Below are 71,920 nucleotides of genomic sequence, written 5' to 3' on the forward strand. Positions count from 1 at the left end.
TTACTTCCAGAGGCTCTGCATTCTGTGAGCACAGGGCACAGCCACACTCTCCTGCAGAATGACCCTTGGTGGCATGGTAAGAGCAGGAAATTGAAAGGCATGAAATAAAGGTCTTACTCAGAATGGCATCTGGAGTCTTATGCAAATTGGCATCTCAGCTAGCGGGGGAGTCCCAGAGGCCTGAAGGAGAGTTCTGCCAGTCCGCAGCAGCGCTAGAGGGTTGACATATGTATTTCACATTGCTGTTTATTTGAATTCAGCCAGACTCTTCTGCAGCATTTAATTGTCATGGACCTCATGTAGCGGGAGGCAGCTGAGAGCCTGAAATGAACTCCCAATTTGTCTTTGGAAATTTTTCTCCATTATGAGACTAGAAAGATTAAAGGGATAATAATACCTTACACCCATATCATGCTTTCCCACTAGCAAAAAGCTTTTGGATGCACATTATCTTCTTTGAGCCTCATGATAGTCTTGTGAGGTGGCTACAAGAGGAATTATTATCTTAGAGAAGAAAAAATTACTACTTAGGGAAGTTATACCTCCGCCTTATATTCCAAAAATGGGTTGCATTTCTCGATTTTTACAAAAATTGGCCAAAATCCAAGAAGGCTAAAGCATGAAGGCAGGTGAGAAAGAGAATTTCCCTTCTCTTATGCACGTCTGCTTTGTAGTCTCTTCCTCGCATCTCTGAAGCTACCCTGCAAGAGCTAGGAAGCAAACACACACAAAAATATGGCAACTGTCAACTTCCGTGATTGTATCACTTATTCATCGTGCCCCACTGGATGCGGTGGGAAGGGTTTTAAAAAAGTGAATAAAAATCATAGTTCTTGTGGAGCAAGCCATCCAATAAGGGACATAAGATAGGCAGAGGACTACCACATTACAGAAAAGAGGAGGATCCCCGTTTGCCAGGAGTTTAGGGCAGGCACAGACGCTGGGATGCTCTGACGAAAGAGGCAGCACGAGAGCTAATCCCTCACGCGGATCCTTGACAGATGAGACAGCAGTGACAACCCCGGGAGCTAGCAACTCATGACCCTGAGCTTACTGAGTGCTGAGCCCTGGGCTAAAATGAGGGCGACCACATTCACCATACTGCTAATGCGATCGGGTCAGTAGTTAGCCATTGCACACGTGACCGCCAGCCAGCCAACCAAACAGCCTACACCTGCTTGCTCTACCGCTGGGCTCTTTTCTAAACCATATTTTGTTTTCACCGTTTTTTTCAACACTTCTTGTAGCATTCGATAGGGCTATCACCAGAATTTTAAAGAAATGTTTGGCTGCGGTGTTCCTTGAAAAATAGACTCTTTCGGCTGGGATCTCCTGGCGTCTTTGGGGGGATTCAGGAGATACTTTGAGCAGCAGATGGTCTAGTATCTGCACCGAGTCAGATGTCCTTTTTGCACACAGGTGATAGATACGCCTGTGCCCAAGAGAAACAGCAAGGCTTTGAATGGGATGCTTTTTTCGTAGTTGCTTGTTTGTCTTGCTTTTTTTGTTCTACCTTTATTGTTTTCCTGGAGGGAACATTCCTAGTAGGATTAATAAATGAAAAATGTAAATAATACGACTACTGAAATATAGATTTTCCAGGGACGCAATTTATTACTGGCTTTGTAGAAGCTAAGTCACATGATACCATCCGCTAAATGGTTACTTCACAGGCTGCCAGGATTTCACAAATAAGAACCAGAGCTGTCAGTGGCTGGTCAGGTCTGCCATGCGTGGCTCCCAGGGGCAGCTGATCATAGGCGGGGCAAGAGAGGAAGGTGCTGATTCGGGAAACAGAAATAACCTCCAACCATAAAGTGGTGTCACGTGGACACGAGTCTTGGAACAGCAGGCTGAGGACGTTTATGCCAAACTTGAAACAGTCATTTGAAAGCTGGGGGAGGTGGGTGGAGAGGGCTTGGATTTGAAAAGAATGGGGTTGAGAAATGAAGAAGAGACAAAGTGGATGATGACCGGATGTCAAAGTGGCAGATCCTTATGCAACAACCAAGGCTAGTGTTTGCAGCCATGACCATTTGGGGGAATTACCTGCAAGACCGGGCAAACCCATGTGCATTCTGGAAGCTAGACTTCCCAGTGAGGAGAATCTGCCTTTGCAGCATCTTGGTGGTCCTAACTGGTTAGGTTATCTGGTCTCTAGAGCTGCTGGATCTTGTATTAATGATTCCATTTCAGAATCAAAAGCTTTATAAAATACTTCTTTGCTAGATTCATTCAGTGTCAACTTTGACATCACTTGAAGGAGAAGGAAATGGAATCTGTGGTGACCTTGTCTTCCTCACCAACCATCCTCTCAAAAGGGGAACCTGGACACCCAAACAGGAAACCTGAAGAGCAAAGGAATGGCATCAGGAGCTACACCCCTGCCCCAGGGAAAGTAGTAGAGTGTGACTCTACCTTCATTGCTAGAGAAGGAAAAATCCTCAAAGAGGCTGATAGGGACTGCCAACCTGCATGCAACTTTTCCCCGGTGCCTCCTTCCCTCTCTCTCACCTTTCCATCCAAGGCTCTTCCTCCTCATTATCAGTGATTTACATTTCAAACAGGACTGTCTAGGACAGAGGCATATTTCTGGGAGCTACTCTTGACCTGAACCAAAGAAGGAAGAGTGAAGGTGCCAAGCTGTGAGCAGAAGAGAGGAAACCAGCTCGCCTTGCCAGGGTGGTGGGCAGGAGAAGGAAGGGGTTGAGAGCCGGGTGGAGATGGGAAGGTGTGAGATTCTAAGGCAGGCTGGCATTCAGGGACCAGGTTTTCCCTGTGGCTCTGAGAGGTAGATTTCGTAAGGAGGTCCTGAGGAGAGCAATGAGACCGAGAGTATGGATCTCCCACTGCAGCCAGAGAGCCAAAGAATGGCTGGAAAATTTCCCTGCAAAAGGACTTCAATTTCCTCAGAACCCACTGTATTTCATGGGGAGAATGAGCTTGTGTACCCCATTCATTCATTCATTCATTCAGCAAACAGTTATTGAGTTTGCAATGTAGTAGGTGCTGCAGATCCCCGTGGATTCCGTAGTGGGGAAGATTATATATAAATACACCTTGTGTCCTCCCACAGAAACCAGGGCTGAGTTAATCCCTGAAAGTGTGCTGTTGGGGAAGGTATGCATGGCTCCTGGGGACAGATCCCAACCACTCTAAACTAAGTGCTTGGTCATGCTTGATCACTCCACGTTTCTTTACCTCCATCCTGGCTCTCATCACCACGTGACTTGTTTGTTTGTTTGCTGATTCTTTGTCTCCCTTCACTAGAACATAAGCTCCATGAGAGCAGAGGCCTCATCATGCCCACCCCTCCGGCCTCCGCTTTCTAGAAGGGCTGCTGGGCACAGAATGGGTGGCATTCGATGGCCATTAGCCGAGCAAGTACGTGAACCAACAAATGTGTATCAGTGATGCCCAGCACACACAGACAGGGCCCACAAGATGCCATCACATCCAGATTTGGCCACCAACCAATATGTGAAGCAAATGCCCAGCTCGTGAGTGGCCATGGAGAGGCCAGACAGCACAACACCTTTCCAGTTGCAACTGTGCTTTGACACGCATTTAGTATTGAGCAAATCAGATCCAATAGTCCCTCGGCTGCATGTCACCTCAACGGGTTGTCAGTTAGCTAGGTTTTCCCCCTTTTATCCTGTTTAGGCAATTTGGAGTCCTAAGAGTAGGGCTGATCTCAGGAAAGGCACGATGGGGTCTCAGACGCTGGGATTAGTTAGCCAGTTGGGTGTATGGGTGGCTAATGGAAGACCAGTGAGGCAAAAGAGCCCAACAGGCATTTAAAATAAGAAAACAGGCTGCCCACCCAAATAGATGCGTTCTCCATCTCCTGCCTAGGTTCAACAGTCTCTGCATCTCACTTCTCATAGTTCTGCTCAGACATAGCTCCTTCCTACCAGATCATATCTGCTTTTAATTGTTCCCCTAATGACATTATGTCATTCCTAAATTTAGGTCTTTTAAAGTTCTATTTGTACCTTAACTAACCTGGAACGCCACCCTGCCTGTATCCACATTATTCATATAGACAGGATATCTTCAATTTATGTGACTCTAGCTGGACACCCCTCCAGTGGCTTGTGGAGCCGTAGCAGAGTCCGCAGATGCGAGAGGGACAGGAGATGTCCTTAGGAAACTGAAGGAGATGCAGGCTTCTGGGCCCACAAGGCCTTCATCCCAACTTACTCAAATGCCATCCTATTGTTGCTTCATTGATTTTAGCTGCTGGTGGGACTGTTTGCCTGTTCGTTAGAAAGGACTTTATTTCCCTTCCTCCCGTTTATTCATTTTTAAAGATTTTATTTATTTATTTGAGAGAAAGAAAGAACACAAGCGGGGTGGAGGGCAGAGGGAGAAGCAGACTCCCCACTGAGCAGGGAGCCCGATGCATGCAGGACTCAAATCACTGGACTCGGGGATCATGACCTGAGCCGAAGGCAGACACTTGCTTAACCCACTGAGTCACCCAGGCGCCCCCTTCCATTTATTTTTTAATCTGCTCCACCCTTGGCGAAAGAAGTGAATCAGTCTGTGTCCACTGCTCCACACCTGGGGGCTCAGTATTTTCCTTCCTGAGTGGAGGCAGAGGCCTGAGGGGCCATCGGTTTGTCTAAGATAGAATCGCTTGCAAATCTGCTTTGTTATCAATGTTTGAGCAGTGAATGAGCGGAGACCATGTTGTGTACAGAAAGCATACGGGATTTAGAGAGATCTCTGTCTCATTTTCCTCAGGCCTGCCATTTTCCCTCCCGAGAGAGACACAAAATACAGGATCAGTGTGAGGATTAAATGAGGTGAACCGTAAAGAGCTTGGCACACAGGAGGTGATCAACAAATACTAGGTCTCTTCCTTACACCGGATATGCAATCTCTGCATTAGGGCCGAGGGTGGGGGGGGGGGGGGGGAGGCAGAAAAATGACTCCCCATGACTCTGGGCTATGGATCAGCCTCTCCCAACTTGATTGTCACCAATCTGGATCTTTGTCCATGCTTCAGGACCATCTTCCCTACATCAATCCAGAATGTATCCCCCAAATCCGGCGAGTGTGAGACAAAATGCAATCCCTTTCCAGGCTCGTCGTTGTGTCACTATGTATCTGAATCAGAGTTGTAACAAAGGATGAAAAACATCAAAACAACAACAACAATCCCCTCTAAACCGTTAGCAAAACGGTAGGAACTCTTTAGGAAGCCAAACTGACCGGAAATGGAAAGTGGAGCAATGGCGCCACCAAGTGGTGAAACTTCAAATGACAGTTTTGCCTGCCGGTTGTTCGTGAACTTCGCTGTCCTCGGAGTTACCTGGCAAACCTGATCCCAAGGCCTGGCTCATTAGAGCGTAGGGTTGATGGAGTTGGCTCACAGGCACTAGCCACAGTTCAAACAACTGCGAGGAAGGATAGCAAGCGAGTGGGAATGGAGCCGCGGAAATGAATCCTTTCAAGGGGGAAAAACAATAAATAATTGTATTATTTACAGCTTGTCAGAGACACAGGGAAGTATTCTGCAACATGCTGTTCTTCTGCCAGACCTGCCTCAGGATCACCTGGAGAGCCTGGTAAAGGTGCGGATTCCCAGAGCCACCTAGACCTCCTGAGCCAGAACCTCTGGGGATGGCGACTGAGAGTCTGCATTTTTAACAGGTATCCTGGGCAGCCTGGGGAATGTTAAAATTGGGGACCAGAAAATGAACAGAAGACAATGAATGAAGAGCTGTGAGGGTTTCCTGAATTCATTCTATAAAAAAGAGAAGGTCAAGACAGTGAGCAGAGGAAACGATCACATTTAAAAGAGAAACTTGAAGGCAACCACTGAACACTAGAGTTTTGTTTGCCGGACCCAGGATTTTTAAGATCCTTACTTTTTTTGTTAAATCAGGTACGAGTTAAGCTACTTAAGCTGAAGTACTTCCCCCACGTTTTAGTCCTGAGTATCCAGTTACATTTGGGGACCCTTTAAGCCCTTACCTTGAACCTGAGATCTGCTTTCCCCACCCTTTGTAAGTTTTAAATTAGACTCCTAGGGAGGGAGGGAAAGGAAGGAGTGGAGCAGATATGTGTGCCCTCTCCTTTCAACATTCTCTTCTTCTGTCTCCCCTCCAACCCACCCCTGTAACCTACTCCATGGCAACTCTGGTGTGAATCCCGCTTGGTCCTTTTCCACAATGGCTGATGGGGAGGGAGCCACTATACCACGGAGGTTCAGTAGTTACGTGCAAACAATCTGCTAATCTGAGGATGTCATGGACCTTTTGGTGGTGGATACATGTAAAACCAAAACAAATCCTTCATGTGTAGCACTTGCCTGTTTCTGTGGTGTAAATACTCCCACTGTAGCCTATTTCAAGCCACGATGTTGACATCACTGAACACAGAAGAGATGCACAATCTCGTAGTATTTTACCGGATAGGTATAATTGTAAGTCACCCCAAGAGCACAGATCATAGTAAAATGTAATAAAATAATTAGGAGGTGATGAGTTTTGTGGATTTATTACCTTTGTAACTAATATAACTTAATTATGTTATCATTTTTTTAAAAATAAATTGTGTTCTTGCAAAATTCCTGAAACTGTGACAGTCGGATCTCATGAACTGTTAGGAGCCAGTTCCAACGTATCATCAGTCTGCCCCAAGAATTGTTCTGTCACTACCATAAAGCCAGAGGTGGAGGGCCAGGACCAAGCCTGGGGGGAGCTGCTAACAGGAGCTGATGAGAGTTAGCTCTCAGGCAGCTTCTGGGCCACGCTAGGGGTTTTCTCTCTGGATCTTTCTCTCGAGGTTAGCCCCCCACTGGGCATGGAGCGGCTGCCTCAAAGTCCTCCCTGGTCCACTGCCTAGAGCTGGGGAGGGGAGTGTGGCCTTCCGTGGACTTCCAGGTCACCCCTCCCTGTCCAGCACCCAGTGGAGTCCCCAGCTCAGATGAGGGAGGTTCAGTGAACATTTACTGTTGATGAATTAGCTGTTACAGAAGGCACCGGCCCAGGGTCAGAAGAGTTGCGTTCTGGTCTTGGGTTTGGGGTCTGCCATTGCCGGGTTGTTCAACTCTTTGGTTTCTGGGTCTCAGTTTCCTCCGTCGGTTGGAGGAAGGAGTTAAGCTACATGACTCTGAGGACTCTACCAGTATCCCCAGGACTCTCTTCTCCAGGATGATTGGCTCTGAGACCCTGTCATCTCCCCCAGCCTGAGGCCCTGACCTGCTCATCTCACCCTCAGGGCTTGACTTCATGGTGGGGTCGGGGTTCTCCAACCCTTTATGGGTTGATCCTGGTGCCACTGATGTTAAAGGCTCTGATACATGGAAAACTTTGCTTAAGAACACACCAGTTCCGTTAGTGGCAGGATTCCAGCTCCAGAGACAGGATTTCCCCAGAAATTCCGGAGAGGGGTGTGGCTGTGTCACTAGGTTGGAACAGGCCTTTACCATCTGAGCTGCCACGGGTGCCTTGCTAACTCGTCAGGGAAACTTCCAGCGCCAGCTCTCTTCCCCTCTGTCCCGGGGAAGATGTCCATGGGGTAAGAAGTCAGAGGGAATTGTGAATAGAGTAAAAGCCACTGAACTGTATACTTTAAAATGGAGAATTTTATGTTGGGTAAATTATCTGAATTTTAAAAAGATTCAGATACTTGGCGAGGCAGAAGCAGAAGAGGAGGAGGAGGAGAAATAAGTTACAGAGGGCTCTTGGAGGTAAAGAGAGGGGGAAGAATATTCCAAGATTCCCCGGACCAACTCCTGGCAGAGGGTCCTTTTGGAAGAGGATTGCAAACTGAGTGCATTCATCCTCTAACTTGATTTAATATGTTGGACAATTTGTGTTCCGATGGAACCCAAATGCCGAGTCCTAGAAGAAGAACAAGTCAGCGTGTGAGAACCCCACCCTGTCCGGGGTGAGACGGTGGTGGGAGAGCAGAGCAGGGTGTTGCCCGGGCCCACCGTGGCTCCAGTCCTCCCGGGATGTCCCTTCCTATGGATCTCAGCTCCTGGTTCTTTACAGCTTCCAGACAAGTGTCAGCTGGGGGCTCTGGGTCCCCCTATCTGCCACAGCCTCTTGTGGAAAAAAACCCCTTCCCTTTGTGTTCAGCTGAGACTGAGCTGGAATTTTCCAAGAAGAACATTTTCTCAAAAACTTAGGGAACCAAAAAAGCACCAAGGTATTAGGAAAAAAAACCGCACAACCTCCCATGCCGCCAGAGGGTAGATTTCCACTGTGGTCTGCCCGAATGCAGGCCAAAGCTGGGGGAAGAGAGTTGATGGGATCTCTTCTCTTATCTCAACCCTGAACAGGGGCCCTGCTCGTGAGGACCCCTCTTTGGGGCCTTGAGTGTCTTTCCTTCCTGGTCTCCTCTGCCCCCTGGACCTCCCATGAAGCCACGTCTGAGGCTGGGCCTTGCAGAAGGAGTCTTCAGCAGCCACATCTCCAAGGGTTTAGGCAGGACCTTTTTCAGGCCTCCTTTCCAAATTAATCCCAGAATTACAGAGTGACAGATCTGGTAGAAACCGTGCTGACCACCTGGTCCAACTCATCCTGCTGGTAGAAGTGTTTTGCCCAGGATGATCCAGGGTATCAGGCTGGAAGGTACTCATATGGGGCCACAGAGCTGGCCACCTGGCATGGGGCACCTCAGAAGCCAGCCCAGGTCCCCTGAAAGGTGGCATGGGGGTAGTGGCAAGAGAAGAAAGTAGCGCCATACCAAAAATTCTGTTCTCTAGTGGCTAGGCGGTACTTTGCTGTAGGCAGGGCTGGAATGGATGGAGCACGACCAAGGAGCCTGAGGGCAGGCCACTCCCACAATCAGAAATACAGAGGGACGGCAACTCCAGGCTCCGATCTTCCCCAGCTTGAGAATCCAGGCCAGAGGACATTTACCTTACAGCTCCGCGTCCCAGGGCTGGGCCTGCTCAGTCTGCAGGCCCCCAGGGTCCTCCTGCAGATTGCCTCACCCCACCTACCGCTGAGTCTTGCTAAAAGTGCTCACGAGGGTTTGTGAGTCATCCTGGTGGCCCCTGCTATCTGCTATCTGCCCTTCTCATGCCCCTGGCAGCTCTAGGCCCACGGAGGTACTGAATTCACTCTGGCCTGTGCCTGCTGACCTTGGACAACCCCGTGCAGACTCGCCGGACAACGAAAGTCCTGTAAGGTGAGAGACTGCTTGTGCCCTCTTTGTCACCCTCCCTCAGGGGCACCCCACAATGAGATACCACAAGCCCAGGCCCCAGATACTGCAGTTCTGATGGTACAGATTTTTCGGGTCTCACCACACACACACACACACACACACACACACACACACACACACACACAGCCATTTCTCTCAAGGTAGGTGTCCCAGGGTGACTTCAGCTCTCCCCTGTATCCTGGGTTGTGCCAGGGTCTGGCTGCCTCTCTCTGAATGTGCCCTGTGGTCCCTTCCAGGAGCTTTTCAATTTGGCCTTGTCTGGGGTTACCCAATACTTAGGACATATTATTTCATTCTAGAAACACAAGGGAGGTTAGAATTTGGATCACTTTTTTGCTCAGGGAATTTTTTTTCAGCCCATCTGGATTCAAATAGGTATACGGGACGGGAGCTCAGCAGGAGTCCACATCCAGCAGCAGGCCAATCCTCGCCTGGAAGGCTGATAGCAGAGGCAGCCCCGGGCTTGGCTCCCCATGGGGTTTCAAAGGCGGGGGAGATGCTGCGGGAGGGAGATCTCGTCTCTCTCCCCCAGCATCAGACCCCGTTCCCATCATCCCCTTGTACTTTAAGAAAATCGTTCACTAGCCATTTTGCTCTAAATGCTTTGATTATCAAAACTTTCTGAGATTGGTCTGAGGCTCCTGGTGCAGGAACCTTGGTGGTAAGGAAGGATTTGTAGCAGCATCTGTGCCCCGAAGGACCGTGAGGTCACAGGAGTGTCCGTCTATGGAATCCTTTCTAACAACGGACTTGAGACAGGCTTGGTGGAGCCTGCAGAGCAGAGGCAAGAGCGGAAGGAAAAGAAGGAAACCCATGGGAGATGGTCCCTGGCAAGCCACTCCAGAAACCGGGCCCTCCGGGGGAGACCAACCCGCTAGCGCTCATGGCTCTCCGTGGCCAGGAGTGGCTGGCGTTTAGTGAGCCCATCCTGCTTTCCGTACTGACTTCCTAGGACATAGATCAGGATGGTGGGGCAGAAATGTGCTTCCTCTAAGAAAAGGGGAGTATGTCAGAGGGGGAGATGAACCATGAGAGACGATGGACTCTGAAAAACAAACTGAGGGTTCTAGAGGGGAGGGGGGTGGGGGGATGAGTTAGCCTGGTGATGGGTATTAAAGAGGGCACGTTCTGCATGGAGCACTGGGTGTTATGCACAAACAATGAATCATGGAACACTGCACCAAAAACTAATGATGTAATGTATGGTGATTAACATAACAATAAAAAAATTAAAAAAAAAAAGAATCAACAGAAATGTGCTTCCTCTGGATCAGAGGTCGCCATGGGGTGAGGTCTGGCTCACAGATAGAACCGTCTAGCTCTCCTCAGAGCTACTCTGAAGCTTGCCTCAGAACTTGGTTTGCAAGATACCTGCGTGCGCAGCCTCACCAAATCTAGATCTTACTCCATCCCCGGGGCGATCCGTGGCTTCAGCCCTCCACCAGGATCCGGGTACCTTTCTACCTACGGTTGCTCTGCGAGTCATAAGTAAGACCCGAGCATCCTGGACCGGGAGGAAGGGGCTCCTGTGGGCTGGCCAGAGGAGGTAGCCACAACTTGGTCATATGAAGAGGAGGGAGGCTATTCCATGAGGAGGGACCATGAGTCAGTCGCCAAGATGGGGCTTGTGGGGCAGGGTGAGGCCCATGTCTGTCTAGTCAACCGCCTGTCTGCAGGAAATCTTGGTGCTGGAGTGACCATGTGGCTGACAACGTGTCCTTATCATGGAAGGGCATGAGAAGGGCAGAGGAGGGCCTGGAGCCTGTGCTACAGACTGACAGTGCAGCAACTCAGAAGAGAGGGGGCCATACTCCAGGAGAGAGCCATCTCGCCCGAGGACGCAGAGCGCTTTGAGGCCCTGATGGCACGATGGGCAGCGCGGTTCGGACCTGGTTTCTCATCTGATCTTCGTAACAATTCTGAGACCCGAGTGTTATTATTAATTGGCTTCCATTTTGTAGATGGCGAAACTGGGGGAACAGGGAGGCTACGCAACATGCCCAAGGCTCTGGCAGCAAAAGGGGGACCGGATTCAACCCCGGAGTCTGGATCTGGAGTCCATGCCACACCTAACCATGGTCAGGACCTGAGGAAAATGCACAGGCGGGGACAAAATATGGCTTCGCTCTTGGGACGCTGGAGAGGACGCTTTCTACATGGATGTTTGATTCGCTTCAGCCATTGAGCCTGGGGATGCAAAGGTGATGCAAAGGTGAACAGACTTTCCTTGGGGGAACTCCTAAACTAGAGGGAGTGGCGGCATCTAGGACTAGCCAGAATGGCCTGCACAGAGCAGGAGCCCTGGGCTCTCGCAGCACAAACACGGGCGGGGCAGCCGGAGGGACTGGGGCGAGGGGACTAAGAGAGCCCGGCATAGCGGAGAAATGGCAAGTTCGGGTTTGGCTGGAGGAAGGAGTCAGGTGCTTCTGGAAGTTTGGCGTCGGCTGTGAAAGGTTTGGGTCTGAGGAAATGGCAGCCACCGTGGGCCTTACAGTGGAAGCCGTAAGATCAGAGTTTCATTTTACAAGAGCGCTCAGTCATCCAGCTAAACGTGGCACGGGTCTCAGCCAGGTGCTGGGAAGGGGGAATCCAGGGAAGGGTATGAATGCTAGAACTGCTTTGAGGACAAAGGTCAGCCGATTGTCAAGGGGCGGCAGTGAGAAAGACGGGGAGGCCAGAGGATTCGCAGGCTTCTCCACCGGGCAAATTGTGATGCGGTTAAGCAAAGCGGTAGGAGGGGCGGGGACTCCACAGGGGCCGTGGCTCCACCCCCTCTCTGGTTTGGTGCCCCGGTGGCCGGGCTGGAGGTGTGTTTTCTAAATGTGGTTCCCACACCGCCACTTGCGTCAGAATCAGAATCATCTGGCTTGTTTGGGAAAAGATGCAGATGCCCGAGCCATACGCAGAATCTCTGGGAATGAAAGGGTAGCGCCCTGGCTTTGGAAAAACACCTGGCCCTAAATATTCACAATTCCTTCCCCCCTCGCCCCCACTTTTTCTCAGTCCCCTTAAACTGTGATGCTGGGAACATAATAAGAAGAGCAAGTTTTAGAGGGAAGGGAATGAGTTTGGCTTTAGGGGTGTTTGCCTATTATAAGCCCGAGCTCAGGAAAGCCACTGGGCTCGAGATGGATATTGATATTCAAGAACATAACGGGAGGAATAATTTGAAATTGTGTGAGATTTTTCTCTTTTGTCTTCACGAATCTATGACCTTTCCACACAGTCTGCCTCAGGCAACCAGATGTCTGGGAAGAGATTAGAATTTTTTATAGAAGGATTGCCTAGGAAAAAACTAAGTTGATCGTTCAACTTCTGACATTCAAAATAGGATCATGGCAGGACAATAATCTTTAAGCCAGGATGCTATCTTGAGGGAGGATTCACCAAATTCCTTTACTTCCCTCTTTCCCTGTTGGGTTCCTTAAGAGCTCAGCCCCTGCCCGGAATTTTAGGTTCAGGTAGAGATCTGGAAGAGGGTAATGTGACATAAGGAGATCAAAATAAAAAGCCGGGGCGCCAGGGTGGCTCAGTCGTTGAGCGTCTGCCTTCAGCTCAGGTCATGATCCCAGGGTCCTGGGACGGAGCCCCGTGTCGGGCTCCCTGCTCGGCGGGAAGCCTGCTTCTCCCTCTCCCGCTCCCCCTGCTTGTGTTCCCTCTCTCGCTGTCTTGCTGTCTCTCTCTCTTTCTGTCAAAATAAATAAATAAAATATTTAAAAATATAAATAAATAAAAAATAAAAAGCCGGCTGGATGGGGAGATTTAGGGGAGAAGAAGGAGAAGATGGTGGCTGTAGGAGGGGTGGGAGGCTAAGCGTTCTGCAGGCAGCCACAGCAGCTGGTTCAAGATCAGCTTATGTGCCCCCATAAGGGCACACAAGAGGCCGGCCAAGGTCATCATCCTGGAGAGCCAGGGACCCCACTGGAGGACTGGACGAGGGCCCCCACAGCCAGGGGCCTCTTCTAGCAGAGATGGGCCATGGCAGCTGAAAGACCGAGCATCCTAATCCAAGGAAGGCTGAACAGACACCTAAGGGACTTGACGGTTACCCAGCCTGATTAAGCTTCACTCGTCATCTGAAAATTGCAGTTTGAATCCTGTACATCCAAGATGTGACGTGGGTTAAATACTCAGCTCAGTGGAGGAATCCTCAGGTGGGAGTAGGAGCTCTGAGAAGCACCGGAGGTAGCTGAGGAATGTGGGCGGAATGAGAGCAGAAGCCTGGGGGAGGGGACAGGGTGGGCAGACAGGGTGCAGAGAGGCTGGAGCCGGTGGTGTCTGAGAGCCTGGAAACATTGTTTCAGGAAGCCTGTGGTGAGCAGTGCCAGACCATTGCTAGAAGAAGGGAGGATGAAGGTGCAGGAAGGCTCATTTCATTTGACAGTTAGGAGACATTTAAGCTGCCGTGTAAATCCTGGTGTTGCGTGAGTGGGCGGGTGATGGAAAGAGCTAGAGTCCACGCGTCCTTCGAAGGGCTTGTCCGTGGGGTAGATGCAAGCAGTACACCGGATGACAATCGGAGGGACAGTGAAAACGGTACTATAGGGGGACCTGGGCAGAGAGAAGGGATGCAGCCGATGAGAGAAGATCAAGGTGCTAGGAAAACGAGAGGCTGTCAGTGTGTGGTGGTTGAGCTCCTGCTCAGCCTTGGGGAAAACAGGAGAACAGGTGGAGGGACTGACTCTGTGAAGGAAAAAGGGGCCTCTCTCTCCAAGACCTGTCCCCATCTCCTTCTTCCTTTAGTGATCACGGAGTGAGGTCATCTGTAGATGAGGCTGCCCAAGTGGGGAGGCGTCAGGGAATGGGGGACGGAGGATCACAGTGCTGTGTGTGGGTGATGCGCGAGTGCCCTGGGTTCTTGGTGTCTGCTCCAGGCCCACCTGTCATCAGTGGCAGGGACATCACCCGCGCCGGGGCTTGAGCACTGACGGCTGGAAGTGGGGACAGTGGAGGAGGCCAGGGGAGCGGGGGTTCCCCTGGGAACAATTCCCAAGGTTTTGTCATCTTAATTCCTTGTGAATATACCTTTATGAATAATTTTCCCCGATTGCCCAAAGAACATTATCAAACCAATAACAGGAATATTTTTTTTAAACCGAACTTTTTTCCCCCCCAAGTTTCTTCTCAGTCCCGATCCTAATGCTCTGTGATTTTTATGTGGTTTTTAACCACAGCGCACAGATCTCAGCAGATTGTATTTTCTGAAAAAATGGCCAGAGCAACACTGCCAGTCCTTCTTTCTGGTACCGAAACTTGTCACTCTCTCATGAAAGGTAGAGTCTCTTTTCCTTCCCCTTTCGAACCGGCTGGGACTTTGTGACTGTCTCAATGAGTGGAGATGAGATGGCACATAATTTTTAAGACTAGGTCATATAAGGTGACTTGACTTCGGCCTGGTTCTCTCTCTGGGGACGCTCAGCTTTTAAACCCAGCCACCGCATTTCAAGGAAGCCCAAACCACACCCCGGTGTCCTGGCCAAAAAGTCCACCTGAGGTCTCGGCTGAGAGCCAGCATGTATAACCAGACCTGTGAGCAAATGTGCCTCAGAGGATCTGGGCTCAGCTGAGGCCCCAGGCATTGTGGCTTCAGAGAAGTCATACACTTGTGTCCTGTCTTAATTCCTGATCCATAAAAAATGGTTGTTTCATGCCATTAAGTTTTAAGGCAATTTTTATGCAGCCATGGTGACTGAAACACATACAGTGTTTTGTTTTGTAACTTTTGCGTTTGTTAGTAAGAGCATTTACTCATGTTGCTTCATAGCCATAATTATTTTATTGGCTGCAAAATATTTTGAATTAATGTAGCATCGCTTATTTAAATATTGTGCTATTCTTGGCTATTTAGACTGCTTTTCATTTGTCACTATTTAAGTAACGATATAAAAAGTTGTGTATAGCTTTTTCTTTTCTCTTTGAACTGCTTCATTGGGACAAATTCCCAGAAGTGGAATTACTTTTGGGTATGAACATGTTTATGACTCCACAAATGTACTACCCTGTTCCTTCTCAAGCAAAATTGCATCAGTAGATTCTGCCACCCATTGTGTTTGGCAATTTTGGTACATAAAACCACCTCAAATGTGTTTTGAACTGAAGTGGGGTATAAATAAACAACTGCTTTAAAGAAAAACCTTTACTATAATGTCATCATTAGACATCGTCACTGTTTTTCATTTTGGCTAATTTAATCAGTGCAATTGTATTTTATCCTTGTTATCATTTATATCTCTTGGGTGAGTACTGAAGCTGAGATTCTGCTATATTTTAAAGGTGGTTTTTCCAGATTTTAAAAATTGTAAAAAATTGTTTTATACGTAGAAGTGTCCGTGTATATTCTTTATCCAATATGTATTTATAAGAGGTCTCGCTATTACTGTTTTTTTAAACTATAAGTCACAATTCATTAGTAGATTATGAAATCAATTAAGTGACTCATAACAAGCATTAAAAATTAGAATAGAATAAAAACATAGGGTCGCCTGAGTGTCTCAGTTGGTTAAGCACCTGCCTTCGGCTCAGGTCATGATCCCAGGGTCCTGGGATCGAGCCCCGCATCGGGCTCCCTGCTCAGCGGGAAGCCTGCTTCTCCTTCTCCCACTCCCCCTGCTTGTGTTCCCTCTCTCGCTGTCTCTCTCTCTCTCTCTATTAAATAAATAAATAAAATATTTTTTTAAAAAAAGAATAAAAAGATAAAAAACTTATTCTCTGATAATATTATCAGAATTAAATAAAAATATAATTTCACGCACGGTGTGTTTTTTTGTGTGCGAAACTTTTGTTTCAGTCTAAGTACGTTTTGGGTCAGGAGGCAAAATTGTAAAAAGCTGGCCTTATAAGAACGTATTTATTAGGCCCTTTCCATATTGATGTAAACATTTCCCAAGCTGCATCTCACCTTTTTATATTGAATTATCTTTCTTTTGTACCATTTTAATTTTTCATCTGGCCTGGCCTGGCAGTCCTTTGTAATTTCTTATTTCAGTTGAAAACAGAAATTCGTCTTGTTTCTACAAAGGTGATAAATGATCCATCCCATTTTTTTTGTCAACTCAATTCTTACTGAAGCGTTCTCTGGACACCCCTGAACTTATAAAATTCATGTCAGCTCAGCAAAATGCAAATGAGGGGCTCGGGCACAAACGTTGTTATGGAATGCGCGAATCGAAAATACACGTAATCAGGAGAACGCGGCCCCTGTTCTCACCCGCAGTTGTCAAAGCTTATGTTACCTCAGCAAACTGAGGCTCAAACGCTGCATAAGCAAATGTTCTAATGGTCATCCAAAGGTGGCTACAGAAGGATCAGCAAACTTGAAGAGAAAGCAGCGCTGAAAATTCCTGAACACGTGGAAATACTCAGAATAATGAGCGCTGAGTTTGGGGATATAAATTGGTTGGAGGCTAAGAAAATAATAATCATGACTCTATTTTCCGGGCTTATTTACTCCTCACCATCACCTGTAAGGTTTATCATTATTTGCATTCTGCTGGTGAGCAAATGTCAGCCCCAGAAGGCTATGTGATATGCCCAAGGTTACTCGGTGGGTAGGTGCCCGGGACTTGACCTTCAGGCCCCTGCTCTTAATCTCAGCCCCATGCTGGCGTCTCATAGGGGAGCCAGGGGCTTGCAGTCAAAGGAAAAAGGGTGAATGCCCGGGGACAGTTACTTACAATTTAGGAGTCTCAAAGGAATCCTTCTATTACTGTATGGGAACTGGCCAGATTTCCCTTTCCAGTCTGGGGAATTTTTTCAAATCACTGGATCGTGTCACGGAGAATAAAAGCAGCTGCTAGTCTGTACAGTTCTGGAGAGACACAGACGCATGTTTTGTGTTTCATCTCTTATGTTGCTGGACTCCATTCCGAACATGACCACTCCTAACGTTACAAGGGCTGCAAGAGGCAGTGGACACTGTGGTTTGGGCCACAGATGTGGCAGCCGATGTGTGTGGGTGTGTGACTCCGCTCAGCCTCCTCGCTTGTAAGATGGGAATGATAATAGTACCTTCCTGTTATTGCAGACGGCACCTGATCCAACGGAAGTGGTACCTTAGTTATATTATTATTATTATATAACAGAGTTATTTCTTTGAAGTCAGTGCACAGGTATCCCCCACTTCTCAAAAGTCCTCATTACACCACTTTCCTTTTACAAAAGACCTACATTAGTCTTTGTTTTCAACTGAAAGAAATCCAAAGAGGATTTTAGCTTTTACAAGGAAAGGCCAAGAGTGCCAACAGTGTTCAGCGAGCCCTTATAGAGGCAGCACGTACCCTGCACAGTGAGGGCACCGCCCCTCCCCAAGCTCCTACCCAGGAAGGACACACAGCCTCTCAGCATCAAGCCGCCCAAGCTGCAAACTGTGTAAGCACCTGCTTTATCTCGGTTTATTTTGTCCACCCGCTAGCAAGGTGTGTCCTCAGGTACCAGAAAAGCTTGGCAGAGGTTATTTTTCGGCTCTGGAAATACTCAAAATTTTTTCCACATAAATTAATGGTAATCTTTTCTTTGATTTACACCCTCTTGGCTTAGGAAGGTTTTTCATAGGAAGGACCACTCTACTTTTGGATAGCAGGGAAAGCCTGTACTTTATATTAGTTATACTTCGGTTTCTCTGGACTTTAGGAGATAATCTAGTTTTGTCCGCAGCATATTTACAGAGTTTTATGTTGATGTTTGTAAGTTAAATTTAATCACCTGGCATTTTCCTATCTAAGTCTTCAGGTTCTAGGGTACATGCTCTTTGGGTGGGGTGACCATATATGTCCTGGCTTAACACTTATTGTCCCAGGGGAATTGCTAGTAGTGTCCCCTTTCAATTCAAAAGCCTCCTGGTTTGGAAGATAAACCATATGGTCATCATTTTTGGAGAACTGCAAACACTCCTATCCCTGGCCACTGCTACATTATATGATCTGGATCAGGAGGACCAAAGCCTGGCATAGAATCAAGGGTAGTGGCTCTTATTTTTCATGCCAGGACCCCTTCATCCAGCTGCAGAAGCCTCTGAACCCCTTTCTAAGCATAATTGTTTTGTTTTAATTTAAATTTAATTAATTAACATATAGTGTATTATTAGTTTCAGAGGTAGAATTCAGTGATTTATCAGTTGCATATGACACCCAGTGCTCATTACATCACGTGTCCTTCCCAATGCCTATCACCCCGTTACCCCATTCCGCCACATGCCTCCCCTCCAGCAACCTTCAATTTGTTCCCTATGATTAAGAGTCTCTTATGGTTTGCCTCCCTCTCTGATTTCGTCTTGTTTTATTTTTCCCTCCCTTCCCCTATGATCTGTTTTGTTTCTTAAGTGTCACATGTGAGTGAGATCATATGATAATTGTCTTTCTCTGATTGACTTATTTCTAAGCATAGTTTTTTAATACAGAAAAAATGTACAGGATTACAGAGGAATTCCATAATTTTCAGAGAATGCTATCAAAACATGGGGAAAAATGAATTTGTGATGTCATAATATACATACTTTTTATTGGTGATTAAATAACAGATCTGTGACTAGTTTGATAAAGCAGTGATGAGCATAAATGATATTTTGAGATCTCTGTAACAATGGCAACATGATACAGAAACGCCTATGATTTCTATTAGTGACAAAGTCACAGTATTTCTGCCTGTTTTCTGTATTCTGTTACAGAATACAATTCTTTCCCTGTCCAAGTTCACAGACCTCGTGGTTCTGCTCAGGCCTCTTGTGGATCCCACTTTCAAAACCCCTGCACTAGGGAGAATGTTTGCCGCACCAAGAGGGAGGCAAATTGCACAAAGATCCAAAGAAAAGAAAAAGACTGTAATGATTGTAGGTTTGGGCACAAGAGGTGGAGAAGAAAAGGAATGTGAGAGGTTGCCAAGATGTGGCTGGATGGAGTAAAAAGGCACGGCAGGTCTGTCACTGTCTCTATTGACAAGAGAGTATGGATGAGTATAGCGCATCCAGGATACAGCCTGCCAGGAACACGAATTTGCACAGTGGCTCGGAATGTGGACTCTGAAATCTGACGCCCCTGGGGTCTCAACCCTAGCCCTGCCATTTGCTAGCATGTACTTTGCACGATCTTATAACTGACTCAGTTTCTCCTGTTTAGTGGGAGTAATAATTACCTAAAGCACAAAATTGCTTTGAGTATTAAACGAGATGACGTGTATAAAAAGCTCGGTGTGGTGTCTGGTATATTTTTACAAGCCCTCCACCAAGAGTTCTAGCAAGAGTATTGTGGTTATTGTTGTCACTATGAAGACCCACTTCCCAGCAGTCAACTAGGGCTCCATGCAAGTCAGGAAAACACTGGGGTTGACTCCCATGTGGCCAGCAGGTGACAGCAAACACCATACTATAGGCTGAGGAGGACCGGGCAGTCGTGTGTGGATGGAAACTTCCTTCTGCTTCCACAGAATGAACTCCACAGGGGCTCCTGGGTGGCTCAGTCGGTTGAGCGTCTGCCTTCGGCTCAGGTCATGATCCCAGGGTCATGGGATCGAGCCCCACATAGGGGCTCCTGGCTCAGCAAGGAGCCTGCTCTCCCTCTGCCTCTCCCCCTGCTCATGCTTTCTCTCTATCTCTGTGTCTCAAATGAATAAATAAAATCTTTAAAAAAAAAAAAAAAAGAATGAACTCCACAAGCTAGGTTCCTTCGGCCCCCAGTGCCAAAAAGGCTGTCCAGTCCCTATTCTAGACACCGAGACGATGTCAGGAATGTTCTGGGGAGGCCAGGACCAGGGCCAGAGACCAATTCTTTGTATATACGCAATCCTAGCCAAGCAGTGATTAGAGAGAGCCATACATTCAGGTCCTGGGAATAATTCTGCATACAGTTTGGGGCCTCTCAGTCTAGTCTCACTCCCTCCTTAAACTGGTCTTGTTATCTACCTATTCACCTGCTCTCTGGGTAGTCCCAGGAGCCAACAGTGTTCATTCACACTGGCTGCGCCCAACTGAGGAATATCCAACGTAGGACATCCTGTTCTGTCCTCTCTTCTTCCACGACGAGCTAATAATTGCCTTATGCTGTCCTGTACTGAATAATCTGGAAGGCTTTTGAACTAGTTACCTGTGCACATATAGAGAGAAATCGTCCCTATGTTATAAAGGCAGGGAGTTAGCAAGTTGTTGGTGTCACAGTCATATCACCCTATCCCTTTGCGACCCTCCTCTGGGACATCCCAGTAACACAGTAGGATGGCAGGAACACGGCACGAGACAGGCAAGTTCGACAAGCGTTCGTTAAACTGTTGCTAAGGGGAAGTGCTTCCTCCAAGTGACCGATTAACCTAGGAATTATTCATGGATCTGTACCTCGAGGATGGAGTGATCTTCTTTCCTGTGCCCCTTAGCCACGGAACTGAACTTGGAACTCAAGTCTCCAAGAATACTTACTGAAAGGTACTAAAACTTGGGAAGTGAGCAGAGACGGAGATTCCCCCAAGAGATCCAACTTGATTCTCCATTGAATGACTTTAATTTTTCTGCAACTTTTCTTTTTAAGGACCGGAACCTTTTCCACAAATGAAATCTTACACAGTTCCAAAACACAAAGCAGATAAAAAAGAATTTGCTCTGGTTGAGGCAGGAAGGGGAAGGAGAGAGGCGACCTATGCCACCCTTCTTGACCCTCGGCCCTGACCCACAAATCCAGCCTTCCTCGAAAATGCAGTTTGAAACCCTTGGATGACAAACCAGTCTAGTCTTGAGTTCAGATGAGGCCACAAATTGAGGGTTTGAGGTTTCCAAAATGATGTGTCCAGCCCAAGAGGACACCAGTGTAGGTGACCTGTAGGAAAAGAACACTGGATAAACATTCAAAGACATAAGTTCCGATCCAGACTGTTCCACTAATCTGCTGGCCTTGGGCTTGGGCCCTCCTACACAATGAAACTGAAACCGTATGACCTCGGAGAGCTCTTCCCGAGCCAATGTTCCTGTCCACATTGGCTGATATATGGTGCCTGGGAGGGAAGCCTACACAACTCTCTCAGTGTCCAGGTCCAGGCTGGGAGCCTCGCTGCAGGCTCAGGTGGAAATGTACAGCAGGAAAGTGTTTTTAGGGGCGCCTGGGTGGCTCAGTCGTTGGGCGTCTGCCTTCGGCTCGGGTCGTGATCCCAGGGTCCTGGGATCGAGTCCCAAGTTGAGCTCCCAGCTCAGCGGGGAGCCTGCTTCTCCCTCTCCCTCTGCCTGCCACTTCCCCTGCTTGTGCTCTCTCCCTCTCTCAAATAAATAAATAAAATCTTTTTAAAAAGACAGTTCTGTTTTTAAACGAATAAACAAGCAAACAACCCTATCTTTTATTTTGCTCAGTAACATGCAGTTGGGCACTCAGAGTTTTCTGTGTCCAGAGTTAAGATAGTCATAAAGAGATGCCTGGCTGGCTCAGTTGGTAGAGCGCATGACTCTTGATCTTGGGGTTGTGAGTTCGAGCCCCATGCTGGGTGTAGAGATGACTTAGATAAATAAAACTTAAAAAGAAAATAGTCATAAAAATTAGTTTCAGTGTGACTGAGTAGGAATCCTGGCCCCAGAATGAGAAGACGGAACCATGCACTAACCGTGAGATATTTGGCATAGCAATGAACTTTTCTTGATTTAAGTTCATCATCTATAAAATGAGAATCATGACACATGGGTCTCATGGGGGTGTTGCAAGGATCCAATGAGATTATCATTCGTATTTTTCAGCATTTATGTTTTCTTATGAAATATATATACAAAAATGTGTAGAATCTCTGCACCCCATTTAAATTAAGGACTAAAATAAAACAAACGTGCATATTCCCAGAGCCCAGGGTAAGAAAAATAAGTAGTAACTTAGAAATTTTTTCATGTCCCTTCCTGATGTCGAACTTCACCCTTTTTTTTTTTTTGGGTGTGTGTGTGTGTGTGTGTGTGTGTGTGTGTGTGTGTGTGTGGTAACTTCTTTCTGCGTCTTCCAGGGTCTCTCTTTGTTTCTCCAGCTTACTGAGATTTCATGGACAGGTCACATTGTATAAAATTAAGCTGACAGTGTGATGATTTGATGCAGGTATATATTGGGAAATGTTTACCACAATAAGGTTCGTTAACACATAATTACTATTTTGCAGTTGTTACAGTGAGAACAATAAAGCCCTATTTTCATAGCAACATTCAAGAACACAATACAATATTGTTAACTAAAGTCACCATGCTGAACATGAGATGCCCGGAACTTATTCATCTTATAACTGGAAGTTTGTGTCCTTTGACCAACATCTCCCTATTTCTCCCATCTCAGCTCCTGACAACCACCACTCTGATCTCTGTTTCTATGAGTTCGATGTGCTTAGTGGCCACATATAGGTAGGATTATATAGTATTTGTTTTCTCTGACTTATCTCACTTAGCCTCATGTCTCAAGGTCCGTCCAAATTGTTGCAAATGGCAGGATTTTCTTCTTTCTCATGGCTGAATAATTCCATTATGTATATACCACATCTTCTTTATCCATTTATGCATTAGGACACCTATGTTGTTCCGTGTCTCAGCTATTGTGAATAACACTGCTACGAACCTGGGGATGGAGGTATCTCTTCGAGATGGTGATTTCGTCTCCTTTAGATATATACCCAAAAGTAGGATTGCTAGACCATATAGTAGTTCTACTTTTAGTTTTCTGAGGAACGTTTATACTGTTTTCCACAATGGCTGCACAAATTTGCATTCTCATCAACAGCACACGAGGGTTCCCCTTTCTCCACACCCTCATCAACACATCATTTCTTGTCTTTTTTATAATAACCATTCCAATAGATATGAGGTGATATCTCATTGTGATTTTTAAAAATTAATGAATTTCATAGAGAGAGATTGAATGTGTGTGTGAGCGGAAGAGCAGAGGGACAGAGAGAATCCTTGAGCAGGCTCCTGGCTGAGCGCAGAGCCCTACACGGGGCTTGACCCTGAGATCATGACCTGAGTCAAAACGAAGAGTCGGACACTTAACTGACTGAACCACCCAGGTGCCCCTGTATTAGTAGACTATTACCGTATGCATTTCTCTGTGACTAACTTTTCTTGCCTCGGTATTCTGTTGTTGAGATTTATTCCTGTGAAAGCATATAGTGGTAGATCATACACCATGAGGATACGCCACGGTGGGTATATGAGATGGCTGTGGAGATGCCCTTTACCAAGTTAAAGAAGTTTTCTTCTCTTGTGAGTCTACCAAAAGATTTTATCATTAAACGATTTTAATGTATCAAACATTTTTTATTTGAATACATATGCCTTTAACTTATTAATATGGTAGAGGATGTTAATGATTTTCTAATATAAAATCAACACGGCATTCCTGTGATAAAATTGCATTGATCATTTCATACATTATTGGATGTGACTAAAAGTCTATTTTGTTTAGGATTTGTACGTATCTGTTTTTCAGTGAGATTAGTCTGTAATTTTCCTTTCTTGAACTGTCCTAGTAATTTGAGTATCAAATTTGTCCTGGCTGCATAAAATGATTTTGAAAGTATTCCCTCTTGTTCTGCTTTCTGGAGCAACTTGTGTCGGATTGGCATTGTCTGTACCTAGAATGTTATGATACATCACAACACCTCTATAAAGCCATCTTTATCTGGCATTTTCTTTGTGGAAACACTTTTAATAGTTATTCTACTTCTTCAGTGATTTTCAGACTCCATAAATTATAAGCCTCCTAAGTATTGCTTTAGTTGCATCCCAAAATTTTGATATGTCTTATTTTTACCATTCCACATGTGTTTTCTACTTTATATTAAGAGGCAGCCTAACAGAACCAGAATACAGAGTCTGGGCCACACTGCCCCCAATGCAGACCCAGTGCTACCATTTTCCAGTTGCCCAACCTTGAGCGCGTTGTCCATTCTCTGCGTGTCCCTTGTTTCTTCGTCTGCATATGAAATGATAATAGGACCAGCCTCAAAGGGTTGATTGGGGGTTTAGAAAATATATAAAACTCATAAAATATTACATCGCACATAATTCATTAGTAAATGCCATATGGAGTGTTTGCTATTATTTTTTCTTCTTTAACCCTTGAGTTGTGTGTGTCTGTTTTCAAATTTCCAGCTGTGAATATGGGGATGGGCAGTTCCTAACGTTCATGTTTTTTGCTAATATTTTATATTTTTATTAAATTGTGGCCAGACAGTATGATCCATATGATATCAATTTGTTGAAATTTGTTGAGGCCAGCACTTGGGCCTAGCATATTCCTGATTTTCATAAATGTTCCACATGTGCTTAGAAATACGTGTTCTCCAAGAGCAGCGTTAGTGACCATGTCATTCAAATCTGTACCCTTACTAGTTATTTTGTTTGCTTGATCTAAGAGAGATGTGAGCATTTTTAAAGCAAGTGAGTAAACAAGGCTTGTTATATTTTGTTTAGAAAAGCAGCTCTGAGCGTTCTATAAAGTTTTTTCTTAATAGACATTTTATTTTTGAATAGTTTTATAGAAAAATTTTGAAGATAGTACAGACTTCCCATATACTCCACACCTAGTTTCCCATTATTAACAGATTACATTAGTATATTTAGTAATAATGGATTACATTTGGCATAATTAGTGAACCAATATTGATAAATTTTTCTTAGCTGAAGTCCAGACTTTATTCTGACTTCCTTATTACCTAAATGTCCTCTTTCCTGTCCCAGGATCCCATACAATTTGTCATTGTGTCTCCTTAAGCTCCCCTTGGTTGTGGTAGCTTCTCAGACTTTTCATGGTTTTTATGACCTTAACGGTTTTGAGGGGTATTGGTATGGGTCAGATATTTTGTAAAACATCCCTCAAAAACAATTTGTCTCATGTTTTCTCCTGATTAGACTGGGGTTATGGGCTTGGGGGAGGAAGACCGTGGAGGCAAAGGGCCATTCTCATGACATCATGTCAAGAGCACATATTATGAATATGACCTATGACTGCTGATGTTAACCTTGATCCCCTGGTGATAAGGCTGTACACGTGTGCAAGTTACTATAATTTTTATTAAATGGAATATCATGATGTAATGCAATAGACTAGATCTAGACACCTGGATTCTAGGTCCATTTCTGTTACTAAATTGCTCTGTGCGTTTTGGCTGGTCACTTGACCTCTCTGATCCCCAGGGTTTTCTGTTGTAAAACCAAAATGTTGCCCTGGCTGGGCATGACAATCAGAACATATATTCTTTTGAAATATTGGTTGCATGTTTATAATTACTTCTGAAAGGCTTTCTAAACATATGCCGTTCTAAATTTGCAAATTGTGGTCGCCAGCCTCCAAGATGTACCCAGTGGATAGGGCTGATCTTTTGTGGAAATGATGGTGGTGTATGGCTTCTGAGGTTAAGTAATGAAAGACAATATGGCTTCCACTTTGTGTTCGCTTGGATCACTCATCAGGCAGAGTCAGCCACCATGTCACGAACACTCCAGCAGCCTTGTGGAAAGGTACGTGGGGTGAGAACTGGGGTCTCCTGCCAATAGCAAGTACTGTCTTGCCGGTGATGGAATGCTCCACCCTGGAATCAGATCCTCTAGGTCCAGCCAAGCCTCCAGATGATGCAATCCCAGCCACCATATTTGCTGCCACCTCATGAGAGACTCCCATCCACAACCTGCTAAGCCACTCTGGAATTCTTGAATTCCAACAACTATGTGGAAAAAAAATCTTTGTCGCTCTTAAAAACAAACAACAAAGGGTTGGATCCCAAGGCTTTGCGATGATGTTCAGGCCCTCATGGTTATGGGGTTGTGCGTGAGGGTGTTGACTGGCTTGGTTCCCAGACTCCTCCCCCACTTAAACCACAGCAGCTTGGCCTTCTGATTTATATATTGAGGATCCATGTAGGATTCTTTCAAAGAAAGAAGTAGAATTAGATGACCTCCAACACTCAACGATTTCATCTATCAGTACAAAAAAAATACTTCTTACAAACACACACGCATTTTCTTTTTTTTTTTTCTTTTTTGTGGGGGTAGAGGAGCAGGAGGAGAGAGAGAACCTTAAGCAGGCCCCACTCTCAGCACAAGCTGAATGCAGGGCTCAATCTCACAGCCCTGAGATCATGACCTGAGCCAAAATCAAGAGTCAGAAGCTTAACTGACTGAGCCACCCCGGCAGCATTTTCTTCAGGGCCTGCTCTTCTTGAAGGATGCACGGTCCCTGAGATGGGAAACAAGAGCACAGAGTGTGCTTCTCACTGAGGAGTGTATCGGACGCTGCCCTTTCTGGGTGTGAGGCGGCCAGAACCAAGCCTGTGAGAAAGCGCTGCTGGGCAGAGCTCCATCCCCTGGGCACCAGCTGCAGGCTGTGAGGGAGAGGATGCATTTGCCCCTGTTGCCAACATTCCATTGGAAGACTAAGGGCAAGCAGGTACTGAGGGCCGTGGGCAAGGCCCAGGATAGGGGTTTTCCATTCCATATACCTCATTTAACCCCCGTGACCGTTAGGAGGTAGGCATCTTGTAGATTGGGGAAAGAGAGGCTGGAAGGCTAACCGGTTTGCCAGAGTCGAGGGTTAGGAAGAGGAGAGCTGCAAGGAAGTCTCAGTCTGTCTGCATCTGTAGAACTCTTTGCCTTTTTCATGTATTCCAGGCCACAATTCAAAACTGAGCAGCTCCTCTTTGGGTCAGAAACACACTGATTTTACACAAGGATGTTGTCATAATTTGTCGCTGTAAGAAAAGCTCGTCATTCATTTGGTCACTCGTTCATGCAAACGGCATTACCGAGAGCCTGCTCTGTGCCCCGGCACTGTTCTGGGCACTGCGGATAGAAAGGAAAGAAAGCGGAGACTGGTGCTCCCTCTGGCCGAGCTTGAGCGTTGGGCTAGAGGAGGACCTGAGAAGCCATCAGTTGCTTTGACTGCTTGTAGCCAGATTCTAGGGAGGGAAGGGGAGGCTCCTTCAGGATCCTGAAGGCCGGGGTCTTCTTGGAACACAGCTAGAAAATGCCTTCAAGGGACAGAAAGACTAGGTGTGACCTGGAGCTGGATCCCAGGGAGCCATGAATCCCCCAAAGGTAGTCCCTGTTGCCCCCCTAGGAAGCCTTCCGGGGTTGGACCCAACATGGATGGTGCTGCTCCTGGCTGGGCAGTTCCCGGCGTCCTGCCAGGGAGCACCGCAGACATTGCACTAAAATAGCTCGTCCGGCAATTATACCGACGGGAAGCAGGACAGTGTTGAGAAACTGTGTGAAACTGGCCCTTGAGAAATTGCACTGTTTGAAATCAAGTCTGCATTGTTCAGAGAGATTTTCAAGTGCAGGTCTTAATCGCCTGTGATTCAATTAAATTTAGTTCCCGTCTTTCAGTGGGTCTCATTATCTTATTAACAATTCTACTCTTTGGCTGGAACTTTGTTTTTGTAAAAGTCCCAACTATTTTGTGAATGTGTTCAGAGGCCCCAGCAAAGGTCCTCAGAGATGGGACCGGCACTATTGTTCTAGAACTCCCACCGCCTTGGCCCCCTGGAGAGTCACTTCATTCACGACAAGGAGTCCACCGGAGTGCTGAGGCTGGATTGGAAAGCTGTCCCCCCCCGGAACGTGCAAAGCTGTCGGGGTCTTAGTTGCACAATGGGAAGGGAGAAAGGGACTCTGCACTGGGAAGGCAGCACCTGTTTCTAGGAGGACCCCCCCCTCCACCCCCACCCCGTGTCTACCTGCTCCACCCTTGGATCAATCCGCTGTGGAATGAAGTTGGCCCGCCAAGGCTGGCTGCACCTATGGTCCTTCACGCCACATTCCAGGGCCAGTGAGCCAGGGTGCCCACCTGCACTGGGGCCACGGACGGCCACCCACACCCCTTTTTAATCTTCAAAATGCAGGAGTTCTTTAATCAAGAGGCTTTAATTCTCCTCCCCTTCCCTGCTCCAGGTAAGACTCCTTCTCAGAAACATGTTCTTAGATATGAACTGAGTCTTGCTACAAAGTAGGAACCAAGGCCAGAGTAGGGTCTTTATTTTTAACTTGTTTGTACTTCTTGCTGACCCTCGAATTAGCTTATTTTGATAGTGTTCTTCAAGCAGGGATCTAGCACCCTGGCATTGGCTTGGAACGCTTTACTACTGATCACCCCAAAGTTTTTCCAAAGCATGTTAAAACCAACTCTGGGCTAACTGGAAATAGAGGGTGGGGGACAAGGTCAGAGATTATTTGACTCATTTATAATAAAATGATGATCTAGAGGGTGACTGCGAAGTTTGCTGCTTAACCTGGGATAAGGTGGGACCTGCCTATCTGGCAGGGGAAACTGGGCCGCTGTGAGGAACAGGTGCCAGGAAGAAGGGTCCAGGCCCAGAGCTGTAGGGTGTGAGCAGCCGCCAGACAGGGGCCTGGTGCTCTCCTGCATCCCTGGTGAGGCCCAGCAACCACTGTTGCCCAATTATCTAAAACCCTAGGGGTACGCTTTACCTGTGGACAACCTACAGAGCAGTTAATATCTCCTATAGGGGTTACAGTCATCCCGGAGGTAGTCTGCAACAAAGCCATTAATTCTATGAATTAAGTCAACTCTCGTCTAGCTCATCCCTTTGTCAATTTAACTCTGGGAAAGAAAATGTTAATAAAAATAAGCAACAGCGTTCATAATCGTTAAAAGCAGACCTTTACTTGTGTGATCTGTTTAGAGCATTCCTCTTTCTCAGTTATGTGAAGATACAGTGAGAAAGGGATAGTCTACAACCCAGGAAAATGGCTCTCACCCGAACGAAACCCTGCTGGCCCCACGATCCAACTTCCGGCCTCCAGAACTGAGAGAGAGAAATGTCTGTTTCGCCCACTCAGGCAACGGCATTTTGTTACGGCGGCCGCAGCTCACCCAGATGCCGTTCACTGAGGCTTCTCTCCCCTCTTGTCTAGACCATGAGCTTCACGAAAGCAGTTCCTCGTGAATAGGGCTGCTTAGTAAACACAGGACTTGGGGCCTGCCAGGCAGCAGGGACAACAAAGAAACTTGGGAAGTGACAAATGGATTCCTGTCCCCTCCCAGCCCTGAGGGTGGTGGCTCTCAGCCTTGGCTGCACAGTAGCAACACCCTGGGCCAATCAGATGGGCCCCCAGCGGTGAGGTCCAGACAGCACTAGATTTGAAGGCTTCCCAGGTGACTCAAATGCGCACCCAGACGATATCAACCACCCTAATGCTAAATGGGTGAAGAACTGGGGCGAGGGGTCCCCAACCAGAGAGAAAGAGGTCAGGTAATCGTTCTCGTTGCCCAGCTGAGTGTCTGCTTTATAGGTATAGAGGGGATGAAGGCTGAGTGCGACAGACAGCGGTGTATTGCTTCAATAAATCAAAATAAAACGAACAGCAACAAGTCACAAAACAACTTTTATTTGAGGCAAGAAGTCTGGATGAAAGGGTTACAGTTCCCAGCAGCCAACATCCAGTCGTTAGTGGCACTATTTCAACTCTGTAGACTCAACCTAGTCAGAAAAGAGTACTAAGGTCCTACTTTCCCCAGCTGGACAAGAAGAAGGGCAAAGAGAATTAGAAGAAGCTTCTAACCTACTGATACTGCTCTTCAGACCCAACACCGAGCGGGCCAAGCCCTCACCGGCCGGTCCGCAGTTGCTGACCCACCACTGAGGGGCAGAGACCATACTACGCTCCACAGAGGGAAAGGGGCGCGGGGAACACAGCGGCGGGTCACCTGGAGGGGAAGAGGCACCAAGAGCTTCAAAACTCAGCGTTGAAGGGATAGTCCTTGTGGGAAGCACAGCTGTCGGGGAAAAAAAAGAGGAACACATTAGCTTTTCCAGAAGAGATTTCAACCATAACAGATTACGAAAAGCAACGGTGAGTGTCTCATTATCGGCAGAAATAGAGGCCTGAGAGATGAGCCGGTTTTCCAGACCGCGGATCATGGGTCTGCACCTGGGGGCCGCCACCCCCCTCCAGGCTCCTCTGCCTCAGGCTCTCATCAGTCTGCACAGGCTGACGGACCCCACCTGCCCCGGGAGCCCAGCACTGTGCCTGAGGTGGGCGGGGCGCCAAGACACGCTCCGGCTTCCGGGTCACTCAGTCTAAATGGCCGGACCAGACAGTATCCCATAGGCTGCAACAGTAAGTGGGTGACCAGACAGAGGTCAGGAGTCTGTATGTGCGACAGAGCCAGAGGGGAGGAAGGAGGCTGGGCGGTGTGTGTGAACAGGGCCAATGGCTCGTGCTGGAACAAGTTTTGGCACTCACACTGGAAAGGCTGGCTGGGCATAGTGTGAAAGGCCAAGGGTGAACCCAGCACGGGGCCCGGAACTCTCAGTCAAAAGATTCGGAGCCATTCAAAACAGCCCCATAGTCTGCCCTTTTTCGCCTCCCAGCAAGCCTGAGTAATAGGCCCCTGCCCTTAGCAACAGAGGCTTAGTAAAGCAGTAATTGCCAAAAAGAGGCAGTGTAGGTGTGTGTCTAGTGAGAAGCTTCCTAGGTGACCTGGCCTTACCCTCCCTACTCCAGCCCCAGCCCATCCCCACTAACCATCAGCAGCCCCCACAATCACCGACGGCTGTTTCTGGAGTGGCACTGGAGAGTGGAGGGAGTATATGGGAAAAGGGACCCGTTGGAAAACCACTGTGGTCTGTCAGCCCCGAGAGCGCCAACAGGTGGTGTCAGCAGTGGGAAGGGCAAAGGGAAGCGACTGAATGATACAGAGACTCCCACAGGAGAACAGACGTCACCTGGTGAAGGATTCACCTCTCTCTCCCTCACCCGACTTGGTCCAAAAAGGATTTTAATGCCCAAACGTTAAGCACCACGGACACAAATAGGGGCATTGGAAAGGGCCCGGCATGCCGGTGCCAGTGGTCCCCCGTGAGCGGTGTGTGAGTGGCCCATCTGGGACGGCAACGTGCTCACGGCCAAAGCGCAGCAGAGCCCTTGGCGGACACGGCCCCCCAGCGCTGCCAACAGCACTGCAGAGGGCGCAGGGCAGGAGAGAGAAGGCTAGCACCCCACCCCACCTCGGGGGACGTCCGTCTTGCTCAAGAGACTCACCACCGGGAGGTGGGGACGAAACAGAGGCCATATAGTGAAAGAAGAAGCTCTCAGTCCCCACTGTAAAACGAAGGCTTCTTAAAAAGCAAAGAATGAATTTTAAACTTTAGTTACTGTGCTGTAGGACAAGCGGGGGGGCGGGGGGACGACGACCACAGCAACAAAAACCAAAAACCAACCTTCCTTGTCATCTCCCTCAAATTCCAAACTACAAGAAGCCAGCGAATATGCAGCTCGAGGGGCCCCGGGTGACCGTCAGTCAGGGAGGGGTCGAGAGGCTTCCGCAGCCCCAAGCCCCAGTCTTCCCACTGAACCTCTCCAATCAAGTCAGTGTAAGAGTCCCATGTGAATTCTTCCAGAAGGTGGCACAGCAGCCACACGGATCACCTGGTTTCAGATGAGCCACTGAGACTGGAAAATTAATGCTCAAGTATGTGGCTGCTGCAGGTTAGGCCAACAATGCTGCTGGGGAGGGAGAAGACATCTAGAACCGATCTCTTGGCATTTTGCCCTGGGCTGTGTCAGGTCAGCTGACACGGGTTCAACTGTTTCCCACTGCGCAGGGATGAGAAAGCAAAACCACGAGCGGCAGTGGGCCCCACTGGGCTGACAGGACGCAGACGTTACCGCCTCCGGGGGCTTCCCTTGTGCCGCCACCTCAGACCCCCTCCGGGCACGCACTCACCTCACCAAGGCACACACCCGCCAGTTCCGGTTGTAGCTGAGTAAGGTGGTCATATCCACGCTGCTCAGTTCAAAGTCAAAGACCTCAAAAGGAAAAAAAACAAAAACAAAAAACCCAGTTATTCTTCTTTAAATAAAGGCCAAACCCAGAACACAAAGTGCCCACACAGCTGTGTGCAGGGCCACTGCGGAGCTGCTGCCCTGCGCGGCCCTGCGTGGGGAGGGCAGGAAGAAGACAACGGTCAGAGAAACGAACTGCAGGACTCTCCGGAGAACGCCCACGTGCTGGCGGGATACTACACAATACGAGAAGACAGTCCCTCCCTTCGGAGCCTCTGAGCAAAACGGTATTTCTGAGTCCACTTAAGACTATCAAAACCACAGCGGTGCTGAGCATTTCTGTGACAAGCAGCAATGGAAAGAAAATGATGGATCACAAGTGTCTCCGCCTCAGTTTACGGTGAAGCAAAGGGAAGAGGTAATTCAACAAGCACAACGCAAGGAACAATCGATCGCACACTGTAGGGAGACGCTATACAAAGCACTCAGAGGGTCCAGAGGAATTAGGAATGAAGGCTGGCCGGGGAGCTGAAGGATGCGGTCAAAGAAGGTATCTGAGATGGGCCTAAGCAGCCAAGTAACAGCTAGACAGAGAGGACAAGAAAGGTCCGTCAGGAGGGGCACCGTGCCCGTGAGGCCCACAGCCTGCCGGGGAAGAACTCAGCCATCAGGGCGGCCAGCAGGTGGGCCCAAAGCAGCCGCCGGTGAGCCTGGGAGGGGCGGCGCGCATGCGGATGAGGAAGGCCCTCATGTCCCAATGTCCAGAAAGCACACTGCTGTACACTCGCCGGCTACATCTGTGGGCAAGTGTGCAACGACTGCACAGTTGGCTACACAGGCTGGCTCCCTGAGAGGCGACAGGACGGTGGGGTCCCACACATGATAATCCAGGCATGAGACGAGAGGCCCTGTCTCCTACTCTGCTGAAAAAACCCTGGCCAACCAGCCCTGGTCTTACCTGAAAGTTCTCAGCAATGTGTTCGGGTGTCATGGACTTGGGGATCACGACCAAATTCCTCTGCATGGGGAACCGGATCAGAACCTGTGAAAAGAGGGGGCGAGGGTGTACGTACACCAATAATCTACATTATGATGTCACTTAGTCTTATATACATCCATTCCCCAAAGATGGAAATTCCAGAACGTCACAGGTGAGAAAACGGGAGGCTCAGAGAGGTTAGGGCCACCCCCAGCCACGCCAGGCGCTTCCGCGTCTCCCAGGTGTACTAGGCATGAGGAGGAAGCCATCCTACCACTTGCGAGAAGAAAAACATTTCCCAGGCAGCTAAGCAGGAGTGCTCTCCTGCGAGCAGAGATGAGCTTCCCACCTCCATCAGCAAACATGGCCCCTCGGGGCGGCTTGCAGAGGTGGGGGGGGGCAGGTGCCACCATCCCCACCACGTGGCCATCTTCTGGCTTCCCAGTCTGTGTACCTGTCTACCACCCGCTCCCGGACCTCCAGGGAGGGCTTGGCTGGGCTTGCTCGCCTCTCCCTCCCCGCTGAACGGGGCCACTAAGAAGGCAGGGACTTCTGGGAATCGTCACGGGCGCGTGGAGAGGACGATACCTGCGCGGTGGTCTTCTTGTGCTTGGCTGCGATAGCTTTGATCCTGGGATCCTCCAACAGGGAGGGGTCCTCAGGCTTGGCCCTGGAGACAGAAAGATGGCCTGCGTGAGCAGCCATCATCACCTCCACTCAAGGCAGCTCTAACTCCCCTCAACCTCAGAGGGCAGCGCACCAGTCTCCTGCTGATTTGAAGCTCAGGCACAAACTCCCAACCCTCTGGAAAAAGAGTGGCCATCTTGCTACTAGAAATGACAACCAGGAAACCCAGCAAGAGGCTCCTGGGTAAGTCTGCAAGCTGGCGCCAGAAGCATTTTCCTTGACGCTGAGTATTTCTCTCTAGCCATTTCTAACCTTCACTGATGGACAAGACAACACGATCCGGTGGGAACCTCACCAGGGCCGGTCAGGAGAGCCGAGCGGGCTGTAGGCAGTCACCACGATGCCTTTGGACTGGCAGTACTGGATTAACTTCTCCTGAGTGAGATACGGGTGGCACTCGATCTGCAGATGCAAACGGGGGGCTGGTGGTGGCATGTGGGCACAGGCGTGGGGACATACAGGAAGTGCCCCCCCAACAGAAAACGATGTATAACCACCATCTGAGCTCCCCAATAAGCTGTAACAACTGTCTCCATTTCCCAGCTAGTGTCCTCAACACAAACAACGATGTTGTTATCGATGTACTGTGGCCATGGGCCCTAAGGGTTTGTTCTGGCTTTGGCCTTTTATCAACTGCGATGAGTCTGAGGATCTCAACGTCTGCACGCTGATAATCTGGGAGAGCCTGAGTCATCACAAGCCAGGCTCCAACCCCGTCTCTCCTGTAAGCTCGGCTCCCAGATGGGTCACCGTCATTCTCAATCCCGAATCGGGACCTGCCTACTGGCTGCTCCCTGGGGGACGTGGATCAGAAGTAACTGCCAGCTTCAGAAAGTAACAAAACAGTCTCCCATGCACACCCTCCCCCGCCGATGTTTACCTGGTTAACAGCCGGCTTGTATTTTAAGCCAGGTTTGTTTAAGATCTTCTCGACTTGCAGATGGTTGAAGTTGGAGACTCCAATAGCTTTCACCAGCCCTTCATCCATCAGCTCTTCCATGGCCTACCAACAAAAGAGGAGCTGCTTGCTCCTGACATGTGTCCCAGAGGACAGGGACGAGAAAAGCATCTCTGGCTCCAGTCAGTTCAACAGGTCCTGCCCTTACTAATCGGTGCCGGCAAATTAGACCTTTGAGAAGCCAAGAGACACCAAGACAAAAGCCAGGCTGGCTTTAATAAGACAGGAAGAGCAAAAATGGTGACCAAACACCAAAATGCAGGGAAAGACATGGCAGAGCAGGTCACTCACAGGAGAAAGGGAAACCAGCAAGGGGGGAGAAAAGACCGGGTCAAGGACTGTCTTACCTCCCACGTGTCCACAAAATTGGTGTCGCTGGGAATCACATTGCCTTCCCCATCCAGTGGGAAATATTCCTTCCCGTGCTGTTGTTGCAAGAGCAAACAATCAATGACAGCCCTTCACAGACCTGCATCTTTAAACACAAAAGTTCTAAAAAAAATTACTAACTACCATAGCTAAAGTTTCCAGAAGATAATCAAGGGCAAACGCACGGGCCAGTGGGAAAAGGAAATAGGCAGACAAGTCCTGAAGCCCCCAGACACTTTTCCTTTCAAATGGTTGCAGCTGACTGTCCGATGGAACCAGCACAATACAACAGGGCTAGAGAATAAAAGCCACATGGCTTCAATCCAGCAGACAAAGCAGAAAACGGACCCTGTGGCTAGGAAGAAGGCAAAGGAGGTAATAACCCGAGTTTGTTTGGTGCAGAGACTCAGGCTGCCAAGGAATACTGATGAGGCTTCCACAGGATGGGGCCTGTGTGCAGAAGGCAGGACTACATCCCCACACACGGAAGCAGAGGGTGACAGCCAATGAGGTCTTCGGGCCACATGCAGAATGTCACCTGAGCCACGTTCGCGGTTACAGTTTGAAACGGTACCACCGCAGCAAATGACAAAGCACAGCGCTCCTCAAATTCTGTAACGTGCAATCGAGTCACCTACGGCTCAGATTCAGTAGGCCTGGGGGGCCAGAGGCTGATTTCTAACAGCTCCCAGGTGACAGCACTGGCAGCTACTTCAGGAACAGGGCCTGGGCCAGTAAGCACACACACGCAGCGTGTGCCCACCTCTACCCACCTAATGCAGGAGGGCCTGGCACACCCAGGCTACACGGAGGGACAGGGCCTGAATCAGTAAGGACACACACACAGCGTGTGCCCATCTCTACCCACCTAATGCAGGAGGGCTTGACACATCCAGGCTACAAAGAGGGACAGGGGCCTGGCCTGAGCCCTGTGTCGCCTACCTTGAAGCCGGTTGGCCAGTGAATAAGGTAGAGGTCCAGGTAGTCCAGCTTCAGGTCACTGAGTGTCTTCTGGCAGGCTCCCTTCACCATGCTCTTCTCATGGAATGTGCACCACAGCTGAAGCCAGGGAGAGAGCATGTCTTAGCCCGTGTGCAGGAGGTGGTTTCCCCAGCCAGGAGCCAGACGGCTCGAAGACAAAACCCACCCCTCTCACTGTGGCACTGTAAATGGTAGTGAGGGAGTTTCCATTGCACACCGTGGACCCTAACTTTCCAAGGCAGGCAGGATAATCAGGTCGGGGAAATCCGGCAGAGGGACCAAACTGAAGGCATAATGTAGAATGGACAGGTCAGGAAGGCCCAGGCCCTAAAACATGAGCTCTCAAGGCCATTTTCCTACAAGGCTTGGTCTCTGTGGAGCTAGCCTCACCCTCCCACCCAGTGTCCCTTTGGGCACCCAAAGCCTCCAGGAGAAAGACCATGGCCAGCAGTGGAGATCCAGTCTCCCGATGGAAACCAAGTTCTGTCCTCAAAGGTAACTCCCTGGAAAGGGAGCACCAACCCACAATCTGAGCCTCATCAACAAGGGGCTCTAACCAATGGCTCTACACCACATGACCACCTAACACACAAGGGACAGGCGAGCTTCGGAGCCCTCTATGGCCTGTAGTCAACCCGTATCCCCAGCAGAATGGCCTCGGCTCCTAAGCTGGCTCTGCCATTGCACAAACATGAAGGAAAAGCCAATCGCCTGGGCCCCCCTGCCGGGCTGCACCTTGCTGACGATGAAGAGGTCCTCACGCTTCACCACCTGCTCCTTGAGCTTCTCCTGGATGGCCAACCCCACCTCGTTCTCGTTCTGGTACACGTGAGCACAGTCGATGTGACGGTACCCAAGGTCAATGGCCATCTTCACAGCCTCGGTCACTTTGCCTGGAGGGGACTGAAAGGAAAGGCACCGGAAGGCATGGAGTTAAAAATCAACAACAAAGCAACCCAGGCAGAAAGAAGGGCAGTGTGAGCCCCCCGCTCCTCGCTGAAGCTCCTGCCCCGCTCCGACGGCTGCGGATGGCCAGCGGCTTCCCAAACCATCTGCTCTCAGACAGGGGCGTGGAACCGAGGTGAAATGCTGCATGGCTTCACATTAGCATACTCCTGACAACCACTTAATGGTAGCCTAGCCCACCCTAAAAAGATGTGCCAGAGCGGTCTCCCTTGCTTCTTTACATCTGTTGATTTACAAACCACTATATAAAAAAAACCACCCTATCTGAATCTTTTAGGTTCCCAAGACAGTAAGGAACACCATGTCCTTCAAACAGCTCAGAGTATTTTAATAACTGCTGTAAATATTTACCCAATGCCCGTTTGGTTTCTGAGCTGTCACTAAATGCCCATGCTTTACTTTCTCTTCAGTGTGGATTCTGACACTGGCAATCATTCGTTTTTCAGCAGTTCTGGGACATCATCGTAAAGTCAAGGACATTATTGATACAGATTCAAAGGCTGGTGCTTTCTTTGTGACCACGTAAGAACTTGCTCTAAGAGGCAGGGGTGGGAGACAGCCCCTCTGAGATACCAGCAGACAGAAAGGAGCTGGAAGGAGAGGGGAAATGGGCATCACTAATGTGTGGGCAGAGCTGCAAAGAGACTAGACGGCCGTCTGACCACCTCTGTGCCCAGGACAGGGCAGAGCCTGGCTGTCAGGGAAGAGGAGGCTCCTCCAGGGCTTTGAGCTTCACCAGCGCCCAGACTGACCTCATGGACATTTACTCCATCGCCTCACTGATCCTACTCAGATCAGAGAGGTGAAAAATACACACATGTGCAACAGACTGTGGCATGAATACAGTGCATTCCTCCAGAGAGCTGGGGGAGAAGAGAATGAAAAGGAAAATCCCCAGGGCTATGAGCAGCTGCAGACATTTGCTGTTTTGGCATCAGCTGTTGTGAACAGGGCCGGGGCAGGGGGGGAGATTATGAACCAGCGCGAACAAGGGTACGGCCAGAGCCTGTTAGTACACTGAGCTTGCTCACCCCCAAGGAGGGAGCAGGGGGCGGGATGCTAACCTCGGGTCTAAGAGAGGGTACACCTCCAGATGACCCGATTATCTCTTTTTTTCCGTGGAGGAACAAAGAACCTACAGGTACAGCCTTCCCCACCGTTGGAGATTCAAGGGACCAGGCAGAAGGAAGCCCAGCCCCGGAGAGAGGGGCGGACATACTCCCCAGGCCCGGCCTGGCCACACGTTGCATCTGGCACAGCAACTGGTGCAGAGGCATGACCCAAACCAGGCCCGCGGGACTCGGTCTCTGGGAACTACTACCAAGACAAGCTCCCATTCTGCTGGGGTCGCCGAGCTGGGGGAATGGAGTCAGGAGCAGCTCGAAGAGAGTGGGGGGTCGCGAGAGACTGCTCCGAGCAACATCACATACAGCCTCGACTCTGGGTACGCCCGAGGGCATCCTGTGGGCCCAGAAGTCCCCACCTCACATACTTTTTATTCTGCCCAACAGAATTATTCAGCTCCTTGGAGCCAGAAAAGTGTAAACTAGGATATTCAAGGTTGCCGAAAGAGTGGCACAAAACTGAAAAAAGGTTCACGTTATGTTTTCAGAGAAAAGCCAAGGGCAGAAATGACCAAGAGATGAGCCAGGGACACAGGCACTGGGAAGCTGGCCACGCTGCTTTCTAAAGGTAAAGAAAAACAGAAGCAAGGACTGTTGAGGAAGGACTGTTGGGCATTTTATAAATTCAGTCTGCAGAAGTTGCAGCAACTGGTGATCAGACTCCCAAGAATGGGGGCTGTGTCAAAGTTATTTGACAGAGAGACACAAGCAGGGGGAGCGGGAGAGGGAGAAGCAGGCTTCTCACTGAGCGGGGAGCCCAATGATGCAGGGCTCGATCCCAGGACCCTGGGATCATGACCTGAGCCCGAGGCAGATGCTTAACCGACTGAGCCACCCAGGCGCCCCCAGCCTCCCCTTTTTGGGGACACCTTTTGCAGCCACAGGGAGGCCACACGGGGCCATGTGCTCTGCCACAGGACTGATGGCTGTCCCCTGGGCTGACCCTGAGCAGGCAGGGCAGATCATGTCACTGAATGGATACTGACCAGTGGGGTACTTAGCACACACTAGCTCAGACTGAAAATATGACCCATTTTTACCAGTTTTGAATACATTAATACACTGAATCTTTACCACAACCCTGGCAGATAGAGTTATCTCTATAGCTAGGGAAAGAAAGGCACAGAAGGTGATGCAAAGGGTCCATGATCACAGTCGGCCAAAGACGTCAGGACTCAAATGTTGACAGAAGGACCTCAGAGCCATGCTCTGCCTAGAGGTCTGTCCTCCTGTGTGGATCCTAAGAGGCACGAGACACTGGTCAGTGAAAGGATTAAGTTTCCTAGCCTTGGAAAAATCATTCTCTGGAATGAAAATGTACTAGAGTCCACAAACTACATTTACTATTCATCATCTCAACCTAACCCTTCACAGAAAGAGACTAAATGAACTTCTCTTACCACTAACGAATCAGACAATTTAAGATACGATGAAAAAAATCACACAATGAACTTGGCAATGCTAGTATGTGATTATACCATCTCTCCATTTCATGCCACATTTACAAATGCAAACAGAAGGAGTGGTCCAAACTGAAACTTTGAAAAGAAAAATCATGAAAGTGTATTTCCACACATCTCAGCAAACCTGCAGAAAACTGTTACGGGAAACATTCAAATTACAGATGACCAAACTGTACAAATCCTACAGACTTAAATCATGTTTTAACTTGATTCTGCCAATAATCTGCCCTGTGACTTAGGCAAACCCATGGATGCCCAACTCTCTTGAACCTTAGAGCTCCAGAGTGCTAGCTCAGGCAGCAACCTGACAATGGTCTGAGCTGATGGCACCAACGGATGGCAGTGAGCATTCTCGGCCCCGGGGCTCCCCACCATCTCCACAAGATACGCCTCCCCATCTCCTTGCTTTGTAACATCTGCAGCCCGCTAACACCAACTCGGACCCTATTAGCGCCCCCCCTTTACACACACACACTTTTAAAAACCTAATCATCTTCCCCTTTGCATGTAGCTCTTACCTGTTACTTTAATAACCCTCCCTCTATTCCCTCTGCAAGGAAAGGTTATAAAATGGCATCAACGGCTAAAAAAAAAAAAAAAAAAAAAAAAAAAGTATTTCAGAGACTGAATTCCTTGCAATATTAACCACGGGGATTTCTGAAAGAGGGGATTATGTTCTTTCTGATGTATTTTTTAAAAATTTTCTCTTGTTAGCAGGTATTACTTTTGCAATGAAAGGAGGGATGGGAATGAAAGAAATTTAACTTTGGGGGAAAATCCTAGGTAAGATGTATGAGAACAGTGTGCCAATGATAATCCTAGGGTAAGGAATAGGAAACCATAACTTTTGATGTGAACTTAGATTTAATAAAGAACCAGGGCCATCAACCTCTAAAGCCTTTAAAAATACCATGATCGGGCGCCCTGGGTGGCTCAGTTGGTTAAGCGTCTGCCTTCGGCTCAGGTCATGATCTCAGGGTCCTGGGATCAAGCCCCGCATCGGGCTCCCTGCTCAGCAGAAAGCCTGCTTCTCCCTCTCCCACTCCCCCTGCTTGTGTTCCCTCTCTCGCTGTCTCTCTGTCAAATAAATAAATAAAATCTTAAAAAAAAATAAAAATACCAAGATCACAGAAAAGCCGTCCCCACGAACATTTAACTTCTTCTGATTAAACCAGCTTTTCTTTACAGAAACTAAACCTGCGTCTAAGAGAAACTCATTTTTTTATTATTAGGTTTGTTTAAATACTAGTGGTCTTACAATATAATTTTCTATTTTAAGTGTTCGTTTTAAGTGTAAGTCATTTCAACCAGACGCAAGTGTAACAGGCATTTGTGACTTCTCAAAATGTATTCCATTCACTTAGAATCTTCTGGAAGAGGAGTTGGCAAACTTTTTCTATAAGATGCCAGAGAATATTTTAGGCTTTGTTGGCCTGACGGTCGGATGCAAGTGCCCCACTCTGCCACTGCAGCACAAAAGCAGTCATAAATAATACGTACACAGGAGATGTGTTCTAAAAAAACTTTATTTACAAAAACGGTCTGTGGCTTGTAGTTTACCAGCCCATTTCTATGCCAGAAGAGCATACAAAGAAATGGGGATTAGGCAAGAGGCCCAGCCTTGATTTGTCCTAATTCCTAATCACAAATAAAATGGTGTCCAATTCAGTATTATGATTAACGAAAAGTTAGGTATTCTGATCCTGAACATGGGTATTTTGGTGACCAAAAGGGTTTAATCCCAGTTCTAATTTAGCCAATTGACAATACAATCTCAATCAACTTCGGGTAAATCTGAGCAAGCTGGCTTCCTCACTCTGTAGGGCACACAATGCTCCACTCAGCACAAATGGGAGACTGGGGACCTGGTGGTTTGTATAAACAAGGCTTAAAATCTGCCGTACTCCTAAGATTCCAACAGACCAATCATGGGGGAGAATCCAGAGAGTAACAACAACATGCTACCTCTCGTGTCCAATCTACAGTCAATACAAAGCGTGCTTGTCAATGTTTGGTGCAGATAAGCCAACCTCACTGGGCTCACGATCAGTACGTCCACATCTATTTACAGTTCTGTACAAATGATAAGGGGTTGACCACCCTTTTCAGTTGCCTCATCACATGAAAACAGTCAATCTGGCTACTCTTTGGCATCAAAGCTCATAATCAGGCTTGGAAACAAACACAAACCAACTAATAAAATTGAAATTAGCTTCCTCCCACCCAACCTGAATCAATCTCTGCTGAATTCTAAAACACTGACATCTCCATTTGGTTGAGATGGGACTGGACCAGGGCTGGCCCTGCTTGGGGAAGACTTAACTTAACTATCTTTGATCTTGAAGAGGGCCAGGTTGAGGCCCGCAGGGAGATGAGGCAGGTGAACGGTAAAACCAAGTTACGGTCTCAGCTCCAAAGCCAGCACCTCATCCCCCCACCCCAACCCAGGATCTTGGGGCTAATACAAGCTTGTCCTACTTTGGGCATGTGACAGAAAGTCTTTCTCAGCACATTTTTTTCTCCCTCATGTGTTCTTAAAGGGGGAGATATCACCCCCAAAGAGGCAAAAACTGGTTCAGTGGGGGCAAAAAATAAAATCTTAGCTTACACAAAGGTTTGTGGCCCTCTGAAGGACCACAGGACATAAACAAATATACAGTCTATCTCTGATGTTAAAATTGTGTGTGGGGGGGGGCAATTAGGAAAAAACGTCTCAAAGGTTCTTGCATGGGGCAGGGGTGGAGATAATGGAAAAGAGGTTAAGAAACACAGTTGCCCTCCACTCCTCAGTTTGAAGTATGTGCGTGTGTCATAATAACCAAACTACCAACAATTTTTCAGCTAGGTCAGAACATTTACTAGCAACAGGACTGCAAGAGGACATCAAAAGAAATCTGTTTGAACGGATTCCTGGCAAAACAAGGTTGGTGGGTTTACTTCCTGTCTAATGGGGAAGGCAAGCTTGCCGGGGAGAAACACTCGCTATGCCACACGGGGTCTGAGGCAGAGAGGCTCTCCCATCTGCCTGTAAGCCTCACTTCCAAGGACAGAAGGGCAGATTTGAGGACCTTTGATGCAAAAAGCAGATCGGAGACCACTAGAGCCCCACAAAGGGTCTGGATGGCACAACACAGATGCCATGATAGGAAAGATCCAGGAGAACAAGGAACTGTACCCGCTTGCAGAGCCTCCCCCAATTCTCACAAAGATAAGCAAATGCTTCTCAGGTCACCCCTTCTTTTGTCCAGCATCTGTGAAGAAATATGTACACACATATGGGGGTAAGCGGAAGAGTTACTATCACACTATCTGCTATCCTTAAGAACAACAAAAAAAAGGAATCCATTCTAAGCCTATACTTGTGCTATTTATTTCACTGTTACCTCCCCTCTCCCACCTCAACACAATTCTGTACAAACCTCATCTCCTCACCTCCCCCACCATCCAAAGTTATCTTACTTCTTTGTATCAATACCTATCTAACATATCTTTTGGGTACCTACTGTTTACCAGGTGTTGTAAGATGTGCTTGTGAACAAGACAGATGCTACCCTTGCCCTCAAAGAACGTACTCTGCCAGAATGAATGACCTCACTATAGATTTTATAATGTTAAATAAACATGCAGCTTTTCAGGGCATTAAGTGTGCAGGTGCAGGACTTTAAACTCTCTTTAAGGGACACCTGGTTGGCTCAGTTGGTTAAGTGTCCCAACTCTTGATTTGGGCTCCGGTCATGATTTCAGGGTCGTGAGATCAGGCTCTGTGCTATAAAATGCCAGCCCCCTCTCTCCCTCTGCCCCCCCAATCGTGCTTGCACGCACGCTCACTCTCTAAAAAATAAAAAATAGGGGTGCCTGGGTGGCTCAGTCGGCTAAGTGTCTGGCTCTTCGCTTCAGTTCAGGTCCTGGGATTGAGCCCCACATCAGGCTCTGAGCTCAACAGGGAGTCTGCTTGAGGATTCTCTCCCTCTTCCTCTGCCCCTCCCCCTGCTCGCACTCTCTCTAAATAAATAAATCTTTTTTTAAAAAAATAAAACAGGGACGCCTGGGTGACTCAGTCGGTTAAGTTTCTGCCTTCAGCTCAGGTCATGATCTCAGGGTCCTGGGATCGAGCCCCGCATCCGACTCACTGCTCAGCAGCGAGTCTGCTTCTCCCTCTCCCTCTGTGATCTCTCTCACTTTCACTAATATATGAATAAAATCTTTAAAAATAATTTTTTAAAGAAAATTTTAAAAAAATTCTGAAAATCCTTTTAACAAATTTTTATTCCTTATTTACCCTAGAGTAGTAATTTACAAACGATGGACCAAGGTCAGGAACCTAATTTCTGAAAACACAGAACAGAATAAAAATATTGGAATTCATCCCACTTAGTAGTGTTTTGTGGATCTTTTCTGCTCCAGTTATATGCGTGTGTGTGTGCCTGCATCATTATACAAACTGTAATAATTTACTATTGCCAAGAAAGTGTCTTTTCACATCCATTCCAAGAGAATAACCCTCAACAGCTGAAATTTAACTCTGTATCACGGTCATAATTCAATTACACCCTTAGAGCCCTCACTGGACTTCTTGAAGGAAACACAAATTACACATACTCTGATTACTTTGGCCAAGAAACACTCTGTGTAAAGCAACTCTTTGACCCTTTCCTTATTTCTTATATTTCCTAATCTTCAATTGCAGCTTTTAGGGTAGAGATAAACCCCACCCTCTGTTCTAGATCAAACCATTTAGCGGTGCACTCAATCCTCTCTCATTTCCTCATCAGTGTGAGAAGATCCAATGCCCAGGCCCACATTCAAAGTTCCTGGGAAAAACTGAGTCCTAGCTGTAGAATGTAATATATAATACCCCAAACCTAACTTAAAAGGAGCTTTTAAAAACACTGGGTTTTGTCCCAGCGCCTGTAATACCACCCGTCAGTGCTCCCTACTTTTCAGATAATCAGGCTAGCCTTTTTATTCCTAACCACTTCTTAGGGACGCTGGGGAGAGATTTCAGTGGTTGTTAAGGTTTCTGGAAGACCGTTTTAATACTGGCAACAGCTAACAGTTTTCTCTGGGCGGTAACCACAGGTGCCCAGGTTCTCTGTGAAGGTCTGCCCCGCATACGACACCCGCCCCCGCCCCCAACCCCGAGAGGCAAGCTCAGCTACAAGGGGTCAGCGTCGCGTGTTTGGGGACACGGAGATACATGCATCCTGGGCAAACTCGTGGCAGCTAATTTAATTACCTGCAGTCTCCGGCCTTAAGCTGAGTGCTTATTCCTGAGAGAGTAAAAACGGAAACAATTAAGAATAAACTATTTAGAAGAGAGACAAAGGCGCAGGTGCCGCAGGTGCGGTTCAGAAGCGATTCGCCGGCGCGCGACGGCCCACCCCCCTTTCGGCCCCAACGCCCCAGCTCCTCCCGATTCCCGCCCCCTGGGCAGAGCGGCGGGGCGCAGGAAACCCCCCTCCTGTGATTTTCCAACCGGGATCGGATTCCAAGTGCGGCCTGGGGATCCCACCCGCCGAGCGTCTACGGCAGCAGTCCCCCACCCAAGCTCCCGGGACGGCAGGCCAGCGCCCGGTGCCCCGGTCCCCGCGGGGACCACCCCGTCCCGCCCGGGCCCGGCCAGCCCAACTGTGGCTCCTTGGAGGCCGGGCCTCCCCGGCCGGGGGCACCGCTCTGAGTCACTGTAGGTCCCTACCGCCCCAGGCCGCGCTGAGCCCGAGACAAGCCGTGGGACGCGCGCGCTCCCGAGAGCACTTACCTTCCAGGTGCCCAGCCCCATGATGGGCATCTTGGCGCCGGTGTAGAGCACGAGGTGGCTGGCCATGGCTGCCGAGATCCGCAGGCCCGCTCCCAAAGACCACGCCGCGCCAGCTGCGGCGCAGGCTTTTAAATAGCCCGTGAGGCCTGCGGGAGGGGCGGGTCCGACGGACGACGGGCATACGCGAAGGCGGCTTCTGATTGGCCGGCCCGCGCCGAGACGGGGGCGCCGCAGCCCGGGGTCTCGGCGAGGACGCGCCTTCCGCTAGGTCCCAGAGAGGCCCGGATTCTCGGCGCTCCGCTTGCCCACGCCCTACCTGGCGGCAGCTGGGGACTTCGCACCAGGCAGTGGGGCGCGTTGGAACCGGAATGCTTCAGCGAAAGTACCAGACATCTTATAAATAAGTAGACTGGGAAGGAGTTCGCGTTTCATTTTTTTAAAAGGAGCCCCGAAGGATGCATTTGTCTGTTGTCCAAGCCAGAGTCACGCTCTTTGCGAACTGGACCAATGTCTTATCATCTATAGGAATCATACTGACCACAGGTACAGTTTAGCAGCGCACTTTGCTTTTACAAAGGTGCATATCAGAGAAATGGCTTGCAGTCTTGTTGCAGAACACCTACTGGAGACCGGAGTTCACACAGCTTGTATGTAGGCCCTTAGGGGTATCTCGGCATCCCACCCTAGGTGCGAGTTTTGTCTGTACCACTGAGCGTGGTTGAGCAAGCCTTCCTCAAAAGCCAGCATCTTTTGAGGTTAGGAATCCCTAATGAGCTTGGTTCAGAACCCATGGACGGCATCAGGTTTTCAGAAAATAAGACTGTCAAACCAAGTTTTAATAATGGAACTTAACAGAACTCTCTAGAAGAGTGAAAAGGCAGAAACCCACCGAAGAAAAGTTAACTTTAATATTGTAGCTTCAAGTATTTCAAATGAGGAGGTGCTAAAGAATAAATTGATCAGCCCTGTCAGCCAAGAAGACATTACTTCCCAAGACCCCCAAAAGTTGCTGAAAAGAGCTTTGAAGACAATTTTGGTTTCTTTTCAACAAACTTTCTCCCTGATTCTCTGTCCTACTCCAAACCTGCTCTTCTTGCTCCATCACCCTCTAATCTTTCCTAATTATGTAAGATTGGGAATTACATCTGCAGGGCAATGACTCAGGAACCAGACCTCACTAAACTCCATTCTGGTGATTTTCCACTTGGTGACTTCTAAAAAGTGCTCCCTAGGAAAAATTTATACACAACAGACTAGCCCAGATACTTTTCCATTTGACTTTTATAAAAACCTGTTAATTGGCAAATTCTGATGCTATTTGTCCATAAAGAACGGAATTTTAATTAGAACTTTCAGCTGGGAACTTGGTTTGTAATAAAACAGCAGTAGCCTAACATTCTTCATTCATAAGATTTCCATTGACAGAGTATATCCAAAGGGTGCTGTCCAAGCGGCTAGTCCCTTGGGAAAATGATACACCTTGAATGACCAGTTTGGTATACACAGAGGGGTCACCTGTTAGGGACATACACCTCAATATGAAGGTCTTGCTGTTTCTACGGCGACTGAGGATGGAAGCTGACTGCCTGAAGGTATAGCTAAAGTTCTGACTTGGGAGTATTCTGTGTGGGTTATGCAAATGTGAAAAGTCATACCTGGGCGTTTTCAGTTGCAACAATAGTACTATCACCGGCACATACTGTGATAGTCTCCTAACTGCCCTACAGCCGGTGTCAGCTTTGTAAGATGCCATCATGCACGTGTCAAAATTATGCTTCAAGCAACATTCTAGGACTTCGTATCAAGAACTGTAAGAATCTTCATGATCTGAACCAGTAAGCTCATCCTGAAGAAATCATGTAAAAGCAATGCGGTTGTGCACGTGCACACACAGGCTAGCCCTCGGGCTAGGGATAAGGGAGGTGAGCGATCATTCACATACAGCCTGGATGTAAGCACCTCCTTAAACTTGACACGCAGGGGCACTTCACTTGTGTGTGTGTGTGTGTGTGTGTGTGTGAGAGAGAGAGAGAGAGAGAGAGAGAGAGAGAAACAGTTCTAGCCACATAAAGTAAAACTATAAGTGTCCAACTATGACAATAGATGCAATATAGCCATTGAAGACGATATATAGAGAAGAGTGTACCTGAAATAATACGAAGGTGAAAGGAGAGAACAAAATTGTAAATACAGCCTCATTATAAGCATGAAAAAAAAAATGTACCTTATAGACAAATTTAGGAAGAAGCCAAAGGAAATGGGAATGCTGTTTGTCAGACTATCATTAATTAAATGTGTTTTGCAACTACAAGACACTTTCCTATTAACTCTCTGATTCCCATAGGATACAACTTAAAACTCCTTAGCCTGGCATTTAAGGTCCTGTGACATCTGCTATAACTGTGACTATATGAAAAAACACCAAATTGTATACTTTAATGGGGTGAATATTATGGCATGTGAATTATATCTCCATAAAGATATTACAAACAAACAAATGTATAAAGGTTATGTGAGATCTGTCCAACCCAGGCCTGTGGGGGGGGTGGGCAGTAGGCTCAAGGACCCAGGCTACAGGTTCTAACGACGTTGTTTCACTGCTGTCCCCATCCAAATCTTCCGGCTCTGCCTCAGGGGAGCCAAAGAGCCCTGGAGAGTCTCAAATGAGCGCTTAATTGTTCAGGCCTGGAAGTGGGACACCTCACTTCTCTCTACAGCCTACTGGCCGGACCTATTCACAGGGTCCCGTCTAGCTTCACTGGGATGGGGAAATGTCGCCTTCTTATGTGCCAGAAAGCAGAGGAGAACAGAATGTAGTAGAATACAGTAAGTACCGGCAGTCTCTTCCACAATGACAACTTTTGAGCCTTTATTACATTTCGGGCACAGTCTTAGGCCCTTTACATACATTATAGGAAGGTGTTGCTGTTGGTACTGCTGCTGGTAATAATATAATAGCTCACATCTGTTGAGCTTGCTATTCTATAAGCATTGTATGCATCAAATCACTTAATTTTCATAGGCACCCTTTGCAGTGGGTGCTATTATTAATTCATTTTACATATAAGGAAACTGGGCACAGAGAAGAGAGGTAAATTGCTAAGGTCTCATAGCGAGTAAGTGGCATAGTCAAGATTTAAACCCGAGGAATTGGACTATAGTACCCAAACTCTTAACCACTGCACTGGTGGCTTTCAAATTATTTTACTGTGACTCATAGTTACACATACTGTACCCATGTATGTAGACAGAACAGAAACAAAATATTGACAAAGTAATTCTCATCCTTATGATGTATGGCATACTCTGCTATTGCACATTCTGGAATTTTTTTTTTAAGATTTTATTTATTCATTTGACAGAGAGAGAGAAAGCACAAGCAAGGGGAAGGGGAGAGGGAGAGGGAGAAGCAGGCTTCCCGTTGAGCGGGGAACTGGGTACGGGGCTCCATCCCAGGATCTGGAGATCATGACCTGACGCTTAACAGGCTGAGCCACCCAAGTGCCCCATATTCTGGATTATTTTAGTGCTGCTTTCAATCATGATTCACTCCTGGTTCCACAATACATGATTTCATGACCCACTAGCAGATCGTGGCTTGAGGATTAGAAAACCTCCGCCTTCCATCCACTCTCTGGTCTTGCCACTGCTCCTCATCTCAGGTGGCAGGAAAACTATGACAGCCACATGCAAGGGACATGATGCTAGCTCCAGGAGAAATCCACAGCGGGAGCCTTTCTACCATGCCCGCAAACTGTCTTTCTCCCCATCTCTGTCCACTCCATCCTTCTGTACCCTTGGTCAAGCAGTCCTAACTATAGGATGAGAACTAAGACTTGTCCTTTGGTAGGTAGAAGTAGTGAGAGGTAATGAGGCCAAAGAGAAATTGTGAAAGCTCTAAGAACAGGACAGAGGCCTCAGCCCCTGCCGGGGGGCGGGGGGGTGGGGGTTGGTCTTAAAACCTCAGGGACTGGTCAACTGAGGAGCTGGCTCCAGGGTGTCAATGTTTATTCATATTTGTTTGCGAGCTGAAGTTTAGATGGCAAACATTGAGAGATTATCAATATTAACCTTCCTCATAGATACTGGAGAATGATAGCAATACCAAAAAAAAAAAAAAAAAGAGGAATAAGGAGAAGCAGGAGGAGAAGGAGAAAAGAAAGAAAGAAGAAAAAAAGAAAGAAAAACCTTCTGTCACTTTTAGCGCAGCTATTCAATACATTCTTGTAAATAATAACATCCACTATTTTCTGGGTGCCTTCCACGCTTGGGCACTTCAAACACATTGCTTGACTTTATCCTTACGAACTCCTGGAAAACACATGACCCCATATCTTTCCCGTTTTTCAGATTGAAGAAACTGAGGTTTGGTAATATTAATTTGCCCAAGCCCAAGAAGTTAGTAAGTAGCCGTTCTTCAAAAGTTTCATATTTTGTTCATCACGGATTCTTCTTGCATTAATTTAGATTTTTAAAATCCTGCATTAAAATATAATTTATTTGGGGTTTTTCTGTTTCTTTTTCTTTTAGAGAGAGAGCATGAGTGGGGGAGGGGCATACAGAGGGAGAGAGAGAATCCCAAGCAGGCTCCATGTGGGGCGCAGTCTCACGCCCCTGAGACCATGACCGGAGCTGAAATCAAGAGTCAGATGTTTAACCGACTGAGCCCCCCAGGTGCCCCAAATTTATTTTGATTACTGATATTTGGGGTGCCATCCTTCCCTTAAATTCTGCATTGAGGCAAGTGCCTCATTTGCTTCACAGTACCTAAGAGCATCAAAATAAAAAAGAGAACCCCCAGAGAGGTGGAGTTATTCACCCAGAGCAATCACTTTCCACACTGCAGTGATTTGACTGCCACGCTCTTCACAGCGCAGGCGTGAGGACATGTGTGAGCATCCTGTGTGGCAGTGACTCCACCCCCTTTTCTCCCAGTGGCTGAGGACCTCCTGTATCTGTGGCTCTCCTTCCCAAGTGAGGGGACTTGGGGTACTAGGTGGCAAGAGGGGAGACATACCTATACATCACTGCGGGGCAGTAGGCCTCGCAGGGCAAGTAAGTCTCCTGGACTCCAGTCTAAGAATAGGTTACTGGTGAGATGGAGTGGTCTCCTTATTGATCTGGGGTCCTGGCTTGGGTGGCAGTGCGGGTGGGTGGAGAACAATGAAACTACGGAATTGCTAACGCAGGCTCTGGTATTGTTAAACAGTTCCCAGAGCCCGCTGGTCATTCCCATCAGCATGGATTTGCATGAGGCCATAGACAACTTCGTGGTTGCCTGCTCTTATTTCATCCGTAATGGCCAGATCCACAGCTTTGCTGGGCAAATCTACTGGAAGGAAAGATCTCTGTGCACAGGCAAAAGTGCATGGGGTATTATCAAGTTTGGCACCTGTATTCATTCAACAAATTCATTTATTTATCCAACAAATACAGAGTATTTGATATGGCCAGGTACTGTTTGAGGGCTTGGGATTACAGAGATAAAGAGAATAAAGTCTCTGACCACAGAAAGCTTCCTTTCTAGAGGGAGAGATCACTAGTAAACATATCTATAACCAAGCCAATGTAATTTCCGGCCCGATAATGATAAGGGCTATGAACAAAGGCAATGAGGACAAAGATGAGTACAGGGTTGGAGAGAGAGGGAGTGTGAGCCCGGTGCATACTCAGAGAGACGCATTCCAGTAGGCAAGAAGAGCCCTATCTGGACTTTGAGGGTGGAATGAGTTGGGTGGTGTGTGAATGGGACGGGGGTGCGGGGGGCAGAGTGTGTGCAGGGGGAGTGGTGGCAGAAGCAGGGACATCTGCATGAGTAAAGAAGAGAGAGTGAGCAGGAGGTTCCTAGGAAATGAAGTTGGAGCTGAAATGGGAGAGGTAGGCACAGGTCACATCTAGAGCCTTAAAGGGCCATCACATAATAATTTAGTTTTATTCTGAATGTGATGAGAAGCCATTGGAAGGTTTTTAACAGGGGAATGTCATGATCTGATGTACATTTTAGAAGGCACAAGCTGCCCCCCCCCCGCAAAACCTAGGCAATAGTCAGAGCTTATAATTTAATGGGACTCTTGCTGTGTCTGCTGGCGAAAGTGACTTCATTATGGTAGTTGCAAGATGAAATAATCTGTCCTTTCCTTTACTTGGTTGGAGTGTCCCAGAATACCCCAACCATCGGATGCCCAAAATTTTACTGGTGTGGTATGCAACCTGAGTCATGGTAGGGTTCATCTCCCACCCTCTGGGAGGCATGTTTCTTTCCAAAGTCTCTAATGTGTTAGCCCTTGCTTGCTCAGACAAGCCGATTAGCATGATGCCATTGATATAGTGGATCAATGTGGGATATCCATAAAGTCCAGATATTTTTCAGCTATGACAAAGGGCAAGACAGTTAACTTAGCCCTGGGGCACAACTGTAAACACATACTATTGTCTGTTCTGTCTGAAGGCAAATGGTCTCTGATCCTCTTTATTGATGAAAACAGAAAACATTTATTTGCCAGTGAAACGTAAATGCAAGGAGTAATTGTTGGGATAGACCACGGAATCTAAGCTGGATAAAGAGGGAATTGAGGATGGGAAAATGGTGACTGTCTACGAAGGTGGTGATAAGACAGTGAAATGAGATAAGGTTAGTGGATTAGGGGTCTTTATGGTGTCAAAGAATTGATGGAAGTATGAGTTTTAGAGGAAATACGATGGGGTAAGAGGTAGTAGGCAGGATGCTAAAACTTGAGATTTAATGGTAGTAGATGTATTGGTAATGGCAGAAAAGAGAAGAAAAGTTCATAACCACTGAGAGAGTCGATAAACAGATACCTGAGGCACCAAGAATTAGAAGGATGTTGTAAGTCACCAAGAATGATTACGGAGGGGGTAGTGGTACGTAGTAAAATCTCGGACAACGGAGGAAGAATGACCTGTCATCAGTGGAAGAGAGAATGGGGCATATAATGAGATGCCGTGTACTTCCACGTATCCGGATCTTGAGACAAGATATGGACTGAGAGCTGCAGTATCCAAGGTAGATATTTACCTCACTTTTAAGCTCACTGGCAGGAGGATTGACAGAGAAACAAACCAGCAGCCTCTTAAGAGAGCTTAGGGGCAAGTGGAATGAACATTCAGAGAAGAGATAGAGGATAATAGTCCAAGGGATCTGGGCCAGGAGGTTTGTTGGCAGGGTGTGTGGATAAATGTGTAACATTTATGTGTTCTGGGAGGGGGCGGGGGTACAGGAAGAGTTGGGATTTGCAGTGCGGGTTACTTTCTCCTCCTCTCCCAAACCTATTTTAAGCTACCCAAACCGGGGTTGGGGGGCAAGATCGGGTGAGTCAAGTGAGGCAACCTCCTCAGGTTCAAAATTGAACTCAGCGCCAAAAAACCCTCAGGTATCATGATAAGTGAGACTTTAATACGGTATTTTAAGAAGGAATAAAGTCATTAAATGAATGACTTCCACATAGTGGTAACAATATGGAAACAGTCAAAACAGGGTAACTGAGTGGAGAGTGCTTGGGAGCGGGGGAGGGGCTCCTTTGGTCTCAGAGGAGGAGGCTCCACATTTCCTTAGAGATTTCAAGGACTCTGCGAAAATCCTGAAAGAAGTCTTGTTTGCTGCTGCAGTCCTCATCAGTTTCATCAGAATCTGGGCTTTGAATCACCACTGGAATCACAAGATTTTAGCAAGAAATGGGTGTACACTCCAACTCACTGCCTTTGCAGAAGCCTTCTGGAAGCACATGATCAAACTTCTGGCAGTTTTTTTTTTTCTTTTGTTAAGAAGAAAGGAAAGCCCATTGTCAAAATAATTTGCCAAGCTTGAACATTTATGAGAATGGAGGAGTCATTAATTATTGTATGGGTTTTTAAATATTAGTTCTGTGAAGGAAATACCTTTTCAATGCAATAAAAATCCATGAAGGCACAGTTTGGAGGATGTTTTTATGTGCATTTTTCCAGGAAGGAGTTCAGAGCTTTTTTTCAGACCCTCGTATGGATTTCTGAGCCCCCAAAAGTTAGGATGACCAGAGAGTAGCTTCCATAAAATGTAAATGATAAAAATACACACTATAAATCCACAGATTGCAAATCGTTAGATGACCATCCAAACTGAATAGTAAGACTGTCAACATATCTTTAATACCGCTTGGAGGAACATGTGTTTTCAGACGATATGATTAGTTCTGATTATTAATGCAGAAAAATCCCTCTCAAATTTTATAGGAAGTAAAATTATAGTTGAGAAAGTGTTCTAATTCCATGCTAACCAAGCAAAGGGAATTGAGTTTTCTAAGAGAACATTTCTTGCTAAACCTAGTGGCTAGTAAAGGGTTATAGCAGCCCTTCTTTGTCTCTTCTTTCTTTTCTGCTACCTGGAATGTGGATATAATGGCTGGAGCTCAAGCAGCCTGTTGGAATTGTGAGACAGCCTGGGTAAAGCAGCAGGATAAAAAGAACCTGGATTCTTTAAGTGGTGCAGCTGCCATACCAGGATTCTTTTTTTTTTTTTTTAAGATTTTATTTATTTATTTGACAAAGAGACAGAGAGAGAGAGAGAGTGCACAATCAGGGGGTGTGGGAGAGGGAGAAGAAGGCTTCCTGCAGAGCAGGGAGCCCGATGCGGGGCTCGATCCCAGGACCCTGGGATCATGACCTGAGCCAAAGGCAGACGCTTAACGACTGAGCCACCCCGGCGCCCCAAGAACCTGGATTCTTTAAGTGGTGCTGCTGCCATACCAGACCTGGATTGCCTTCTTCCTTTTCATGATAGAAAAAAAAGAAAGAAAGAAAACTTCCATCTTATTTATGCTACTGCTTGCCACAAACTGCACACCTCACCTCACTTACACATCATAATCACCCAAAAAGGTACATGCTGTTAGATCAGTTTTATAGATGAGGAAGCCAAGACCCACAGAGGTTGAGGAAGTGGCAGGTTGAGTTAGACAGTCTGGCTTCAGAACCAGTATTCTTACTCTATACCAGGCATTTTCCCAAGCGCTTAACAAGTACTGACTCAGGCGCCTGGGTGGCTCAGATGGTTGAGAGTCTGCCTTCAGCTCAGGTCATGATCCCAGGGTCCTGGGATCGAGTCCCGCATCGGGCTCCCTGCTCCTTGGGAGCCTGCTTCTCCCTCCGCTTCTCTCTCTCTCTCTCTCTCTCTCTCCCTCTGTCTCTCATGAATAAATAAATAAAATCTTAAAAAAAAAAAAAGAAGAAGTACTGACTCAAATAATCCCCACCGGAAACTTTGAAAATAGTTACTGTTATTCCCCCCCGCCCCCAACTTGTAAAAGAGGAAATCGAGGCATGTACCACATGAAAAGTATCACACATCACAGAGAGTAAGGTGGAGCCCGGGTGTAAGACAGGGCTCCGAGTCTGGGTGGGGTTCCCTGTCTGGTCGTCCGTGATGTGGCCTTTCTCAGAGGCAGAGATGAACTCCGTGCTCTTAAGGACCATTATCTAGTAAAGGTTTATGAGCTGCTTTTGTCCGATGAACAGATACCTACCGTTTGTGTAAACCCAGTTAAGTGCCTTGATTTAAATGTGGCATTGAAGAGTCATCAACCTTGTATGTAGCATTGCCAAAGTCAAGACAATATATGGGTATTGATTTTAGAGGCAAAACCAAAAGCAAATATTTGCAAAAGCTCTCTTCAGTGTCCATTATAACAAATGCCAGAGAGCTAGCCTTTGCAGCAAAGCTTAGAAAATGCCCAAACCATAAATGGATTCAATGCCCTCACACACTAAAGTTAGATTTCCCTATTTTAAGAGTGTCAGAGCTTGCCTGACAAAAAAAAAAAACCAAAAAACCAAAAAACAAAAACAACCAAAAAACACATTTATGTGATGTTCAGAAAAATGCCATCATGTATGTTCCTAGCATGGAAATCTCTGGGCAACTGAAAGTCAAAATAACAGTCAACACGTATTAGTCATGTTCTGTTGGAGTTTGAAAGCGACTGCTCTCCTTTTCCTGAGTTGAGAACACGCTGAGTAATAGACACAAGAATTGGGCATATGGAAATCAAATCTCAGCTTTGTTTCTGACAAGGCTGAATCGGAAAATATGGTTTGAACTTTGTAGACACGTTCCAGAACATGCCCCCCAGGACTGGTTGTGCCCACCAGTGTCAGGCAAAGCTGCACCACTGCATCTTCCTCTCGGAGGCAGGTCATTCATCTGGTGGAAAATGTATGTAACCCGAAGACAGGGAGAGAATGAGCAAATCCAGAAAAGGCTGTGTCAATCATGCACAATTCAAAGTCAGGAAAAGACGAGAATTCACCAAATAAGTCATTCCACCATCCTTGAAGAAAACTAAGCGAGGGGATGGGCAAAAGGGAATGAATGTTACCCTCTAAGGAGTTCTCCGAGAGCAGAATGTCCTAGAATCTACAGAAATAGTAACAAAGAGGTCCTGCTAAGATGACTCGTGTGAAAGGCAATGTGCTAAGTGTTTTATACAGCAAGGTGACGGGTCATGAAGACCCCAGACAGAACCCCCACACTGCCTGGGCTTTCCCAGTGCACGACGAGCAGTCACAAAGCCAGCTTGGATGAGGGAGCCCATCTCATTAAAGGATTATATCTCATCACATGTAATTCACTCTTCGGTCAGAAGTGGAAGCCCCCCCCCACCCCCCGCCCCGTGCAGCTGATTTATGTCCAGGTTTTATTACACCACCTTGTAAGTGGACATTATCTTACAGCTGAGGTTTTATGGTTCAGAGGGGTTACGTAGTTTGCCCAAGACCATAGAGAACCAGAAGGAAGATGGAGAATAAATACCTTTAGAAAACCCCTTTACTTTTCCCCTTATTTCACTGCCAAAAAGAAAATTACCTCCCAAGAGCATGAACCAGGTTGAGGAGGATGACAGTCACTAATCTACGCCGTAAGATTTCCTAGTAGGAGGAGTCAGAAGATCTGTAAATAGAGAAGGGCCACAGTGATGGAGCTATGCAGGTAGGAGGACTTTAGTATTTCTTTTCCTGGCTCCTCTAATTGTCCTGAGCAGAAATCTGTTTCTTCTTCTTCCTGTGAGATCTTCAGAAACTTCATAACTATGCGATACTCTTGAGTACTATGTAGCAGAGATAATATGCTGTCAGTTATAAATCTCAACAATTTGTTTTTTTGAGATACAAGTTGGAGGCTTTGTGTTTCACAGTTACAGGTTTCTTTTCTTTTTTTTCTTTTTTTAAAGATTTTATTTCTTTTATTTGAGACAGCACACACACAAGATGGGGGTTGGGAGAAGCAGGGAGCCAGACGCAGGGCTCGATCCCAGGACCCCAAGATCATGATCATGACCCGAGCCTAAGGCAGGTGCTTAACCGACTGAGCCACACAGGCTCCCCCCACAGTTATACGTTCCTGATGGGTCAAGAAGGACTGAGAAGGAGAAGCTCTGTCTAGCTGGAAGAGACAATGAGAGGGCTCTCAGCAGAAGATGAACATGGACGTCACTTGGTAGGACATCGGAGTGGGCGGTTCCATAATTTCTTTATTTAAAAATAAGCACTTAGAGTAACACACTAAAGTCACTAATGGCTTATTAATTTCATCAAGGGTTATGCTTTTACAGAAAGAAGGAAACACATGCATTGCCTGCTTTGCTAGAGACTGTTCATACACTATCCCCTTTAATCCTCACAGAACCCTGCAAAGGTAGGCTATAATTTCCGTCGATCTTTAGCACATGAAGATCCTTGGGCTCAAAAAGATTAACTAACCTAAGTACACAGGTCCAAAACCAATGCTCCTTTCAACATACAATAATCCATTCCAGCAACCCAATATGCTTAAACTATGGAGTTACAAAGAGCAGATCACATACATTTTCTTAAGTCTTTCCCAGATCCCTTGAATTAGTCTTTATTATGCTCACTTTGTAGGTGAGAAAGCCAAAGCTCAAAAAGTTACTTCTTGGAGCCAATAAAGAGCAGAGCTGAAATTTAAGTGCAGGTCTTCTGACATCCAATCTCAAGCCCTGTCCAGTACACTGCCCCACTGAAATCTGAGACGCATTCCTTTTTACCCACAGGAAGCCTTTGGATTTGAGTCATGACTTCACAGACAGAACAAAGCTGGCTGCCTAATGACAGATCTGGGGTTCATGTGCTCAGACTTAAAAAAAATCTACAAAGTAATTACCATTATCTTTTTTTTTAAGATTTATTTATGGGGGCGGGGAGGGGCAGAGGGAGATGGAGAGAGAGAATCCCAAGCCAACTCCCCACTGAGCACAGAGCCCTACATGGGGCTCAATCTCACCATGCTGAGATTATGACCTGAGCCGAAATCAAGAGTTGGACGCTTAACCAACTGAGCCCCCCAGGCGCCCCCCAGCATCATTATCTTTGAAGAATCCTGTAGGTACAATTATGGATGGCAGCTTCAGAGTGCAATATTAAAGATAACTTACTAACTTAACAGAACCTTTGGTATCCATCCTTGCATTAGTCAGGGTTCTCCAGACACCAGAACCAATACATACAAAATATAAATATAAATAGATATATAATAGATATGAAATATATAGATTATAGATATATAATAATATAATATAGATATTACAATCTTTCTCTCTCTTTCTCTTGAGATAATATTATTAGGAATTGGCTCATGTGGTTATAGATTGCACAAGATCTGTAGTCAGCTCTCTGCAAGATGGAGACCCAGGAAAGCTGGTGACATAAGTTCTGCTTAGAGAGCAGAGGAAGACTGATGTCTCAGCTCCAGTAGTCAGGGAGGCAAAACTCCCTCTTGCTCAGCCTTTTTTTTTTTTTAATTCAGGTCTTTAATTGATTGGATGAGTTCCCCCCTCCCCAACACCAGGAAGGGCAATCAACTTAGTCTAGTGAGACAAATGTAATCACCCTTATTGACAGCCCCAAAATAATGTTTGATCAAATGTCTAGGCACCCCATGGCCCAGACAAGTGAACTCATGAAATTAACTATCACAATCCCTAATGAATGACATTGATGAGATTTCCAGAATCTCCCACCACATATACCTCATTGCTTTTATGAAAGCCACTAATATTTGTAATGTCTAGAAGTTTGCACCAGTTCTGTAACTTCTCTTTCTCTCCCACTCTCACTGGTTGTTCTCGTCACACATCTCCTGTATTAAGCTATTTCATAATTCTGCTATCAGCACTTTTCCTTCTAAAAATAAGTTTCACCAACAGTGAAAGTTAGCATGGTATGGAAGTGTGGAGAGCAGGGACCCAGATGATTGGAGTTTGGATTCCACTTTTGCTTCTTACTAGCTAACATGAGATAGAATCATAAAAAAAATTGTAAAATTCAGCTTTTTAAAATACAAAAATGTCAGTTTCATGTCGTTGAATCCAATAATAGCACTCAGAGTAAGTGTGTGATACATGTCATCTCATGGAGCTCTCACAAAGCCATTGTGAAATAGGTTTCTCATTACCTATGTTTTACTGATGAAGAAATGGAGGTTCACAGTAAGGCCACAAGCCTTTGTGTGGCTAAACTGAGAATCTCTAGGTCTTTATGTTTCTGTAGCCAACAGTCTCATTTATGACATGAGTGAGTCACTTAGCAGACATCATCTCTTCTATTTATCATCTGCAAGGAGAAACTCAGGATTTTCTTTTTTCCACTAGTTATTATCAAAAGAGAAAAACCTTGAAGACTGACAGAATTCATGAGTAGTGGAATAAAGATTAAAGGAGATCAATCAACAACTAAAAAGATAAAGCATCAGATCTGGATACATGCAATAATATTAGCATATTTTTTTAAAGATTTTATTTATTCATTTGAGACACAGAGATAGAGAGAGAGAGAGAGAGAGAATGAGCAGGGGGAGAGGGAGAAGCAGGCTCCCCACTGAGCCAGGAGCCTGATATGGGGCTCGATCCCAGGACCCTGGGATCATGACCCGAGCCGAAGGCAGAAGCCCAACCATCTGAGCCACCCAGGCGCCCCAATAATATTAGAGTATTACAAGTGAAAGTAAAAATGATTAATATGAATGTGATACCAAAAAAAAAAATGCGATACCTACTGTACTTAAGATTCATTAAGTTATATTTGGTTTCTTAGTAAAAAAAAAAGTGTGTCTTGACCAACTACGACAGTATATAAATTGTTATAGACAACACAGACAAACAATGGATTGCTTTCTAGATCATTGTTTAGCTTCTTGCCTTATCCAGATTGCAGGCTTCCCTATCTCTGTAGGAAATGGGGCCAAGGACACATCCTCCCCATCTCATTTCTTTGAAGAAATTCGGAAGGCCCTGGGTATAACATAAGATGGAGACCCTCAGCCTCGTAGGGGAGGGCCTCTAACCTTCCTGGGATTCAAGGCTTAGATGATCCCAGTGAAGCCCCCCCTATGCCTTGGTATGTCTACAGGTCCTTCTACCTGGGGGTCGGGAGGGCAATGGGGAGCCCTCTCCCCAGTCCCATGTCTGCCGCAGCCAAGACAAAACACCGTAAAAAGTATATGTTCTCTTCCCTTTGTTCCTCTAGACACTTTGTCGGGGCTGTCCAACATGGCCGCCGCAGTGTCAGGTGATACTTGACATACAGATCAGCTAAGGGACCTGAGGGCCGTAGCTGTCGTAAGCACTAGAGTTAAGAGTGCAGGAAGGCAGGTGTTCTCAAAGATGATGGGGGAAATGAGAGACATGACTGTTTGTTTGTTTGTTTGTTTTTTCACAATAAGAAACACTCTGATCAGCCTACAAAGCTTCCTTGCCTGACGTGCCCTCCCAAACCCCAGTCAGCTATCTGGAAGGAAAGGGAAGAGAGACATTCGTGAGTCTCAGACCACATAAAATGGAATCTTCACTCCTTCCTTGAATTAATTCCTAACATCCAGGATCGATTGTCTATAGGTGGGGAGGTAGTTATACTTTAGGTGAAAAAAAAGAGTAATATTTAAAAATATCTGTTTTTAAATAAGATTCTATTTGTCTCCTGCCTGGAAACCAGAAGCAAGAGAAAACCAACTTTGACAGGGAGTAGTTCTGTTAAATTTCTTGATTGTCCTCATTTTTCTCCCATTTTTCTTATGTGTCTGCTGTAATGCAATAAGGAAACCACCACAGAGGCTAAAAGTACAATAAAGCCATAGAGGTGTGCAAGGTGGCAGGCTTAAATAAAGCTAGATCAAACCAAACCAAACCAAACCAAACCAAGTCAAATCTATGTTGTTCTACCGAGGTGTGTTCTACCGTGCTCCAGCCAGGGAGCCTGGTATAGACCAGACATCTAGAACTGACTGTGAGATGGTGGGGCAAGGGCGATAGAAAGGCAAAGATGGGAGGCTGGGAAATTTTACACAGTGGGGGTCCTATTTACATCTGGCCTTGAAGTTGGGCAATGTCATGAAGAGTGGGGAGGGCATTCTAAGAAGTGGTTACAACAAGAAGCAAGGCATATCAGCATGAATAAAGATGGTGGGATCGGAAAATGGCAAGTACCTTGGCACAGATGGTTGGCGAGGCACTGGGGAAAGAGAAGGGATGGAGAATGTGGCTGGGAAGGTAGACTGGCCCACACTGTGTAGGTCTTGAGTGTCAAGCAAAGGAGCTCTAACTTCATCTTGTGGACTGCTATGAGAATTATCTTAGGAAATCAGAGTGTGTACATGGTTAAGCAGTGATTAAAGTAGTAGTATCAGCAATCTTGCCTTGAAACAACCATGGAATTTTTACTAAGTAAACAGATGGTTCTGTTTACTCAGCACCGATTGTTGGGAGTAGACATACCACTGGTTATTGTAGATGTCATTCTTTTGTTTGAATGTTGGGGTCATTTCTTTGTTCACTTCTCTCAGTGTTTTCTTAGTAGCTAGCAATAATTTCTAAAATTCTTGCCTAACTGAGCTATGCCAGGGAATTGAAAAGAAAGGATATTTTTGTTCCAAAAATTGGAATTGTAAGAAGGAATTGAAAAGAAAGGATATTTTTGTTCCAAAAATTGGAATTGTAAACTGTACTCAGGGAAGTCTGGCATGATGGCAACAAAGGCATAAAATATTAGAGCTCCAAGAGGAAGGAGGAACCAGGGAGACAGAATCAAGCTGCTTGGTCAGCTTCTCCTCCCTAGCTAGAGTTTCTCCATGCATTCACCCAGTAAATTTTTTATAAGTATATTTATTTTTATAACTTGTATTATTTACATATGATATATGTTCAAACTAAATAATTTATAAAAGTACTTATATATGAGGCATCCTTTTCTCTACAAAAATTGTGTTCTTTTAATGAGAAGGATACTGAGAACTGAAACCATCTGTACCACATGACTTACAGTCTACATTCATATGAGTTTATTTTCTTCATTAACACAGGCCTCAAGGAGATTCTTTTTTTTTTTTAAAGATTTTATTTATTTATTTGAGAGAGAGAGAATGAGAGATAGAGAGCACGAGAGGGAAGAGGGTGAGAGGGAGAAGCAGACTCCCCGCCGAGCAGGGAGCCCGATGCGGGACTCGATCCCGGGACTCCAGGATCATGACCTGAGCCGAAGGCAGTCGCCCAACCAACTGAGCCACCCAGGCGCCCTCAAGGAGATTCTTGTCCGGGAAGATAAAAATGGCAGATAACTATATTGTTCATTTCAGGAACTTCCTAAAAGGCCTGCCAACTCTTTCATACAAAGCAACAAATAGCAGTTTATCCCAAGAATCTTTGAAGACTATCCTCAAAATCCTTACCTTCTAGGACCCACCAAGCTTAGTCTGTTCTGTCATCATTTTTCCCCAATTCTAATCCAGTGCCAATCACCACCCTGTCCTCCTTCGAACGACCAGACTCAACATCTCAAGAAATATCCCAACTTTGCCTTCTTCTCTCCCCTCTGAGAGGCTAACAAGACTCCATAAGGGCAGCATTCCCCTTACCTCCATAAGCCTACTCTGATCAGCAGGTTGTTTGGTGTGATTTGGGGGACCCAACATTCCAAAGAAGACCTTCTCTTAAATTGGCAGATATGTGAAGGTTCGAGTTGGAAAACTTCATGTGGAGAAAATTTTAAAGAATGAAATTACTGAAGTGAAGCCTTACCTAAGAATTAGATCACCATAGTAGGAAAAAATCAGACAATTAGGTTAAGAGGGCACGTGAGAGATACAGAGAAACTGGCAAACCAGGCAATTGTTAGCAACACGTGAGAAAAAGCCAAATGCGTTCAGGGAGTTGGATCTTCTTGGAAAATGATGAGCTTCATTTTTTAGTAAACAAATACTGTAATTATTATCCAGTTACTAAGAATAAGCTGTGGGATTAGGCCATAAACTTGGCTTGTATCAAGAATAATCTAAAACCACGGCAGTACATGGGGGCGCCTGGGTGGCTCAGTCGACTGAGCGGCTGCCTTCGGCTCAGGTCATTATCCTGCGCGTCCTGGGATTGAGCCCTGCGTTGGGTTCCCTGCTCAGTGGAGAGCCTGTTTCTCCCTCTCCCTCTGCCTGCCACTCTTCCTACTTGTGCTCTCTCTCTATCTCTCTGTCAAATAAATAAATAAAATCTTTTAAAAAATAATAATTATAAAAAAAACCCCACCACAGTACAAAAATGTAGGGAAATGGATTTCACTTGGATATTGGGCTTTTGTAATACAGAACCACAAAAACAAATATTTAGACAGGTCAATTTAATAGTTTCAGTGGCAATAAGCTTGTACCGCTTATAAATTAGCCCAACATTTTGATCTGAATCTGCCTGAGGTTTACATATAATATATAAGGACATGTCTTTGCAAGGAATGGAATGGAAATTTGAATATGCAGAAGCAAATGTGTTCTCATAAATATGATCTAAAGATTTTTAGTATTGTGAAAACATATAAGTTTAGATTTAGTTTTAAAAATTCAGTGCAAGTTGGAGTTTCTTCCTCTTCAACTGTAAACATGTTTGAGTGTAACTATAATAAAGCTTATGCAGAACTGAAGAAACAGTGAAAATTACTTGTACATTAAACATTGCTTTTGGATTTCTGAATTAAGAAATTACTTTTTGGGCAACTTTAAATTTAAATTTCCTCATAGATATATCAACATTGACATGACCCTGATATGAAATCTTTTCAAGACAGTTTCTTGGCAGGTGAATTATTTAAATTCATACCTGCCAGGGCGCCTGGGTGGCTCAGTTGGTTAAGCGACTGCCTTCAACTCAGGTCATGATCCTGGAGTCCCGGGATCGAGTCCCGCATCGGATTCCCTGCTCAGCGGGGAGTCTGCTTCTCCCTCTGACCCACCCCCCCAAGCTCTCTCTCTCTCTCTCTCTCTCATTCTCTTTCTCAAATAAATAAATAAAATCTTTAAAAAAAATAAATTCATACCTGCCAGTGATATGATGCTGTCAAAAGTGTTGAACTTCTACTAGCTGAAGATTTTGTTACATCTTGATATGGGAAAAAAATAATGAACGATTGTTTTGGGTTTTGATGAATTCATGTGTCGATGCTTTCTTCCAAAGTAGAATCCTCCCACTGGAAGGGGAGAGCCTGGCTTATTCATGTAGTATTGTTTGTTCGATAATTTGGTTTGATATTATCAGACCATACAGAGTTAAAGTGTGACTGGGATATGCAAGATATTTTTAGAGAGCTTGTGGGGCCAAAATGATTTTCATGACAATACTTAGACAGCATTTTCTTTTTTCACTCTTTTTTTAAAAAAGATTTTATTTATTTATTTGAGACAGAGAGAATGAGAGAGAGAGAGAGAGAGAGCACATGAGAGGGGGGAGGGTCAGAGGGAGAAGCAGACTCCCTACGGAGCAGGGAGCCCGATGCGGGACTCGATCCAGGGACTCCAGGATCATGACCTGAGCCGAAGGCAGGTGCTTAACCGACTGAGCCACCCAGGCGCCCTCTTTTTTCACTCTTATTCTCCCACAAGCGTAGACTGGAGTTTCCAGAGGCTACACCACATGCAATATTGCACAGAGCAAATGCAAAAGAAGACACAAGAATTCAGCTGTCTATGAAATTCTACATTAAAGAGTTTTGTAAAAATGCAAAATAATGCCGCTCTTCCCACTCAATTTTTGTTTTGGAAAATGTAGTCATTTTTTTCCATAAAAATATGTAATTTGTATGCAGTGGGGGTTTTCTTGTTATCGTTCAATGAACGAATATATCACTATTTTTTAAATTTCTTGGTTTTCATTTCTAATATAGTAAATATTGGTTAATGTAGCCCACATTAAACTAAGCTCTTTGGGGTCCTCAATAATTTTTTAAGAGTGTAAAGGGATCCTGAAACCAAAGTTTAGGAACCACTGCCATAAAGTTTTACTACTATTTCCCATTCAGTGAGAAATCATTTGCAGCGTTCATAATGTGGGTCATCCAACCCAGGAAAAAATAATTCTGTTCTTGATGAGGTCAGAGATTCGGGAGGAAGTTTGTCAATCTGTGGGACAATCTCAATTATCACAATGCCTTTACTGACCTGATTTCTAATCTTCTCATTAGTGCAATTCAGTTTTCCATGGGCTTGGCACAACATGGCAAGAAAAGAGAATTTCTCTGGAAAGGATCTAACCAGAGCCAAGTCCAATGAGCCTATCAACTTCCTTGATTTGTCATTCTATTTTTTGCACTATTATGTCTTACAGAATTGCTGGTAGCAAATCCTTATTTTTTCTGAGTTTCTCCAAGAATTAGGTCTCTCCTAGTTTGTGTTCATGTAATAGATTCTTTAAACCCTAACGCTGATTCAAACCTCATTGTGCTGGGCTTGGCTCCAAATTTTAGCCTATCACATTTTTTAAAATCTTCCCTTAAATCAGAAGTGGCAAAACTTTATTCATTATCTCCTTCCTTCCATTCTTGGAATAAGGAATTGGAGTATGAAATTTTAAAGCAAGCAAACTAGGAAAAATTTGATGTTATGTTAAAAATAGAGACATTTAAGGGACACCTGGGTGGCTCAGTCCATTAAGCGATCAACTCTTTTTTTTTTTAAGATTTTATTTATTTATTTATTTGAGAGAGAAAGAATGAGAGATAGAGAGCACGAGAGGGAAGAGGGTCAGAGGGAGAAGTGGACTCCCTGCTGAGCAGGGAGCCCGATGTGGGACTCGATCCCAGGACTCCAGGATCAGTACCTGAGCCGAAGGCAGTCGCTTAACCAACTGAACCACCCAGGCGCCCTAAGCAATCAACTCTTGATTTTTGGTTCAGGTCATGATCTGAGGGTCGTGAGATAGAGCCCCACCATGAGCTCTGTGCTGAGTGTGGAGTCTGCTTAAGAGTCTCCCTCTAGAGGAGAAAGATGGCAGAGGAGTAGGAGACCTAAATTTCATCTGGTCCCAGGAATTCAGCTAGATAGTTACCAAACCATTCTGAACACCTACGAACTCAACAGGAGCTCAAAGAAAAGAATAGCAGCAACCCTCTAAACAGAAGAGCGACCACTTACTGGAAGGTAGGATGTGCAGAGAAGTGAATCCGAGGCGATATTCAGGAGGATAGACGGCGGGGGAGGGGGCCTCCGTGGGCCGCTTCTGGCAAGTGATAGAGCCGCGGAGCACAAAATCGGAACTTGTAGAAGTCGGCTCCGCGGAGGGACGTCACTCCAGTGGCTAAGCGGGGGGTGGAACCCTCGCGGGACAGTGTGGTCTCAGGACCCTCGGGGTCACAGAAAGACCGGGGGTGCCTGAGTGTGGCAGAGCTCCCGGGTATCGGAGCGGGGAAGCCGGCTGCAGAGACGGAGCCGAGGCGCGGGCTCTCAGCTCGGGGTGGCCATAAACTGTGATCCGTGGCACAGTCGGGCCACTGCTCCTCCAGCAGGGACCCAACAAGCAGCAGATCCGGGGAGACTCCTCTTCCTCCCCCGGGAGGAGTGGCGCGGGAGCGCACCGCAGGGATCTGCTGGGTTTGGAGACTCCACACAGGGTTGGGTGCCAGAGATAGAAACACTCGGTCACAGGCCGGGTGAGCACGGAGTGCGGCCGGAGACCGGGGAGACAGAAGTGACTGACTGCTTTTCTCTGGGGCGCACTGAGAAGTGGGGCCCCAAGTTCTCGGCTACTCCAGGGTGGAGATTGGGAGGCCTCCATTTCACTCTTGTCCTCCAAAGCTGTACCGAGAGCTTGCAGGGAACAAAAGCTCCCGAGAGCAAACCTGAGCAGATTACTTAGCCCGGACCCAGCAAGGGTGGGGCAATTCCGCCTCCCCAAAGACAGTTGGGAACCACAGCAACAGGCCTCTCCCCCAGAAAATCAGCAAGAACAGCCAGCCAACGCCAAGTTTACAGATCAATGAGAACAGCAGAACTCCAGCGCTAGGGGAATACCACACATAGAATTCATGGCTTTTTTCACCCTGATTCTTTAGTCTTTCGAAGTTAATTTTTTAAATTTTCCTTATTTTTTCTTTTTCTATTTCTTTTTTTTTAATTCTTCTTCTTTCCTTTTTCAGTCGACATCTTATCAATTCCTTTTTTTAAAATGTTTTTTAATTTTCATTTTTACAACCATATTCTATCCCTTCATTGTATTTAACCTTATTTTTTGTATATATATAAGTTTTTCTTTCTTTCTTTTTTTTTTAATAAGTTTTTCTTTCTTTAAAATTTTGGGATACAGTTTCTTCTAACAGACCAAAATATACCCTAAATCTAGTGTATGCCTTTGTTCTAGACTCCTGTCTGATCACATTCTCTCCTTTTTTTTTTAATTTTTCTTATTTTTTCAACCAACTTCTTATCTTACCACTTCTTTTTTAAAATCTTTTTTAATTTTCATTTTTACACTCATATTCCATCCCTTCATATATACATATGTATGTGTGTGTAAGTTTTTCTTTCTTCAAAATTTTGGGAGGCAGTTTCTTCTAACAGACCAAAATACACCCAAAATCTAGTGTGTGGCTCTGTTCTATTCAGCCGCCTGATCATATTTTTTTTTCTTTCTTTTCCCCCCAGTTTTGGGTCTCTTCTGATTTGTTTAGTGTATAATTTTCTGGGGTCGTTGTTACCCTTTTAGCATTTTTTCCCTCTCATTCGTCTATTCTTCTGGACAAAATGACAAAATGGAAAAACTCACCTCAAAAAAAAAAAGAATAAGAGTACCAACTGCTAGGGACATAATCAGTATGGACATTAGTAAGATGTCGGAACTAGAGTTCAGAATGACGATTATAAAGATACTAGCTGGGCTTGAAAAAAGCATAGAAGATACTAGAGAATCCATTTCTGGAGAAATAAAAGAACTAAAATCTAACCAAGTTGAAATCACAAAGGCTATTAATGAGATGCAGTCAAAAATAGAGGCTCTAACCCAAGATGTCCATCGACAGATGAATGGATAAAGAAGATGTGGTATATATATATATATACAATGGAATATTATGCAGCCATGAAAAGGAATGAGATCTTGCCATTTGCAACAACGTGGATGGAACTGGAGGGTGTTATGCTGAGTGAAATAAGTCAATCAGAGAAAGACATGTATCACATGACCTCACTGATATGAGGAATTCTTAATCTCAGGAAACAAACTGAGGGTTGCTGGAGTGGTGGGGGGTGGGAGGGATGGGGTGCCTGGGTGATAGACATTGGGGAGGGTATGTGCTATGGTGAGCGCTGTGAATTGTGCAAGACTGTTGAATCACAGATCTGTACCTCTGAAACAAATAATACAATATATGTTAAAAAAAAAAAAAAGAAGAAGAAGATAGCAGGAGGGTAAGAATGAAGGGGGAATTCGGAAGGGGAGATGAACCATGAGAGACGATGGACTCTGAAAAACAAACTGAGGGTTCTAGAGGGGAGGGGGGTGGGAGGATGGGTTGGCCTGGTGGGGGGTATTGGGGAGGGCACGTTCTGCATGGAGCACTGGGTATTGTGCACAAACAATGAATCGTAGAACACTACATCAAAAACTAATGATGTAATGTATGGTGATTAACATAACAATAAAAAATTAAATTAAAAAAACTATACATAAAGGGGAGCCTGGGTGGCTAAAAAATAAAACAGGCTCTAACTGCTAGGATAAATGAAGCAGAAGGGAGAATTAGTGATACAGAAGACCAAATGATGGAGAATAAAGAAGCTGAGAAAAAGAGAGATAAACAACTACTGCCTCACGAGGGGAGAATTTGAGAGGTAAGTGATGCCGTAAAGTGAAACAACACAATAACTGGGACCCCAGAAGATAGAAGAAAGAGAGAGGGGGCAGAAGGTATACTGGAGCAAATTATAGTGGAGAACTTCCCTAACTTGGGGAAGGAAACATGCATCAAAATCCAGGAGGCACAAAGAACTCCCCTCAAAATCAATAAAAATAGATCAACACCTTGACATCTAACAGTAAAACTTACAAGTCTCAGAGACGAAGAGAAAATCCTGAAAGCAGCTTGGGACAAGAGGTCTGTAACCTACAAAGGTAGAAACATTACACTGGCAGCATACACAGAGACCTGGCAGTCCAGAAAGGACTGGCATGATATATTCAGGGCACTAAGTGAGAAAAATATGCAGCCAAGAATACTATATCCAGCTAGGCTGTCACTGAAAATAGAAGGAGAGATAAAAAGCTTTCAGGACAAACAAAAACTAAAAGAATTTGCAAACACTGAACCAGCCCTACAAGAAATACTGAAAGGGGTCCTCTAAGCAAAGAGAGCCTAAAAGTAACATAGACCAGAAAGGAATAGAGACAATATACAGTAACAGTCACCTTACAGGCAATACAAGAGCACTAAATTCGTATCTTTCAATAGTTACCCTGAATGTAAATGGGCTAAATGCCCCAATCAAAAGACACAAGGTATCAGCTTGGATTAAAAAAAAAAAAAAAAACAAGACCCATCTATATGCTGTCTGCAAGAGACTCATTTTAGATGCAAAGACACCTCCAGATTTAAAATGAGGGGGTGGAAAACCATTTACCATGCTAATGGACATCAAAAGAAAGCTGAGGTGGCAGTCCTTATATCAGACAACTTAGAATTTAAACCAAAGACTATAATAAGAGATGAGGAAGGACACTATATCATACTTAAAGGGTATATTCAACAAGAAGATCTAACAATTTCAATTATCTATGCTCCTAACATGGGAGCAGCCAATTATATAAGCCAATTAATAACAAAAGCAAAGAAACACATTGACAATAATACAATAATAGTAGGGGACTTTAACACCCCCCTCACTGAAATGGACAGATCATCTAAGCAAAAGATCAACAAGGAAATAAAGACTTTAAATGACACACTGGACCAGATGGACTTCAGAGAGATATTCAGAACATTCCATCCCAAAGCAACAGAATACACATTCTTCTCTAGTGCCCATGGAACATTCTCCAGAAGAGATCACATCCTGGGTCACAAATCGGGTCTGAACAGGTACCAAAAGATTGGGATCATTCCCTGCATATTTTCGGACAACAACGCTTTGAAACTAGAACTCAGTCACAAGAGAAAAGTTTAAAGAACTCAAATACATGGAAGCTAAAGAGCATCCAGTAAAGAAAGAATGGGTCAACCAGGAAATTAAAGAAGAACTAAAAACATTCATGGAAACAAATGAAAATGAAAACACAACTCTTCAAAATCTTTGGGATGCAGCAAAGGCAGTCCTAAGAGGAAAATATATAGCAATACAAGCTTCTCTCAAGAAACAAGAAAGTTCTCAAATACACAACCTAACCCTACACCTAACGGAGCTGGAGAAAGAACAGCAAATAAAGCCTAAACCCAGCAGGAGAAGAGAAATAATAAAAATCACCAGAAATCAATGAGATAGAAACCAAAAGAACAGTAGAACAGATCAACGAAACTAGGAGCTGGTGCTTTGAAACAATTAATAAGATTGATAAACCCCTGGCCAGATGTATCAAAAAGAAAAGAGAAAGGATGCAAATAAATAAATTCATGAATGAAAGAGGAGAGATCACAACCAACACCAAAGAAATACAAACAATTATAAGAACATATTATGAGCAACTATATGCCAGCAAATGAGACAATCTGGAAGAAATGGATGCAATCCTAGAGATGTATAAACTACCAAAACTGAACCAGGAAGAAATAGAAAACCTGAACAGATGCATAACCAGTAAGGAAATTGAAGAAGTCATCAAAAATCTCCCAACAAACAAGAGCCCAGGGCCAGATGGCTTCCCAGGAGAATTCTACTAAACATTTAAAGAAGAATTAATAGCTAGTCTTCTGAAACTGTTCCAAAAAATAGAAATGGAAGGAAAACTCCCAAACTCATTCTATGAAGCCAGCATTACCTTGATCCCAAAACCAGACAAAGACCCCATCAAACAGAAGAATTACAGACCAATATTCCTGATGAATGTAGAGGCAAAAATTCTCACCAAAATACTAGCCCATAGGATCCAACAGTACATTAAAAGATTATTCACCATGACCAAGTGGGATTTATTCCTGGGCTGCAAGGTTGGTTCAATATCCACAAATCAATCAATGTGATATAATACTTTAATAAAAAAGAACAAGAACCATATGATACTCTCAATAGATGCAGAAAAAGCATTTGTTACAGTATAGCATCCTTTCTTGATTAAAACTCTTCACAGTGTAGGGATAGAGGGTGCATACCTCAATATCATAAAAGCCATCTATGAAAAACCTACAGCAAGTATCATTCTCAATGGGGAAAAACTGAGAGTTTTTCCCCTAAGGTTAGGAACACGGCAGGGATGTCCACTATCATCACTGTTATTCAACATAGTACTAGAAGTCCTAGCCTCAGCAATCAGACAACAAAAAGAAACAAAAGGCATCCGAATCAGCAAAGAAGTCAAACTCTCACTCTTTGCAGATGATATGATACTTTATGTGGAAAACCCAAAAGACTCCACCCCAAAACTATTAGAACTCATACAGGAATTCAGTAAAGTGGCAGGATATAAAATCAATGCACAGAAATCCGTGGCATTTCTACACACCAACAACAAGACAGAAGAAAGAGAAATTAAGGAGTTGATCTCATTTACAATTGCACCCAAAACCATAAGATACCTAGGAATACATCTAACCAAAGAGGCAAAGTATCTGTATGCAGAAAAATATAAAATACTCGGTAAAGAAACTGAGGAAGATACAAAGAAATGGAAAAACGTTCCATGCTCATGGATTGCAAGAACACATACTGTGAAGATGTCAATGCTACCTAGAGCAATCTACACATTTAATGCAATCCCTATCAAAATACCATCCACTTTTTTCAAAGAAATGGAACAAATAATCCTAAAATTTGTATGGAACCAGAAAAGACCCCGAATAGCCAGAGGTATGTTGAAAAAGCAAAGCAAAGCTGGTGGCATCATAATTCCAGACTTCAAGCTCTATTACAAAGCTGTAATCATCAAGACAGTATGGTACTGGCACAAAAACAGACACATAGATCAATGGAACAGAATAGAGAGCCCAGAAATGGACCCTCAACTCTATGGTCAACTAATCTTTGACAAAGCAGGAAAGAATGTCCAATAGAAAAAAGACAGTCTCTTTAATAAATGGTGTTGGGAAAATTGGATAGCCACGTGCAGAAGAATGAATCCGGATCATTTCCTTACACCACACACAAAAATAGACTCAAAATGGATGAAGGACCTAAATGTGAGACAGGAATCCATCAAAATCCTAGAGGAGAACACAGGCAGCAACCTCTTCGACCTCAGCCGCAGCAACTTCTTCCTAGAAAC

General features: G+C 46.0%; 1 protein-coding gene across 2 annotated transcripts; it reads right to left on the reverse strand.

The window, feature by feature from the left end:
• Nucleotides 1-29,505: 29,505 nt before the first annotated feature.
• On the reverse strand, nucleotides 29,506-45,369 carry AKR1B1 (aldo-keto reductase family 1 member B). 2 transcript variants are annotated; one of them, XM_027574565.2, is made up of 10 exons: nucleotides 45,213-45,369; nucleotides 36,637-36,804; nucleotides 35,863-35,979; nucleotides 34,899-34,976; nucleotides 34,474-34,596; nucleotides 33,889-33,995; nucleotides 33,495-33,576; nucleotides 32,886-32,969; nucleotides 31,869-31,951; nucleotides 29,506-29,915 (listed from the first exon to the last, which is right to left on the reverse strand). In XM_027574565.2, the coding sequence occupies exons 1-10, from the start codon at nucleotides 45,276-45,278 to the stop codon at nucleotides 29,873-29,875; spliced, it is 951 nt and encodes a 316-aa protein (XP_027430366.1). In that variant the 5' UTR covers nucleotides 45,279-45,369; the 3' UTR covers nucleotides 29,506-29,872. The 2 variants fall into 2 exon arrangements, with proteins under 2 accessions (XP_027430366.1, XP_027430367.1); XM_027574566.2 differs by lacking the exon at nucleotides 45,213-45,369 and adding an exon at nucleotides 44,691-44,722.
• Between the last annotated feature and the right edge of the window lie 26,551 nt (nucleotides 45,370-71,920).

The sequence above is a fragment of the Zalophus californianus genome, chromosome 12, assembly GCF_009762305.2.
Source record: "Zalophus californianus isolate mZalCal1 chromosome 12, mZalCal1.pri.v2, whole genome shotgun sequence".
In the NCBI taxonomy this organism is placed as follows: domain Eukaryota; kingdom Metazoa; phylum Chordata; class Mammalia; order Carnivora; family Otariidae; genus Zalophus; species Zalophus californianus.

Coding starts and splice junctions, on each gene's coding strand:
- AKR1B1 (XM_027574565.2), bottom strand. CDS start 45,278: ATGGCCAGCCACCTCGTGCTCTACACCGGCGCCAAGATGCCCATCATG. Junction 36,805..45,212: donor TGGGGCTGGGCACCTGGAAG/GTAAGTGCTCTC, acceptor CTTTCCTTTCAG/TCCCCTCCAGGCAAAGTGAC. Junction 32,970..33,494: donor ACAAGAAGACCACCGCGCAG/GTATCGTCCTCT, acceptor CTCTTTTCACAG/GTTCTGATCCGGTTCCCCAT.